General features: G+C 40.1%; 1 protein-coding gene and 2 non-coding genes across 3 annotated transcripts; 1 reads left to right on the top strand and 2 right to left on the bottom strand.

Moving 5' to 3' along the window:
* Window positions 1–10632: 10632 nt before the first annotated feature.
* On the bottom strand, window positions 10633–21328 carry LOC110891245 (probable LRR receptor-like serine/threonine-protein kinase At1g67720). Its single transcript, XM_022138935.2, has 14 exons — window positions 20889–21328; window positions 18504–19541; window positions 18287–18419; window positions 16972–17043; window positions 16821–16889; window positions 16658–16729; window positions 16278–16346; window positions 15375–15529; window positions 14783–15006; window positions 13869–13995; window positions 13710–13778; window positions 12172–12358; window positions 11492–11627; window positions 10633–11319 (listed from the first exon to the last, which is right to left on the bottom strand). The coding sequence occupies exons 1-14, from the start codon at window positions 20971–20973 to the stop codon at window positions 10987–10989; spliced, it is 2769 nt and encodes a 922-aa protein (XP_021994627.1). The 5' UTR covers window positions 20974–21328; the 3' UTR covers window positions 10633–10986.
* A 3754-nt stretch (window positions 21329–25082) lies between these two features.
* TRNAK-UUU lies at window positions 25083–25155 on the top strand. Its single transcript has one exon. It is a non-coding gene; the product is annotated as a tRNA-Lys (tRNA).
* A 30912-nt stretch (window positions 25156–56067) lies between these two features.
* TRNAK-UUU lies at window positions 56068–56140 on the bottom strand. The gene has a single exon. It is a non-coding gene; the product is annotated as a tRNA-Lys (tRNA).
* Window positions 56141–60948: the final 4808 nt, after the last annotated feature.

The following is a 60948-nucleotide window of genomic DNA, read 5'->3' as shown; positions in this document are numbered from 1 at the left end:
TATCAAACTTGTATGCTCACCTTTACATTTTATGTATTGACTTTATTTTAACGTATGTGACAGGTGCTTAAGTGGCTAGGATGCTTAGACGTGTGATGATGAAATCGAGGCTAGGAAGAGTCTAGAAACCAAGACAATTTATATTTATATGTTAAATCTGAGCTGTCGGAACATGTTTTGTTTGAAGAATATCTATGCCTGTAATAACTAGATTTATCTTATGGGTCACGGTATGGGACGTGATATTTAAAACTATTTGGTAATAATAGTTGTTATGGAATTTCTTTGAACAATCTGTTTCGCTCAGTGTCGCGCCCCGATGATTCCGCCATCGGTTGGGGTGTGACACGTGGGTTGGCTGAAAACGCCCAAGCCACCACCCCGGGGGCTTGGGATGGGGCGTGGGTTGGGGCGTGGCCCAAGGGGCGGGAGTTTGAAGCCAGGCGTGGGGCGGGCTAGCGATCCTATGTGGCGGGCTCCTATTCGCTTTGTTGGCCATGTCCTATTCGTTTTTTTTAATAAACTGCCAAGCCACACCCCAACTCAAGCCCTGCCATACCCCACGGACACGTCACTCGTGGGGGGCTCGAACTCCACGTATCAACTCATGCCCCCAACCCAAGCCCCACCATACCCCACAGTCGGTTTGATGCGGTAGTGAATGACATGAGGTGACAACTAGGATTTCGTAAAGTATGTTATTTCTATCCCTAAGCCGTGACATGAACATGTTTCTATTTAAGGATGGTAATGGGATTGGTTTGAGTAATCCCAACCTCATACCCGATTATAAAAGTTTGTCATATACTCGGACAAAAACATATTAGGCATCTATCTAGTAATTACTCATCAGATATATCATGTAGCTTATTAAAAATTACCCGTTAGGTAGCCTATAAGCACATAGCATAAATTCGGGCACTAGTGGATGATAAGCCATCCATTTTTTTTTTATCTCATTGTAATTTGTAAACATAAATATATGTAGTTTTATGGGGGCTAATAATGGATATGTGAAATTTTATAGTCCAACTTAGGTCTCCTACATTCACTCATGTACAATTACATCATTTTTTTTTGAAGATATATGCTACTACTACTTGACCCGTATACTTAGGTAGCGTTTGGTATGAAGAAATAGAAGGCGGAATGGAATGGATCATTCTGATGGAATGAAAAGAAACATGTTTGGTTATCATATGGTAATGGAATGGATCATTCCAATGGAATGTAACTTCTTCCAAAAATAACAATTTCCATTCCTTGGTAAGGGGTGTTTATATTTCATTCCTTCAAGGAATGGAAAGAAATATATTATTATTATTATTATTATTATTATTATTTATATTTAAATTATTAATATTAATACTAATATTAATATATATCAAAAGATTTATATTATTATTATTGAGGCAATTATATTTTTGTCATTTTAATACAATTGTGTTTCGTTACTTCGTCTTTTTTTATTTATCAAATTGTACAAAGTAATTTTTCATTTTATTCACATATGAGTAACCAAAATCACAATGGAATGGAATGATTCATTTCATTCTGTTTTCCATTCCATTACTTCGTCCATTTCATTCCCTTGTTCATATATTGACATTGGACTAATGTGCTTTTAAGGCTATAGGGTGTGGTCATGATCCTTATGACTCTCTATATTAGCCCCATGTCACTCACCTCTAATCCATTATCTAAAATCACTACCCTAAGACTGGTGGATGTGGTTTAACACCCCTATGGGCTTTATAGTGCCACATCATATCCATGTATACACCACATAAGCGAGGGATAAAGCACATTGGTTGAAAAGCCCCTCTCAAGCCTCCTTTTGAAACAAAATAAAAAAAAAGAGGAAAAACTCTGATTGGTTGAAAACCTTGGGGCCCACATGCACATGCCAATGGCGCTCGTAACTACGATGGGTCCCCCTCCATAGCGCCCCCTTTAGCGCATAGGAAATGGAGGAGGGGCACTATGGGGCGCCATTGAAGTTGATGTGGCGGGTGGTGGTATACCACACCCCCTGGTCTAAGGCTATGGTCATGACCCAAACCACTATCTCCTTATTTATTTTTGTCTAAAAAAAATGGAAATGAAATCTTGGAAAATGGAAAAGAGAACCAAGATTGTCATGGTTTAATCCATGCAAACCATGGTGGATTAGGCAAGGGGGTGGTGTAGCCTTCCATTCATGTTCCTACATGGCGAATCATGTCCCAACCATGACCCCTACACCCTTCAGTCTAAGAATAAATCAATTACCCAGTCCTATACCCAATTAGCCGACCTCATAATCGTCCCAAATGTTTCAGGTTCAGGTTCAATTGTCATCTTAATTCTATTAGGTATTCCAAAGACTATTGGGAGTGGTTGTTGTGAAACTTTGGTAGTCTGTTCACTCAAAATTGCCTGCCAAATTCATAACCTATTTTGCAATAAGCAATTGCCCAAGTCGGAAATAGGTTTTGGGTTATGAACCGACTTTGATTTGCAAGAATCGATTTAACAATGGATTTGATTTGGGGAATGTTCGATAAATACGAAATGATTTGATTTTTGGAAAAAGATGGAATTGATCTAGGGGGTGTTTGGGATTTGCTTATTTAACTCAAAAAACTTTTTACCAAAAGGATTTATTGACTTATGACTTATCCAAAATGAGTTTTTAAAAAAAGTGTTTGGATGAGTTTATGAGGTGGGAAAAGTTAACAAGTCAATAAGTTATGTTAAAAAGTGTTTGGATGAGCTTATGAGGTGGGACAATGTAATATTTCATGAAAAGTTAAAAGGAGTTTCAAAAAGACAAGTTTTCCTAGCTTTTCAAAATGACTTTTCCACCTTATACAAAAAGTTGTTTAAAAAAGTCTTTTTTCACTTATCCAAACATTATTTTTATTTATTGGTTTTTTCAAAAAGCCAATAAGTCAATAAGTTGTTTCAAAAAGCTAAGCCAAACACCCCTTTAGGATTTTTGGGAACAGGAGATTTCTAATCCAAATATTTTAATTAATTTTTTATTTAAAAATCCATGTTACCAATTGTATAATCCACATAACAAATAGTAACTGGGCTATTAGGTTATGTGTTGTGCTGTTATGGTGTTGGAGAGGGGTGTAGAGACAAGTCAAACTGGCACTTGTGAGTGCTATAAACCGCCCCGTATAGGCATGGATGCTCTTGATGCGAACTTGTTAGCAAGCATGAGAGCAGAACACGAGAGACACAACCAATCTCATTGACACACTTCATACTTCATTAAAATATTTCACTTACCCCCACCATATTTTAAATACTATAAGATCATTACCAGTGCAACTGGCTAAATGCATCCAGACAACTGCTACATTTGATTTCTATAAATGTATAAAAAAACTCTTTTCCTCTCTAACCCTACAAACATATTTACCAATACTTTGATATCTACATCATCACCACCTTGTATATTTTTTTTTATAAATACTCAAATATTTTTATAATTAATTAATACACTTATTTTATTTTCTCATCATTAAAATATTTTTATAATTAATTAATACACTTATTTTATTTTCTCATCATTAAAATATTTTTATAATTAGTACGTAAATAAGATAACTAAAAGTAACTCTAAGCATTATAATTTTAAAACTAAAGATCACTGAATTGTGATTACAATAACACTAAAGATCACTGAATTGTGATGGAGACGTTGTTAAGGAAAACAAAATAAAAAAACTAAAATAAATTTTTTTTGAACAACACCTTTCATTAGAAAAAGCCATAAGCAAATCGCTAAGGCCATCAACACACGACTATTACATGTTAAAATTACACCAATCTTTCCATATAATATTATTATACGTAGATCTATTTCTAATTCAAAAATAGCCCAACGCCTTGATATCTTCTTTTATTTTTGCCACGTTCACACTTTTGTTGGCAAAAATGACTTCGTTCCTAGATTTCCATAGGCACTGCATAGCAGTAAACACAATCGCTTGAATCACCTTATTTTTCTTTTTATCCCCGTAGACATTCTTATGTGTCATGATGACATCTTTAACCGAAAAAGCAAAGATACTCGGCATACTGCACATCGACTAATAAACTCCCAAATAGACAAAGCGATAAAGCAAGATGAAAAAAGATGATCACTATTCTCATCCCCTTCACCGCATAGCTTACATGCCACCGAGTCTATAGTTATGTTTTTTTTTTTTTTTTTTGTAAATCCAACAAGGGTCGGCAGTCTGTCTTGCGCCGCTTTCCATACGAACGTGTTAAGTTTCTTAGGAACCCATGAGTTCCACTTCCACACAAAAAAGAGTCGGCTCCGCTTCAGCTGCAAAAATGTGATTTTTCTCTGAAGCAACCGAGAAGGAACTCGACTGATCGATTGCCCATCTCCATTGATCTTCGTTGCCGGATAAAGCCACTTGTCGCAATAGGTTCAATAAATCAGCAAACTCCATGCTTTCCATCTGATTAAAAGTCGATCTTTTCCACCTCCAACTAAAATACTTTACATCCCAAAATTGTGAATGAATCAGATGCAAGTTTTTATTAAGTGATGGCCCACATACTTTGTAAATACACCGCACGTAATGACGAACATGTTGTGAAAATCCATCCCCTCCAATGCAACCCATAGAAATGCTTGTCCATGTCAGCCAAATGTGGAGTGGAGTTAAATGCACTGCATTGCATTGTTGATGGTCTAATACATGTATAGTAAGTGTGATTGGTGACCCAACCTATGTGACACCTACATGATGCGCTCTTTATAGAAATCAATAATATTAGAAATTGCGCTCTTTATAGGTAACCCCACCTATATGACACCTACATGTGGTGTGATAAGTGTCACTCACCACAAAACATATCGTCTTGATCGATATTAAAAATTAGCGACTTTATAGAGATTAAAAATTGATTAACCTACTCTAAAATTTTCCAATTTTCAAGTTAGCCTATGAGAAAAAGATATATGTGAAAAAAAAGTATGTTGCTATTTTATGGGAAAATTGTCATTCTTAATTACATTGGATATTCCAACGACTATGGTGAGAGGTTGTTGTGAAACTTTGGTAGTCTGTTCGCTCAAAATTGTGTGCCAATGTCAGAACCTATTTTGCAAGAAGCGATTGCCTAAGTCGGAAATAGGCTTTGGGTTATGAACCGACTTTGATTTGCAAGAATCGATTTAACAATGGATTTGATTTGGGGAGTGTTTGATAAATACGAAATGATTTGATTTTTGGAAACGGATGGAATTGATTCACGGGGTGTTTGGGATTGCTTATTTAACTAAAAAAAACTTTTTGCCAAAAGGACTTATTGACTTATCACTTATCCACAATGAGTTTTTAAAAAAGTGTTTGGATGAGCTTATGAGATGGAAAAGGTCAATAAGTCAATAAGTTGTTTTAAAAAGTGTTTGAATGAGCTTATGAGGTAAGACAATGTAATATTTCATGAAAAGATAAAAGGAGTTTCAAAAAGCCATGTTTTCATAGCTTTTCAAAATGACTTTTCCACCTTATAAAAAAAGTTCTTTTCACTTATCCAAACATTATTTTTACTTATTGCTTTTTTCAAAAAGCCAATAAGTCAATAAGTTGTTTCAAAAAGCTAAGTGAAACACCCCCTTAGGATTTTTGGGAACCGGAGATTTGTAATCCAAATATTTTAATTATTTTTTTTATTTAAAAATCCATTTCACCAATTGTAAAATCCACATAACAAATAGTAACTTGACTATTAGGTTATGTGTTGTGCCGTTGGAGTGGGGTGTAGAGAAAAGTTAAATTGGCACTTGCGGGAGCTATAAACTGACCCGTCTAGGCGTGAATGCTCTTGATGTGAACTTGTTAGCAGCCTAGCAGGTATGAGAGCATAACACGAGAGACACAACCAATCTCATTGACACACTTCATACTTCATTCAAAAATTTCACTTACCCCACTATATTTTAAATACTATAAGACCATTACAGTGTAATTGGAGGCAGCTCTCACATCAGATTTCTATAAATGCATAAAAAAATACTCATTTCATCTCTAAGGTTGGAGGGTGTGGGATGGAGCCCCTAGGGGCTTTATCAGGACACGTCAGCGCCACCTAGGATCCACATCAGCCAGAGGGCTTTATCACACCTTTTTTAACTTGCAGGGTGGGAGATAACGCCCCCTGTTAAAAAAATTAAAAAAATGTTATTGGATAAAATAAAGTGGACCCCACCTGCCCCCTCTCTTCTTCCTCGTTACCATGGTAAAGCCCCATCAATGGCGCCCTGGTTTGACTAGCAAGGTGTGTGTGGTGGCGCCAAGGGGGGCGCTATGGGTGGTGATGTGGCATGGTGGCACCCCCCATACCCTTCGGCGTAACCCTACAAACATATTTACCAATACTTTGATATCTACATCATCACCACCTTTTATATCTATTTTTTATAAATACTCAAATATTTTTATAATTAATTAATACACTTATTTTATTTTCTCATCATTGAAATATTTTTATAATTAGTACGGAAATAAGATAACTAAAAATAACTCTCAGCATTATAATTTTAAAAGTAAAATACTAAAGATCACTGAATTGTGATTACAATTTTAAAAGTAAAACACTAAAGATCACTGAATTGTGATGGAGACGTTGTGAAGGAAAACAAAATAAAAAAAAAAAACTAATTTTTTTTAACAACAACTTTCATTACAAAAGTCATAAGCAAATCGCTAAGGCTATTAACACGTAGATCTGTTTCTAATCCAAAAATAGCCCAATGCCTTGATATCTTTTTTTATTTTTGCCACGTTCACACTTTTGTTGGCAAAGATGACTTTGTTCCTAAATTTCCATAGGCACCACACAGCCGTAAACACAATCGCTTGAATCGCCATATTTTTCTTGTTATCCCCATAGATATTCTTATGTGCCATGATGATGTCTTTTACCGACAAAGCAAGATGAGAAAAGATGATCACTATTCTCATCCCCTTCACCGCATAGCTTACATGCCACCGAGTCTATAGTTATGTTTCTTTCTTTCTTTTTTTTTTTTTTTGCAAAGCCAACAAGGGTCGGCAGTCTGTCTTGCGCCGCTTTCCATACGAACGTGTTAAGTTTCTTAGGAACCCATGAGTTCCACTTCCACACAAAAAGAGTCGGCTCCGCTTCAGCTGCAAAAATGTGATTTTTCACTGAAGCAACCGAGAAGGAACTCGACTGATCGATTGCCCATCTCCATTGATCTTCGTTGCCGGATAAAGCCACCTGGTCGCAATAGATTCAGTAAATCAGCAAACTCCATGCTCTCTATCTGATTAAAAGTCGACCGTTGCCACCTCCGACTAAAATACTTTACATCCCAAAAATTGTGAATGAATCAGATACACAAGTACACAATGAACGAAAACAAAACAATAGAAATAGTTTTTATTAAGTGATGGTCCACATACTTTGTAAATACACCGCACGTAATGACGAACATATTGTCAAAAATCCATCCCCTCCAATGCACCCCATAGAAATGCTTGTCCATGTCAGCCAAATGCAGAGTTAAATGCACTGCTTCGCTGATAGTCTAATACATGTATAGTAAGTGTGATAGGTGACCCTACCTATGTGACACTTACATGATGCGCTCTTTATATAGAAATAAAAAATATTAGAAATTGTGCTCTTTGTAGGTGACCCCACCTATGTGACACCTACATGTGGTGTGATAAGTGTCACACTCACCACAAAACATATCGTCTTAAACGATATTAGAAATTGACGACTTTATAGAGATTAAAAAATTTGATTAACCTACTCTAAAATTTTCCAATTTTCAAGTTAGCCTATGAGTAAAAGATATGTGGAAAAAAAAAAGTCGGCATTTAATAAGCTATTGATAATAAACAACTATAAAAAAAAGCTTATAACAATAAAATATTATTAAAAATCAAGTGATTTTCATGGTTTCACGAAATCTTAGTAGTTAAGGTTAGAAAAAAGTTGTCACCAAGTTTGAAGTCAGTTGTTTTTTTCTTCATTGCTATGTTATTTTATCCGTTTTATTATTTTACTTCAATTGCTTGGCGGTGGTCCCCCAAAAGTGATGGCATTTTTTCTGTTAAATCAGTGAAACAGTTGTGTCATTCGGACAGAGTCGCGAATCAAAATTTCGTTATGGTTTGGAGTGACTGGGTGCCCGATAAATGTAATATTCATACGTTGAGAGCTGAGATGGAAAAGATCCCGACCAAGGTCGCGTTAAAGACGAGGAACATCATTCAAGGAGATCCTATTTGTCCTCTGTGTTCTGCCGCGGATGAAACTGCGGAACACCTCTTTACCGCCTGTTATATTGCAGCGATCGTTTGGAATGCGGTAAGTGAATGGTGCAGGATTCCATCCATTTTTGCTTTTTCAATTAAGGACATTCTCTGTTTTCATAATTCCATTCCGGTTTCGAATAAGAAAAGGGAGGCGGTGCACGGTCTCATTATCATCACCTGCTGGAGTCTTTGGCGAGCTAGGAACAAGTTAATTTTTGCTAATAGTCCGGTAAGGATCGATAGGATTATCAGTGAAATAAAGGCGCTAGGCTTTTTATGGTTCTCGAATAGATCTAAGCATAAAGGGATTTCCTGGGAGGAGTGGGCTTCCTTTATAAATATGTAATTGTTTTATGTTTTTTGGTTGGCCCGGTTTGGGTCGGCCGGTTGTGAATGAAGTTTACTTTTCAAAAAAAATCTAATTTATCTGTTTAGTCATTTAATATGTACCTCATGTAAAGGGTAGTTATGTCTTTTAACCTTTAATAAAAAATGGTTGTTAATTGAAGAATTGTTGGTCAAGCCTTTGATATAGAAAGAGTTGGCCCAGTTGGGGTATTTTCTTTATAATAAATCCAATAAATTTTGTAATCTCAAGTATAACAAACAAAACAGTGGCATGTAGTGTACAAGCAGGGTAGCATGAGCAACTTTGTAAGCAAAGTGTAGAATTAGTGCAAAAAATAATATTTTCTCTTCGCTTTATGTATCGGAGATACTCCTGAGTAAATATTAAGATACCCTTATGTCCATAAAACTTTTTGAGATACCCTGATCTTGTCTTTTAAATCCACCACTAAAACAAAACATAGAAAAAAAAAACAAAAATAAAATTTTAAATTTATATACGTACTTCATGCCTTATTTTCATGACTTTTTTGAAAAAAAAAAGATATCTCATTAACTCATATTTCTAGATCATATTTATGAACGTAAATTTGTGTAACTTTAATAAAAACCCAAAATCGTCTAACTTCAATAAATTTATATCATTAATTCACTATCTTTTTTTTTTTAAAGGTAAACTTCAATAAAAACCGGCCGGCCTGACAAAAAAGCGCAGGACCGCACCCAACCCAATTACAACATGTACAAAGGGGACTTACACCAATCACTCCAAACTAAGTTACAATGTTTGGACCTACTTTTAAGCCAAAAGAAACTAAGACCCTTCACCTCCCCAAAGATATCGGCAACATCACCTCTACCGTTAGAGAAGATCTTCGAATTCCTAGCTTTCCATAAACACCAACATGTCACCAAGGAGCTGTTTGTTTACCTCTTAATGAGACTCTTAATGGTCCAGACCTCTTACTGGTTCAACACTTTAATGGTTCAGACTGTTTGTTTCACGAGCAGATGTCTGAATGGTTCAGACATTTGCCTCTGAATGGTTAAGCATTATACAAAGTCTGGATGGTTAAGACCTCTAATCTGAATTGGTCAGACATTTGCCTCCGAACGGTTAAGCATTATACAGAGTCTGGATGGTTAAGACCTCTAATCTGAATTGGTCAGACATTTGCCTCCGAACGGTTAACCATTATACAGACTCTTAATGGTTCAGACCTCTTACTGGTTCAGCACTTAATGGTTCAGAACTTTTACTGGTTCAGTACTTAACCATTTAGATGTTCCCAAACAGCCCCCAACACTATCCACGGATAATTTCCTTAGCCATCGAGTTACCGCCACAGTTTTTATGGATTTACAGCAAATCCGTGAACGAGAAAGCATAAATCTGAGGGAGATTGGCCCAACCACTTATACTATTCCATAACCGATTAGAAGTAGCACATGCCGTGAATAGGTGATCCACGGATTCAAGCACCTCCCCACAGAAAACACACTCTTCAGGGCCAACCGAAATGTTTCTTCTAGCCAAAGCTTGCTTCGTCGGGATTCAATCGAGAACCGCCCTCCATTAATTCACTATCTAACTCGTATTTTTTTAAAGTAGTATGATAAATACCCTACATAAATTATTCATATTAGATTTCATACTACTAAAATTATGAAAATAACGCATGAAATACGTATATAAATTGCAAAGTTTAAAGTTATTGGATTTTTTATTAAAAAAAAAACACATCAACTCTTTCCATATTAAAGGATTGACTAACAAATCACTTCTTTATAGATTGAAGGTTGAAAGACGAAAATACCCTCACCTGCACATAAAGTATAAAACGGATAAATTGAATGGTGTTAGACAAGTGAAATGAAACCGCAACAAAATGAAACGCATGATGTCGAAATAACAAGATTTAAGAAATTTAAATTGAAATAACAAAACCTATCAAACCAGATGGACAAAAAAGAAAAAAAAAAAAAAACACTTACCTAATGATAATTGCTACACAATAAATAAATAAATTTGAATACAAGCATCACTACAAATAAATTTGCAACTATTGGCCCACAGAAACACCAAATCTACACCCAACCCCTTACAACTAAAAAAACTTACAAAATGATCCAAAAATCACCTCCAAATGCCCCCCAAAATAATAATAATAAAAAAAAAAAACTAAAAAAGAAAATAACACCAAACCATCATCCTAACTACTACTCTAAACCCAACCTTCCAAAAACCTCACAACTTCTTTTTTGTTTTTTGAAAAGTTATATTTTTAAACATCTGACAATTAAAGATGTGTAACGAAACCGATTCTTAACGTGCACCAGGTCGAGTAAACGACTCATCAATCGACAAATCTTGACCGTTAGCCATTAGATCAAGCGATCCCATGTTCAAAATGGAATGCCTTGATACTTCACCAGAACTGCGTTCTCGTGCAGCAGCCGTTTCCACTCCCTTTTCTATCAAGATCGCGTCTTGTATTTCCTTAATAACTTCAGACATCGAAGGTCTCATGTTCCCGTGCGGTTGCACACACATCAAAGCTTTTTCGGCTATCTTCCACATTGATTGGATGTCGTATTCATTACCGAGCGCTGGATCAATGATTCCTTGAATGTCCCCATTCTCTATATGCATCTTCGCCTGTCATCGTATCAATACAATCATTTGTGTTTGTTTAAAACGGGTCGGGTCGGGCCAACCAAACTATCATCGTATCCATACAATTATTTGTGTTTGTTTAAAACGGGTCGGGTCGACCAACCAAACTGTAATAAAAGGGTTCCTAGCGGCAAGGGATGTTAAATGGACTTACCCATTGAACGATGTTACGGCAATTTATACCAAAGTTTACGTTTGAAATCGCTTCTTGACCCGAGATTAGTTCGAGAAGGATGACCCCAAAACTATAGATATCGGTTTTGTCTGTTAATCGGTTTGAAATATAGTACCTACAATGCACAAAAAATAGGTGGTTTTAACAAAAAAAAAAAAAAAAAAAGAAATGAGTAAAATGCCATTTTCGTCCATGAGGTTTGGTTAGTTTTGCGACTTTCGTTCAAAGGTTTGTTTTTCCGCACCTGCACCCAAAAGGTTAGGAGGAATCTTGCCATTTTCATCCGGCTTGTTAACTCCATCCGTTTTTTCCGTCAGGTCAGGGGTATTTCCGTCTTTTTTGTTAACTTAAAGGGCAACTTGATCTTTTTCAAGTTATGTAAAAAGACTTAAAACCCTGAAAAAGACCGAATTGCCCTTTAAGTTAACAAAAAGACGGAAATACCCCTGACATAACGGAGAAAAATGGATGGAGTTAACGAGCCGGATGAAAATGGCAAGATTTCTAACCTTTTGGATCCATATGCAGAAAAACAAACTTTGGATGAAAGTCGCAAAACTGGCCAAACCTCAGGGACGAAAATGACATTTTACTAAAAAAACACACTCGAAAGTGGTTCAATTTTAATGGGACATCCGAAAATGGGAAGTGTTACTTACTCAGGATCAAGATAGCCAACGGTGCCACGAACGATGCTTGATACATGTGAAGTCCCATCAATTGCAAGCTTCGAGAGGCCAAAATCGGATACTTTAGCCCTCATGTTCTTATCAAGAAGAATGTTGCTTGTTTTCAAGTCTCTATGAATGATGGAAGGGACACAACCAGTATGAAGGTACTCAATCCCTAAACAAATTCATCAAACAACCAAATTAGTATATGTATCCACAAAGAAATGTTGATTCCTCTCCAACTAGACTTCTTCAAATGATTGGAACTTGTTTAGAACTAGGTGATGCCCCGCCCGCGTTGCGGGGCGATGGCCGAATAATTCTCAACCAATTAAAAAAACAGTACTATAGTTGTAGAAAAAAAAGTAAAAAGAGTGTTAGGCAGCTCTTTGACCATAGGCAAAATGGTAATTTTAAACAGGGGCAAATTCGTATTTTTTAACTGGGGGTAAAATCGTAACATACCGGGCCAATGTGGGAGTGCCATGCAGCAGCCTGACACTATTCCCCCACACACCTTTTAAAGAAACCAAAACGATGGCAATACTGTATTTTTTAACTAAGGGAAAAATTGTAATTTTTGATGGGGTAAAATTGTAATTTACCAAAAATTGTATTTTTAAAATTGTATCCACAAAGAAATCTTGATTCCTCTCCAACTAGACTTCTTCAAATGATTGGAACTTGTTTAGAATAGGACAAGTTTAGGGTTGTTCAAATTGCTCAACGCTCGCTGGGAATTTTCTCGTTCGATTCAACTCGATTCAGATTGGTTAGGTTTGTAAACGAAAGGAGCACGAGCAAAGGTCCGCTCGGTTCGGTTTGGCTCATTTGGTTAACGATTCAGCTCAATTTCTCTCGATAGAACCAGTTTGACTGTTTTTTTCCTAGTTATTTGTTACATTTATACTTGTTATGTGTTAAATTTATACATGTGTTCTAATTGGACGAAACCTCAGGGATGATAATTGCACTTCACTCTAATTAATAACACCCCATCGTCACTTTCCTATTTTGTTCTGCGAGACTGTGATGCTCGCTACACGGCACACGCTCGACGTTCGCTCGAAAAAATGCTTGGATCGAAAGACGCTCGTTCGAATTTGGCTCAGTTGAAAAAACGCCGGGTCGGTTCGGTTTGGTTTGTAAACGAACCGAGTACGAGCAAAGGTCAGATCGGTTCGGTCTGGCTCGTGAACAGCACTAGACAAGTTACACAATATAGCAACATACTTTGGTCTTTGTACTTGCTTTTGTTCTATTTAGATCCTTGTACTTGATTTTGTTCCGATTTGGTCTATGTTTTCAGTTCTATAGTGGTAGAAGTATCTTTTGGCTATTTTTGTTCAATATTCGTAAATCGTAATATAAAGCAAATGTCTTTTTCTTCGTGCAAAGACGGAGGCACCTTTTAATGACAAGTATGTTGCGATTTTATGCAATTTTCCCTTTATAATAGCTTAGAACTCATGAATTCTAATATGAAATGAACAAGAAACAAAATATTGATTTCCAAGAAAGCAAACCTTTGGCAGACTCTTCGGCAATCTCGAGTCGCTTGAGCCATTTAATCCCTCGTTCCCTAGCCAAAGGTCCTAAATTTTAACGAAAAAGATTCATTATCACAGCAGAAAACCTAAAGTTCGAATCGGATCAAGAACATAATAAGATTAAAAGAACCAAACCGTATAGATGTTCTTTGAGTGTTCCATTATGCATGAACTCGTAAACAAGAATATCCTTCCCTTCTTCTTGGCAAAAGCCTAGAAACTGTACTAGGTTTCTATGATGGATTCGCGAAAGAAGGCTCACCTTAATCAAACAAAAAAAAAAAACCATACAAATAAAACAATCAGGAACAGCTTGTTGTAGCAAGTAGAGTGCTAAACGGGTCGTGTTCGCAGGTTGGCGTGTTATGGACTAATACCATTGCAAGGTATGGGACTTGTCCCACATCGGTTGTATGGGCAACCAATGTAGGGTTTATATACCAAATGGGCTCTTTCACCCACCAGACTAGTCTTTTGGGTTGTGTTCTCCTGTTTGGTATGTAACATGGCGGGTTCAACCCGACCAGAACCCAAAAATTTAGATGAACCCGAACACTACCCGAACCCAAAAATTGTGTCATACATATGAACCCGAACACGACCTGAGTATTCGTGGCTTGACCCGAAAACGACCCGTTCAACCCGATTTTTTTTTTTTTTTTTTTTTTTTTTGCGATTTAGTATATTAATATTAAAATTTTACTTAAAAGAACACAAATGTATATAATACAATTACATTTTAATTACAAAATCTTGTATCAGTTTCTCTTTTTAGGTTATAGTTATGGCATAAAATACATACCCAATTTAACAAATGACATAAAACATATTGTAAAAAAAATAACATTTAATATAAATGGGTTAAACGGGTCAACCCGCCAACCTGGTGGGGTTGACAAGAACCCGACCCGTTTAGCTAAATGGATTTGCGGGTTCAACCTAGAACTGACCCGAACCTATTTAGACTAAACCCAAACCCGCGAATTTCGTGTTAGGTTCGTGTCGTGTTTTCAGGTCGTGTTAGAAATTCACACCCCTACAAAAGTTACCTCATTTGCAAACTCTTTCTTGCCCTGATAAACATTATTATTTTCAAGTATTTTGACGGCAATTTCCCTTCCGTCATTTAATTTTCCGTAATAAACGGTGCCGTATCCTCCCGAGCCAACTTTGTTTTCGAAATTCTTTGTGGCGTTTCGTAGTTCAGATAATGTGAAGCTTTGAGCAGCTTCCGTTGCTGCATTGGTCGTAACAGGCATGCCGCGTTTGGGCTCTGATAAGAAAAAGTAAAAACCAACCTACAATATGTTAGAAAAAATAAAGTACACAGATGGTCCCTGTGGTTTACCGAAATTTTGGATATGGTCCCTAGCTTTCCAAAAGTACACGGATAGTCCCTGTGGTTTGCCCTTTGTAACGCATTTTCGTCCTTAACTTGGACCTGCTAAAACCTTTAGATTTGTTGGTTGGGGACTAAGTGCGTTACAAAGCGCAAACCAAAGGGACCATCCGTGTACTTTTGGAAAGCTAGGGACTAAATCCAAAATTTTCAAAACGCAAATCCAAACACCCCTAGCGTTGTGCTTTAGTTGTTGTACCATTAGCATGAAAAGCATCTAAATACATGTTCCATGAGCTTACCTGTTTTGGAATATTTCTTTCGTTTGCGAAGGAGTAGACACGAAGTTAAGAACCCTAAGAAAAGGGCAGAAGCCCCGATCACGACGCCAATAATTATGTTTCTATTCCGTCTCCCTCCGTTACTTCCTTTGTTAAGACCGGCATTTCCCGTGTAGCTGAAAAGATTAAAAAACATAAAAACCTGGGCTGCAAACGAACCGAACGAACACGTGTTCGTTTGATAAGGAAATAATGGTGTTCACGAACTGTTCATGAACACTTCCCGAAATAGAGATTTGATGTTCCTGTTCGTTCATTAAGTAAACGAACGTGTTTGTGTTCGTTCGTTAATTTTAGGTAACGAATGCAAACGACCGCAAATAAATGTTAATGAACACAAATGAACACCAAACGAACACAACCAAACGTTCATGAACAGAAACAAACATATATTAAAAGGTAAGTAATATGGAATACACTAATATTTATTAAATATTTGATTAGTGGGAATTTTGAAGTATTTAAATAAAATATAAAAATTAAAAACCCCTAATGAACTATCGAACACAAAAGAACGAACATAAACGAATACGTTACCGAACGTTCATGAACATAAATTAATGAACGCAGCCTCTGTTCATGTTCGTTCATTTAACAAAACAAATGAAATTTCTAGTTCGTGTTCATTCACTTATTAAACGAACACAAACGAACTTCCTGCCGAACGGTTCACGAACTGTTCACTGAAAGTTCAGTTCGTTTGCAGCCCTAATAAAACCCACATATAAGATGATATAAGTTTGACCTTAAAAGTCAAAAGTGCATGTGATAAGAATCTTTTGACTTTTAAACAACAGGAAGTCGATCATATTTTTTCAAAAAAAAAAAAAAAGCAGAGTAATGAAGCAAGAAAGAAATACTCACTTTAACACTATATTCTTGTTCAGAAGACCGGACGAGACTTCTCCGGTTAACAAGTTATTTTGTACATACCTGTATTCATTATATCCATCAGGAAAAACAAATGCAATATGAACTAGTCACATGTTTGACTTCAGTGGCGAAGCTTGAGATTTCCGACCGGAGGGTCGAAAACGTATATACCAAAATATTTCTATAAACCAGGGGGTCAAAAACGTATATACCCAAAAATTTCTATACGCAAACTACATACTCTCCACTACTGAACGAAAAGTTCAGGGGGTCGGCCGCCCCCTCCTGCCCCTATTTTCTTTTGATTTGCAACTAAACTATTAAACGATAAAAGCGTAGTCTAGACACAAATGAAATAACAATTTACTCACAGTTGACTTAAGTTAGGCAGGTCAGCTAATGAGGACGGCAAGTCGCCACTCAGCTGATTGTTCTCCAGATGTCTGCAAAGACAAAATTTACGAGTTAAAATTAGCAAAAAAATGAATAAATAAACCGAAAGGTGTAAGGTTAAAAATATAAAGTGTGGGTTACATGATCTTTAAATTTGGGCATCCGGTAAAATCAGGAATCGGACCCGTGAGTGCATTCCCATCAAGCCACCTAACGTAAAATTTAATATGGTCAAACACTTTTATCCATTCGTAAATGCCAAACAAACCTCATTGAAAAGACCGATACTTACAACTGTTCTAAGCTGGTCAACTTGGTCAATTCCGAAGGAATGCTTCCGGTCAAGTTCTTGCCAGACAATTTTCTGCGTAAAATGTGAGAAAACTCGTCACATAACGTAACACTTGTCTTGAAATGTTTTGATTCCAAAAAGAGTTCTTATTCAAACAAAGTTATAATTCAAATAGCAAATAAAAGCCAAAAGGAATATCATATACTCCACTTGTTCATGAAAAGAGTAAAATGCCATTTTCGTCCCTGCGGTATGGCCAGTTTTGCGACTTTCTTCCAAAGGTTTGTTTTTCGCGTTTGGATCCAAAAGGTATGAATTCTTGCCATTTTTATCCGGCCCGTTAACTCCATCCATTTTTCTCCGTTAAGTCGGAGGTATTTCCGTCTTTTTTGCTAACTTAAAGGGCAATTCGGTCTTTTTAATTTTAGAGTGAATTTCAAGGATTGTCCTTTATCTTTATACCCATTTTCAGGCGTTCTCCTTTATGTTCAAAATTGACGAGTTTTGTCCTTTATGTTTTCATATCATACACGTTTTGTCCTTTAGGCCTAACCCAGTTAGTTTTTTCAGTTAAATTTGGTCATATGCTTTGCACATGAGGGCATTTTTGTCAATTCAAAGGTAAGTTCAACGGCAGATTTACAGCTCAAAGCTTCTGCAACCTTTGAATTGACAAAAATGCCCTCATGTGCAAAGCACATGACCAAATTTAACTGAAAAAACTAACTGAGTTAGGTCTAAAGGACAAAACGTGTATGATATGAAAACATAAAGGATAAAATTCGTCGAGTTTGAACATAAAGGGCAGCGCCTGAAAATGAGTATAAAGATAAAGGACAATCCTTGAAATTCACTCTTAATTTTATGTAAAAAGACCGAATACCCCTGAAAAAGACCGAATTGCCCTTTAAGTTAACAAAAAAGACAGAAATACCCTCAACTTAACAGAGTTAACGAGCCGGATGAAAATGGCAAGATTTCAAAACTTTTGGATCCAGATGCGGAAAAACAAACCTTCGGACGAAAGTCGCAAAACTGGCCAAACCTCAGGGACGAAAATGGCATTTTGCTCTCATGAAAACTACAACACTTTCTATTTTAGGATGGATCTAAATTTAATGACATAAAAAGTAATCAACTTTTCTCAAATTTCTATTTTTGGCGATAAGTATTTTCTCACTTGTAAAAAGATTCAACTTTCATTTGTTATGTATTTTAAAACTTCCTATCAAGATTAAAGAAAGTTTTTTTTTTTTTTTTTTTTTTTTTTTTTTTTTTTTTTTTTGAGCAATGAAAGAAAGTTAAAAAAATATACACTGAGATAATCTTCGGTTCACTGTCGGAACTACACTCCACCCACGACCACGCAACCGGCAAACACGGATCACCACCTTCTTGAGCCCAATCCAACGACATGTAACCCGATACTAAACTCGCAGCCACCGCTCCTACAAATCAAAGAAGCTCCCAAAAATATTAGATATCATGAACAATTTTCGTCAATTAAATCCGAAAAACTTTGGTTCACTCACCATCGAAAGACCCGTCACTTATTTTCAAATATCTACTAATCTCAATTGCATTAACAAGAGGCCCTTGAGTAGAATCATACGTTTTCCCAAACTTAAAAGACAAAACAAATGGAAGCGATATGTTTTCAAATCCTGGCTCGTACAAACGGTGCGTCCCCTGAGCGTTTTCTTGGATATTAACAACCGCTTTAGTGAGTTCCGGTGCTCCGGGAAGAACCAACCGGAACTTTCTAGTCTCGGTGGGATCCAAATCTTCGATTTCAGCGAAGTAAGTATACGCCCAACCGTATCCCGGAAACCCGTCCAAATTCATGCGATAAGTCAACGTTCCGTTTCTTCCCACGACAGCTGTCTGCATAACTTTCTCCGGTGGCTGCTCGTCTTTTCGGGTATCGATTGGTAAATTTGTCGATATTCTATCGGTTCCCGCAGCCACGTCGACAAGATAATTCGCTTTTTTTACCAAATCCGATTCCCATATTCTATCAAACGGGTCATCCGGGTACCTGATCGGATCTTCGTTTTCCGCACCGAAGTTGATTCTTGCAGACACACCAAGAAAGAACTGGTTTTCAAACGGTGTAAGGTAAATCGACCCGTTAAACGGCCGGAGCTCGAGCGTAGAAATAAACGGCTGCCCGGTTGTAGCATTCGATAAACAGACACTCACAGTCGGTTCAGAAGCCAAAAAGATTAGTTCTTGAGACTCGATAACGTTAGCGTCGGAAATGACGATCGTAGCCCAACGAGTGGGTCCCATGGAAATGTCGAACTTCGGGTACACGTTATTGTTATCGAAATTGCCGTACAAGAATGTTGCTCTAATGAGGTACCTAGTCCTGCTTTTAACGTCAAGTGTGTAACAATATTTTCTGTTATCTGCTGGAAAATATCTGACGGTTTGATATTGTTGTCTTGTTTCGTTTGTGACTGAGATGTTAGTTGTGATCCCGTAAATGATTTGACTATCGGGAGTCCAGTCAAGGCCGAGATTGTCTGTAAAATTGCTTTGACCACCACAGTCAAAACTTATAAAACCTGTTTGGAAGCAAAAATGAACATATAATTAGATAGAGAAAACATTTGCCATTTTTTTTTTGGGGGGGGGGGGGGGGGGGGGAACTTTCAACCTGTTAGACCCATTCGGCATATTTTCTTTTGACCCGTTGGAGTTGAAACATAACTGGCAAGCGAGCTCTTTGGCTTTGCGACTTTGACTACTATGATTTAGGGGTGAGCAAAAGGAAAAACCCGACCCGAGATCCGATCAAACATAAAATACAGAACCGATTCACTACCCTAAATATAGGGTCGGTTCCGGTCCATAGGTCCAAATCGGGTTTCACTGTGAAAAGAACCGAGAACCGACCCGACCCGATTCTATATGAAAAATTGGAACCGATCTAAATACCTAGGTACTTGGGTTCGGGTCGGGTTGGGTATTTTTTCGGTTCGGTTCTTGGTTATTTTCGGTCCGGACCTAAACTTGCTCACCCCTATGATTACTTGCTCACCCCTATGATTACATCTTTTTTTATCACACCATATAAATTGGCCCCTCAATGAGAAAATAACAAATGATGAACAAAAAACAAACTAAACTTTTATAAGCAGTTGACATAACAAACTAATTAGTGAGATAAGTGTGAAATTACTTAATTGTCCCTAACTTCAAAAATCTAATTACTTAATATGATTAATCAAACCAAAATGATTTGTATATGTGAAATCACATCCAAACATCCCTTTACACATCAAGATTCAATCATTAAACACATAGAACAAGAATAAGAACACTAAAAACAATAGCAAAATCAAGGTTGAACAAGATTCATGTCTAATCCCCCCCCCCCCCAAGTTTTTTTTGAACGGCAAATTTGGATCACTGACGGATCACTGGAATATCATCGTGCCACCAGCGAAACCACCCGATCATATCCATCTCCACTAGGCATAATGCTTATACACCAATTCAGGAGAAAACCCAATAAATATGGGAAACCCACCCCCCCCCCCCCCAAATTAGGGCACAGTTTCAAACCCAAAACTTTCTTGATATGATATCCCAATACTTAGCCTTAAATGTTACAACTTTCATACCTAAATGGCTAAATCCATGCACTTTACATAATTACATACAAAACCCACAAATAAATCACCCAAACAAGAAACAAAAAATGAAAAAGATTGAAACTTTAACTCTTCAAGAGACACAACCCCCACAAGAATCTTGAAACCCATCAAGAAAATATCAAATTCTACCACAAATTCATTTAAAGAAGCCACTAAACTCAAAGAAAACAAGAACCCACATGCATACCATCAACAAAGTGAGATATATGCATATATATGTATAGAGAGAGAAAGAGAAGAGATAGAGAGAACCTGGAATCTGAGCAGTGGTAAGGTCAAAACTGAGAACAAGAACAAAGAACAAGAGTAACAAGAAGAAGAAAAGATCAGTCTCCATATGGCTTCTTCACTATCTTTGCCCCCCCAAAAAAAGCAAACAATAAGTCTAAGAGAAGATTAAAAGAAGTTAAAAGAAGAAGAGGGTGACTGCATTATTATAATTTATAACCCAATGGATGAAAATTGAAAAATATAGTGGTGTTTGAGAAACTAAATGAAGAACTTAAAGGGTTGTTTTTGTCTAATTAGCATGAAAAAGATTGATGATCTTGTGTTTATTCCTTGAAGATGTGAGATGAGAGGGGTTAGTTTTGGGTGATGGTGATGAAAAAAAGTGGAATGCAGGGAAAGAAGGTCACTTTAATGGCCACTGAGTGAGGGGCTCCCAACATGAAACCATGTGGCGCCTACTCAAACGGTGCATTTTTTTATGTTTGACAAATTCCGATTATATGGGTGATTTTACACAGCGCGGTAACCCGACCCGTCACTGATGAGGAAACCCATTACCCGAAGGTCTGGTAAAAGTGCAAGACCCTGACGCACGCATAGCATTTTGTCACAAATGACTGAACGAGACTCCAACTGGTGACATTCTCTAAAGAAAGTCATCGGGTTCCAGAGCAGTTTGCCGTTTTTTTTAACTGAATACACATCGTATCATATAAGGCATTCCATCTTTAACGTAAGGCCACACGGGGCCATGCGTTATACATTAACGCGTGATACATTAACGCGTGATTTTCCACTGCCGCCTCAAAGTTCAACGCGTTATAGCACCACGGACTCGATTTTTCGTTATTTTCTTCACGCGTTATTCTTTTGTTTTGTGATGGTAGTTGTTGGTTGGGTGAAAATTGTTGGGTGTGGTGGTGAGTGATGACCACCCCCACTAAAAAAGGTTGTGAGTGATGGAAAAATGGTTGATGACATGGCGGAACTTGATTGGTGCTTGCGAGTGATAGAATTCTATCACTAGTGACCACCCCCCTCCCCTAACAACACTCATTAATAAAATCCAAGTTTATTACAACTGGTTTATAAATTAAATAAAAGAACCAGATAAAACTATAACTATTCTAAAACTAAAAGTATAGAATAAATAAAATACAAATTATTTAATATATCTAATAAAAACATGGGAAAAAAGTATTTGAGTATAAAATTCATAGTTACTTATATTACCTATTTGGTTTAACAAAATAAAATAGAAAATGTTTAGATTTCATGTGGTTAAATTGAGAAAAATAAAACTTAACCAAAACAAAAACAAAAGGCAAACAAATTGATTGTAGTTATCATGATGTAATTTCATATGGGCCATTCAAAGTACATGATAGATCACTAATATGGAATTAGCTAATATATAACACATACAAATGGGCCAAAACACCACCAATCACCACTGCCTGTAACCATCACCATCTACCTCTCATGCCTACAGGACAATCATCATCGTTGTCATTGACACCACCACCCATGTCATCATCACCACCACAATAGTCGTAGACCCAATGGTGCCACCTCCACTGCCATGTCATCGTGTAGTGCACCACTCGATAACTGACCTGACCGACCCAACCCAACCGTTTTAGCATAACTATTTACATCCATGATAGCCACATATGTGGCGAATGATCAAATGTTTTATTCAATGTAAAGTATTTCTATATTCAAAAGAGATAAGAAAAGAAGAGTATATCTTTATGTAAAGGTACACACCAAAGTTGGTATCACTCTTTAATAAAAGGGAACATGGACTTAGAGTAGTGAAAACACACTTTTAGTAAAGTTTCCACTTTGCCAGTTGTACGGTACACATTTAACAGCTAGAGGTACCACATGTTGATGCATTCGTTGTATTCCACATCTGGAAAATGATATCAACTGATTGTGATTTATATGAGTATAATATAATATAATAGTTTTTTAAAAGGTAAAACCAATATATTATTGTGATGTATCACAACCAAATAATTATTTATAATAATAATAATTATACGTGTTATATTATGGTTTTACGAAATTAGATGATTATACATGTTCAAAAGGATAATAATTATACATGTTATATTTATGGTTTTGTGAAATTAGATGATTGTACATGTTCAAAGGAGAAAAAGAAGCCCGAGTGTCCTTGCAAGATCCACTTTGAAAAATTCTTTGCATAAATATGATAGGTAAAGGGGTAACAAGTTATGCTGCAACTCTCTTTTGAATATCAGATACAATTCTACCGAACTATGGTTCTTTGGTGTCGAGAAATTGTTGTGTACTACCCTTTGCATTTTGTCCAAAAACCTATCAGCTTGAGGAGCAATGGAACCAAAGGTGTCAAATGCAAAGGGAATGAAAACATGTTGATTCTCAGCACAAGCTTTGTCATGCTTAGCAACTTTTCCTGATTCTGCCTTCAACATAGCCCGACTAGCCACGAATTGGTTTTCCCTGAACCCAACAAGGGGGGATACTCTGGTAACGTCCACACAAGCGTTTTTCTCTCCTACCCAACCCAAAACAAGAACTTCCGCCGGCCGTAAAGTGAGCCTCTTTTCAAGTGAGTCTGTCAGGGCCTTTTTTTAGAGAAAAAAATAAACGAGCTTTAAACTAGATACCATGATCCATCCCGAGATTCTTACACTATTTCTTCATACTTTTTGATGTTTTATTTGAAAGGATGGGCGAAGCTTTTAATGGTCGGGACTCAGGAGGGGGCGGCCGACCCTCCGAATTTTTCGCTAAGTAGTGGAGAGTATGTAGTTTTCGTATAGAAAATTTTTTGGTATATACGTTTTTGACACCCCGATTTTATAGAAATTTTTAGGTTCGGTGACTTTCGTCACCGCAGTCGGAAATCTCAAGTTTCGCCACAGCTTGAAAGTATATATCACACGTATTAAGGAAACGGAATGATTACATATGAAGAATTTAAACAAGTAACTATACCAAAACGCATTTTAGAAACATTTTATAAATCCTCAAATATCAAGGGACACATTACAGATTTTTTTTAATTATAATTATAAATCCATTTGTGATTTCTCCAATCTTCCGACGTAGGTTATACATCCATCTAATAATCTTGTTAAGTTTCTTTACTAAAATGTTTCACTCATATTATTAAGCTCCTTTAAAAAAAAGATATTCAATTATTCAAAAGACCGTGTCATAAAGTTATTCAAAATTCTAAAAACAGCATTAAGATAGAAATCTGTCATGTTTCAAACATATTGTTACAAAGTACAAGTAGATTTTTGATGTTATAGTTTAAAAGGGTGCTCTTATAGATACACTATTGCTGTTATAGAGTCGTGACGCCATCAGACTAGTCATATGTCTTGGTAAAAATGATCATACAATGTCACATTATTACCCTTTTATTGTTCCTCACTCATCTTCGTACGAGTCAGGGTCAAAGTTGCTGATCACTTTTCTTTAGGGTTACAAACGAACCAAACGTTCGGCGAATAGTTTATGAATCGTTTGGTGGGAAGTTTGTTTGTGTTCGTTTGTTTACTAAACAAATGAATTAACAAGAACAAGAAATTACGTTCGTTTAGTTAAATGAACGAACATGAACAGATGGCGTATTTGTTCATTTATGTTTGCGAACGTTTGGTAACGTGTTCGTCTGTGTCGATTGTGTTTGATAGTTCATTAGTGTTTTTAATTATTATTATATTTTATTCAAGTACTTCAAAATTCCAACAAATAAATATCTTAATAAGTGTCAGTGTATTATATTTTTTGTTTATGAACGTTTGTTTGTGTTCATTTGTTTCCATTTGTGTCATTAACATTCGTTTTTGTTCGTTGCCTAAAATTAACAAATAAACACGAACAAGTTCATTTCCTTAACAAACGAACACGAACATAAAATCTCGTCCAGTAAGTGTTCAAGAACAGTTCATGAACAAGGTTTTTTTCGTGTTCGTTCGATTCAATTACAGCTGTACTCCTCTTCCATTAAATTTTGTATTTAACTTATCATAAGCCCTATTCAATAATCACATTTTTGTTGGGATGAAAACATACGGATATGATAGGAAAAAAATATTACTTTGCTACCGTTTTATATAATAGCAAATATACAAAAAAAAAAAAAAAATCAGATAACTACGTCTTAATTAACAATAATAGTTAACTTAATAAGTAATTATCATCTAAGCCGTTCTAGCTCAGTTGGTAGAGCGCGTGGCTTTTAACCACGTGGTCGTGGGTTCGAGTCCCACGGATGGCGGTCTTGTTTTTTTAACACTTATTTTTCTAATTAATTAACTTTTTATTTATGGTTTTTATATTGTATAATCAAATATTAAAAATCGGATAAAGCTATCAAACCCCTATTCAAATCATGATGATATTTGATCTTTTTTTTAGAGTAAAGTGTCAAAATGCCAAAATTTAATCACAAACTCAAACATTTTGAATCAGAGTCCCTGTTGTTTCAATTTTATTGCCATTTTTATCCCACGGATGGCGGTCTTGTTTTTTTAACACTTATTTTTCTAATTAATTAACTTTTTATTTATGGTTTTTATATTGTATAATCAAATATTAAAAATCGGATAAAGCTATCAAACCCCTATTCAAATCATGATGATATTTGATCTTTTTTTTTAGAGTAAAGTGTCAAAATGCCAAAATTTAATCACAAACTCAAACATTTTGAATCAGAGTCCCTGTTGTTTCAATTTTATTGCCATTTTTATCCAAAAGCAAAACATGTTCAGATTTTTCAGTTAAGATTCATCTTTTTTTTTTTTAACAGGTTTTGATCATTTTCAATATGGTGTTGGTCACTTGCAAAGGTTTTGATCATTTTCAACATGTTTTGCTTACTGAAAATTCTGACCAGGTTTTGCTTTTGGATGAAAATGACAACAAAATTGAAACCACATGGACCCAAATTCAAAAGGTTTGAGTTTTGTACTAAAGTGACAAAAGTGACCAAACCTTAGGGACCATTTTCACAGTTTACTCTTTTTTTTTAAACATGAGTTAGATTTTTGAATTAGCAATAACTTAAATGTTACGTTTTTATTATATTAATTTAAATTAAAAAATCATATTAAATCAGTTTGTGTGATCAAACCCTGATTTAGATGATGATGTTTTGATTTTAGACGAGTTAAATAGCAACTTTTATCATGATACTATTTTAAACAACAATACATTGTAATCTCAACTTCATTGTTGTTATTTATATTCAACAACACTTTTGCATCTTTTAAATTGTTGTTTGATTATTTCTTTTGGCCCAAAGAAAGCTCAAAAATGTTTTGTAACTAGTGGTATCAATCTGGCGCGATGCGCCTTTGTAGGAGTTTGATTTGGTTTGGCTCATTCGTGGCGGTGTAGGCACTTGCAAACTCTAAAAAATTGTGTTGTACAACTCTGTTTAAATTAAACTAAACTAGTACAAATACATAACTTCTAAATTGTTACAAATACAAGGAACCCGCTGGAACTAATGCCACAAAAGGAGGGTACCAACCGAATACACGGGGGTTTGGTCGAGATGTGCGTAAGAACTGAGGTAAATCTTAAAATGCGTTGAACTTTGTGTTTGTTTTCCATCACCACAAAGTAGCATTGGTTGTTTGCAAATACCCTGAAACAACGGGGCTGTTCAAGTAAACATTTTTTACTAAAAATTAAGTTGTAAAGAATCCTGTTCATCGTCTTGCAAATAAAGTACCTTTACACTTGATTCGCACACTTATCATTCAAAGAGCTATAATGTCAAGGAATAAACCTAAAAAAGTGAATTGTACAGATTAAAAATAAAAAAGTTTCTTGCAAGATATTTAGTTCATTACATCTAACAAAACGTACAAGTTGGTGACATTTTGATGTAATAAACCTTTAATAGAAATACATGATCTTAACTATGGCACGAATAAGAAGAGTTATTAACCAAATCGAACTGAATAATTAATACGAATGAATAGGACACAGTTAAAAAAAAAGGGTAGTTGCACGGTACCTCTGACCGCGGAAGGGATCTCCCTTCCCAGTTCACCACCCGACAGTTAAGGTAAGAGAAGAGGAAACTAACATTGACTATACGGATGAAAACGACGAATCTATCATCTTCAATTTCAGGCATAGAAAGCAGCCATCGGGCGTTGGAACTGACCAGCTTGCGTTCCTCTTAGAAAGCCGCACCCCTTGAAAAAAAATTAGTGGTATTTTTCGTGAAAAATTCCGACCGCACCCCTTGGAAATTTTCGTCCGCACCCCTTAGAAAAAAATGTTAGGAATTTATATAAAAAACATTGTGAATACAGATTGAAACCCGATCAAATTATGTAAACAACTTAGCCCACTAACCTCTTTAATAAAACTTAAATTCAATCCATCAAGCCCAATAACTTAATACCCATTCAAGCCCCATTCCAACTACTAGTTTTGTTAAACAAAATCAGTCCACGTAATAAAAAAAAACCCAAATCGTTGGTGGTTTTGTTGATTATGTGATTGTTGGTTGGTAAATAACAATATTAGAGCTTGAAATTCAAAATTTTAAATTGAAAATTAAGGAACATGTGCTATGGTTGAACACTTGAAGATCCTTGTTTATTTTGTATGTGATAGGATTAGGAAAGATCAATGAGTAGGGAAGTTATGTCGCGATTTCTCAAGAGGAAAGGGTTGAGCCACTTTTTTTCGTTGGATTCTTCTAATTAAAGACCAATGTATGTTTTAGATAAGTTTTTTTTGTTCTTTTATTTAATGATTAAGAGAAATAGTAGGGATGATTTGAATGTTGATGCTTTTTTGTTTGTTAATGTGATAGGAAGTTAGGAACTAGGGTTTGATTGTTTGAAAATTGAAACGGACCCGACCCGACCCGATCCGATTCGACCCGCTATGAAACTTTGTTTGTTTGTGTTTACTTGTTTTACATGACCCGATCCGACCCACTATGAACCAATTTTTTTTATATAGCTAGGGGTTTAAAATCTTTAAAAAATTTCCGCACCCCCAGGAAAAAAATCCTGGATCCGCCACTGATGTCTGGTGGTGGAGGAATTGCACATGTCTCTAATGAATAACCATGATAAGATAATTATTTGATGATGATGCTATAAAAGCGATTTACCAAAACAAATTACATTTTTTTAGCGTGCATATGATAACTTCATACAAGAATAACATATAGAAACAAAACTACAGCCCAATCTTTAAGAAATTAAAAAAAAAAACATGAGTACAGCAAATGACCCACACATAACAATTGGTGTCCTACATTGTCCATTATCTTGTATTAGTCATCTTAACATATCACACAGACATTTTGTCGAGTAGGTGGTATGCATGTATTAAATACAAATTTGAATTTTTAAAAGGTCAAAATTAAGAGTAGGTAGTAATCTGGCATCAAAACACACATCAATGCACAAAAGGATTAAAAAAAAAGTTGATAACATAAACAAAATAAAAATACCAGAATGTAATCAAACCATGATGACGAAAGGGTCAAAAGTGAAAGTACAGGGAAGCCCATTTTCACACAAATCAAACATTTAATCAAACTAATAGGTTAACATTTACAAATTTACTTTAGTTTGTTTGTAAGCTAGAGGATTCAGATCTATTGCTGGGTGAAATAAACGTACATCTAAGAAAATTACTAACAACAAAACATGATTTTGGCATATGAAACATTCATCATCATACATAAACAAATTACACACCCTCTTTCCATTTTCCTTCGTAGGTCTTGTATGACTAACCCCTTCTTCACCATGAGCATGTCAGACATAGAACAAAACTTTAAAATCACACAAAACAATGAAAGAAAGATGCGGCATGGCACTCTCACGTAGGGCTGTAAACGAGCCGAGTCGAGCCGAGCTAGACCCAGCTCGAGCTCGGCTCGAACTCGATTCGAGCTGGCTCGAACTCGATTCGAGTTGGCTCGGCTCGAGCTCGAATTTCAAATCGAGCTGAGATTTGAGGCTCGAGCTCGGCTCGATTAGAATTCGAGCTAGCTCGGCTCGGCTCGATCTAGCTCGAACTAACAAAAAACCGCAAAATTTACTACTTTAAAAGCCCTTAAAATGAATTTCTTCATAGATTAAGGGCCTTAATTTCCATTTAATTTAACCATATGGCTAAATATGCAAGTATAAATAGTTAATTCACTTTGTACATTGTCTTTACCTTCTTTTATAGGGGAAATACTCCTTTACTTTTTGTTTTTTAAGCGACGTGGGACAAAAAAAAAATGAAGGATGTAAACCTTATCGAGCCAGCTCACGAGCCGAGCCAGACCAAGCTCGAGCTCGGCTCGTTTACAAAACGAGCCGAGCCGAGCTGGCTTGTCAACAACCGAGCCAATTTCGAGCCGAGCTTTCTTCGAGCTTTTTTCGAGCGAGCTGCGAGCCACGAGTTTTTTGAACACTCCTACTCTCACGGGCGAATCACCCCTGAACCCTCGAATCTTAATGCAAATTAAGAACAACCATCACTGACCAATCCAACACCGAGAGTTTCCCCATCTTCCGCCATGTGGATGCCACCAAGCTTTCTTAAGGGTGTTAACAATTCACACAAGTGGCTCGACCGCCCCAAAATCCCAATTAAAATACAACACAGCCACAATCACTATTCATTTAACTTTCTCTATGAATAGATAGAGATGAATAGTTGAAAACTTTTTAGATAAAAACAATAAAATCTTTTCAAACATAAATACACATACATTGCATGTATGTGTATTTGCATAAAATGATTGTGCTTCTTTTGGAAGATATGGATACAAAATGTAAATCCACTTTTTCCCAACATTAGCAAATTATTTGTGCCCAATGAGAGTATCATTTGATATATTAGGTTTTTTTTTTTTTTTTTTTTTTTTTTTTTCAAAATGCTTGTCTGGTCTAAAGAGAAATTGTCAATTTTCCTAACTTCATAATGATCGTATTAATGATAGAAGCAAAATCGGCCACCCTAATTTTTAACTGAAAAAATCGAATTGAAATTGCTGAAGAAAATGAAAATCCAGTGATACAGTTTTAATATTTTTAACCTACTATATCAGTTCGGTTTTAATTTTACATCTTTTAAGTTGTTGCTTGATTGTCAGTTCGGTTTTAATTTTACCTCTTTTAAGTTGTTGCTTGATTACTTCTTTTGGCACAAATAAAACTAGAAGATTGAAGGGGTATGGTCCCAAATCGACCATCACCCGTATCAAACAAACCCTCGCCAGTAACGAACCGCACCCATGCGGTCACATCCTTCGAATCCAATCGGTCAGAGGATGAGAAGCCTTACCTTAGGCATAGAAGAAGATGAACATAACGATGCGGCTGGCACCGCATCATATGGGCATTTTCGTCACGACAAGGGATGCAGGCAAACAGTCTCTGCGGACGACGATGCGGCTAGCACTGCATCTCGCGTATTTCTTGATCACAAGCAGGAGACGCGGTAACCTCAGACGTTACCGCATGCAGCGATGCGGCTTGCACCGCATCCTATGCACTCAACAAGTGGGACTGACACCACAGTGCAAGTGGCACCAATGGCAGTTAACTGTCAGGGCTACGTAAACAATGGACTGACGTGGCGTAACCTCCACAACCGACAAGCCTGACACACCTGCAAAGGTGCAGCACGTCGTCAGTCCATCCATCATCCTCCTCCTTCACTCCTCGGCTATAAATACCAACCCCAAACCAGGTTTGAGGTATCTCTTCACAACTCTCTCACTACTACTACTATTTTACTTTGCTTCCCAAGCAAACTACTGATTCTCACGCCGGAGAGTGGTAACAAGGAGCACCCCCCACCCCATCCTCCTTGTTACGAGTCACGGCTTGTTTCCTTGTGCAGGAGATCAACCACCGGTGATCCAGCCAGCGATCCTCGAGAGGAAGGGATTAACCTTTCTTGACGAGACCAGTGTGTTAACCCTGCCCGGTTAACCATTGTTTCATCATTGGCGCCCACCGCTACTCTTAGCATTTTTTCATCTATCCTTTTCCCTCTCTCAAGATCATGACTGATCACCAAAACAACACTGCGGATAACCAAAATCCCCCAATCCCACCTCCGGTAGGGGTCAATCCCTCGACCTCCCAACCCGGACACATCGGCACGTCCACACAAAGGGGTCCCTCCTTTACGTTTGGACATGACTTATCACAGTTCACATCTGTGATCCCACCAGGCATGGACGTTCATACCTGGTATGATCAGCAGGCAGCCCTGCTGACAGCAACATACAACCGCGCTTGTGCGGAAGCGCATATACAAGCTGTGCCTACCCCAGCACCGCACACCCCTGCTGACCGTATTTTACAATACGACGGCAGGGTACATTCACGTCCGGCTTCAAGAAGCCGACGTGAAGACCGCGAATCGTCTTACTGTTCGGTCCGCACACTCAACGAGAACGATTCCTCGTACGGGTCCCACACCAGAGGACCAGTGCATACCCGCCTTGGCCCTCATGGCGAGGACAGGAGGCGATCAACCTCCCGACATGGCCCAGGCATTCAGAGCCGATTGGGCCCACTACCATACACCGAAGGGTACGGTCATACCGACCCTGACGACTATACCTACCGCGGGGATTCGCATGACACCAGCAGCAGACCGGGAGGACGCAACTATGTTCCCCCCAGTCATCCCCGCAACACATACCTCAGGGCGGCCAAGCGCCCTGCTAGTGAACCATACAGGCCAAAGGCAGCGGCCGAAAATTCCAAGTTCGCCCCGCGGATTGCCAACGCCCATGTCACAACAACAAAATTCCCATTTGGCGTCGGGAAATACAGTGGTTCAACCGACCCGGACGACCACATGAACATCTTCATGGGCGCGGGAATCAACGGCCAGTGGGATGAACCCACTTGGTGTAATTTTTTCCCCCAGACCCTTACGGGCCTGGCCAGGGCATGGTTCGATTATTTGCCAGTGGGATCACTGGAATCATTCGAGGACTTGCATACCAAGTTCCTCGCCCATTTCAGCCAACAACGACGCCACGAACGCGATTCGATTTACACCGATCACAGGAGTCTCGAGCATATTCTTAAGCAAAAGGATTTGAACATGCGTCAACGGAGATGGGTTGAACTTCTGAACGACTACGAATGCGCCATCAAGTATCATTCAGGCAAGGCCAATGTTGTGGCTGACGCCCTCAGTCGGAAAGACACTCTACCTAAGCGCGTGCGAGCGCTACAGCTTACAATTCAGTCCAGTCTTCCTGCACAGATACGAACTGCTCAGATAGAAGCATTGAAACCCGAAAACGTCAAAGCTGAAACTTTACGCGGCTCAAGGCAACGAATGGAACAAAAGGAAGACGGTGCATACTATGTAACGGGGCGTATTTGGGTCCCACTTTATGGCGGTTTACGAGAGCTTGTGATGGACGAAGCACATAAGTCTCGCTACTCGGTACATCCAGGGTCGGACAAAATGTACCACGACATCAGAACTACTTATTGGTGGCCTAGCATGAAGGCCCACATCGCCACCTATGTTGGCAAGTGTTTGACCTGTGCGAGGGTCAAGGTTGAATATCAGAAACCAGCGGGCCTACTTCAGCAGCCTAAGATACCTCAATGGAAATGGGAAGAAATTTGCATGGATTTCGTTACAGGCCTACCTAGATCTCAGCGTGGGAACGATACTATATGGGTGATCGTAGATCGACTCACTAAGTCTGCACACTTCCTGGATATAAAGGAAACGGATAAGTTTTCCACTCTCGCAGACATCTATCTTAAAGAAGTTGTTACGAGGCACAGGGTGCCCACCTCCATCATTTCGGATCGGGATGCACGATTCACGTCAGAGCTATGGCAAGCGATGCACAAATCTTTCGGCTCACGGTTAGACATGAGCACAGCGTATCATCCTCAGACGGATGGGCAGTCTGAGCGAACAATCCAAACTCTTGAAGACATGCTTCGAGCATGTGTAATCGATTTCGGCAACGGCTGGGAAAAACACCTCCCTTTAGTGGAGTTCTCGTACAATAACAGTTACCACACCAGCATTCAAGCCGCTCCATTCGAGGCATTGTACGGACGTAAATGTCGGTCACCTCTCTGTTGGGCAGAGGTGGGGGATAGTCAGATTACAGGTCCAGAGATTGTAGTGGACGCCACAGAAAAGATTGCACAGATACGACAACGCATGGCGGCAGCACGCGACCGTCAGAAAGCCTACGCGGATAAGCGTAAGAAGCCATTGGAATTTCAGGTCGGGGACCGGGTTTTATTAAAAGTCTCACCCTGGAAGGGTGTGGTTAGTTTTGGTAAAAGAGGCAAACTCAATCCACGGTATGTTGGACCGTTCGAAATCACTGAAAGAATAGGCCAAGTAGCCTACAGACTTAACCTACCAGCTGAACTCGGTGCAGTTCACAATGTATTTCACGTGTCGAATCTGAAGAAGTGCCTGTCAGATGAGACCCTCATAATTCCTTTTTAAGGAACTCACTATCGACGAGCGGTTGCAGTTCGTCGAGGAGCCAGTTGAAATCACGGACCGGGATGTTAAGGTCCTCAAACACAAGAGAATCCCTCTTGTTCGAGTTCGTTGGAACTCCCGACGTGGCCCAGAGTACACCTGGGAACGCGAAGACCAAATGAAAGAAAAGTACCCCCAGTTATTCGAAACCAATGCAACCACTACTGAGGCTGAAGCTACTACTACTGAATTTCGGGACGAAATTCCAAATCAACGGGGGGATGATGTGACACCCCAGGAAAACCAGTGAACGATATAACTTACCTAGCTTCCTCAGTGAGTGCGTACCAAATTTCGGGACGAAATTTCTTTTAAGTTGGGGATATTGTGACAACTCGAATTTCCAAGATTTCTATTTCGCATTTATTGCACGTTCATGTATTGACTAGTCGTTTATTTGCACAATTGATTGCCATGGAATTATATATGTTTTGATTGTTTGATTGTGCATGGTTGTTTGTTAATTGTGAATTTGATAAATATATGAACTTGGTGGTGCAATTATGAAATTGTTATGAGATGGTGTACTATTGTAAAATATAATACTTGAGGATGTAGAGGACAATTAGTGAAATTCTAGTAATACTTAACCCTAATCTCTTTCACTAATCATTCCCTAATCATCACAAGAATCAAAGCACGTACACCCACATTCCCTAATCCTCTCTACAACCACCTTCTCATCATTCTTGGATTCACAAGTTCTTTGCATCAAGTTTGATTGCCAATCCATCTAGAATCGAATCAAGGTAATTGTTTAATCATTGTTTGTGATTGTTTGATTGTTATTGATTCTTGATTATGTGATTCATGTTAAAAACCCTAGTTCTTCTCTCGTATGTTAGTTCTGTGCTTAATTATTGATTCTGAATATTGTGATATGGTTATGGTTGTGGTGTAAACATTTGCTTGATGATTAAGAGCATGATATCATCAGAACTGTTGATGATTAATTCGATTTCTACACTTTGAATACATGAATTAGGGTTTCCTGATCGTGAAAAACAAAGACGTAACTGTTACAATCGTGATTGCTTGTGGTCTGAGTTTTATGAATTTCATTAAGGATCCGAGTTTCGTATGATGTGTTTGTCTGAGTATTGCACACATGAATATATTGTCTGAGTTTGTTCATGATCCGAGTTTAATGATGCATTATCCTGTCCGAGTTTGACACCCCCATATCTGGTCCGAGCTTTATTAACAAATACACAATATGTCCGAGTTATGGGTAACCTGTCCGAGTTTGACACCCCACTTATGGTCCGAGTTTTTATAAATGTCTAAGGGCCCGACTTTGGTTGTTTTATGCTTGTCTGACTTTTGTTGAATGTTAAGAGGTCCGAGCATGTAAATTATAAATGGTCCGAGTTTATAAGAGACATTATGTCCGAGTTTGATTCAAGGTCTTAAGGGTCCGAGTATGACCACCTATGTCCGACTTTTGTTTGGTGTGTGTGTCCAAGGTTTAACCCTCACCCCCTTGGGTCCGACTTTGTGAAAGGGATCCCTCCCATGTCCGAGTTTAGCATGGCAGCCCCTAGTCCGAGTTTTAATGAATAATGAAGTCCGAGGTTTATAACCATGCTCTTGTCTGAGTTTTGTTAAAGAAATGTTAAGTCCGACTTCTTGTGTAACGCAAAGGGATCAGAACCTTAGTTCAATTAAAGTGGTTCGTAATTTTAATAAGATACATGTAGTCCAACTTTCATGCTTATACTTGTTGTCTGAGTGTTGGCCTGATATGATATGATGTTAACCCTGTGATCTGCTCGTAAACCTGTTAAGTATGTAAGGCAGTAGAGCATGTAAACCATTGATAAGTTACTAAGCTGTTAACTCTAATTGTTCGTTAACTCTGTTAGTTAACTTGTACCGTTAAGCTATTATTCCTGTTCCATGTGTTAACTGTGTTAAGTGTTAACCATGTTAAGTGTATCAGTTCTGAGAAAAACGTATTATTTTGCTAAGTATGTTGATCTTGTTAAACATGACGACCCTGTTAATTGTGTTACTGAATAACCCTGTTCGTATTAACCAAGAACTCTATCGTATGTGATACATGGTGTTGACTGTGAAATGCTTTATGATATGGATTACCTGCGTATTAATACGAACATGAACTGATTTATTACACGTGCACACAATAGGACTTGACTGATTACTTGTGAGTGCATAACATAGCATACCGAGCAAACCAAGGTGAGTTCACACAGCCAAGGCATGGGGTTCCCAGGGTGGGAATGGGATTGGATTACTTTATTGTACATACTCAGTTGATAGAACCTAACGATAAGGATACGACTAGACTAGTAACACTTATTGAACTGATCTTCGCACACCTGCCAAGGGTTGGCCGCGATATTATGACTGACTTCGCACACCTGCCTTTGGAAGGCCGCGAACTGTAATTTCTTAGTCTTCGCACACCTGCCTGGTAGGCCGCGATACAGGTAAACCTAGTCTAGAATACTCGGGAGGAACATCCCCTAATATCTTCGCACACCTGCCTGGGAGGCCGCGATGGAAACTAATACGATACATGACATAACGAACGAACATACTACTACGCACACTATACTATTACTGAACTGTAAACTGTGAACTCGCTCAACTAGTTTGTTGATCCTCTGTTACATGCCTTGCAGGTCGTTAGATACATGGAGCTTGCACATGGAGGAGCAGGTCGTTGTGGAGCATGGATTATGTTTTAAAACTTATTGAACTTATGTTACACATTTGGGCTTTCGTACTTATGCTTCCGCTATACTCTGAAACTATGATTATGTTTTGAACACCTATCGTATTGAATGATTGGTTTACATTTATTACATTTGATATTAATTACATGTTCGATATGATTGGTGGCTTGATCCTGGTCAGTCATGCTCCCAAGCGGTGATACTCCGCAGGTGGAATTTGGGGGTGTGACAGATTGGTATCAGAGCCATTGGTTATAGAGAACTTGGTTTTAATATGGGAAAACGTTTTTATTAAAACCAGACTATAACCAGAACAGTGCTCTCAACGATCCACAACGACGCTTCGCTCCACGTGCAAGACTCGACATCCTAGGTAATAAGGTTTATGTTTATTACCTGCTTGCTAGAACTGCATAGAACTTTGCTCGTGGTATGCTTACTTTACTCTTGCTCACTACTTGTTATTGCTTAAGAACACTTACGTGCTTACACTCTTCTGTCATCGCACTATTCGCGAACCTTTCTCACTTATGTTGCCTTTGATGTGAAGATCAATGGCCGGACGAATTAACATAACCCAAGCCCAGCTAGAGACTCTCGTTCAAGCTCAAGTTGCTGCGGCACTTGCAGCTGCTCAAGCAGGTCAACACGCGCAGCAGCCTGTCTGCACATCCAAGAACTTCATGGACTGTCGTCCAAGCTCATTCAGTGGCACCGAGGGGGCAGTGGGACTCCTCCATTGGTTCGAGAAGCTAGAATCTGTGTTCGAAATGTGTGAATGCCCTGAGGCTCGCAGGGTTAAGTACGCCACTGGCACTTTGGAAGGAATCGCGTTGACTTGGTGGAACGCGCAAGTACAAATCCTAGGGTTGGCAGCTGCTAACGCCACCCCTTGGAATGATTTCAAGGAATTGATCAAAAGGGAATACTGCACGCGTGAAGATATTCACAAGTTGGAAGACGAGCTGTATAACTTGAAAATGGTTGGGTCAGAGATCGAAGCCTATACCAAACGGTCGAATGAACTGGCCGTGCTATGCCCAACTATGGTGGACCCTCCAGTGAAACGTATTGAGTTGTATCTCAAGGGTTTGGCGCCAGAGATCCAGAGCCATGTGACATCGGCTAATCTTGATAATATCCAGGCTATTCAGCGCCTTGCTCATCGTATTACAGATCAGGCAGTGGATCAGAACAGACTGCCAAAACGTATCAAGGCTACCACTACTGCTGTCACTACTTCTGCTACTCCCAGTGACAACAAGAGAAAATGGGAGGGGGATTCCAGCAAGGGATCAGTTTCTGTTCAGTCTCAGCAGCGCAAGACAAATGACTACCAGAATTCGAGTCAGCAATCATCTGGCGGTCAGGGGCAGGGTGGATATCGGGGAATTCACCCACTGTGTAATAAGTGCAACAGACACCACAGCGGAAGATGTCGCAGGGAACGTTGTCAAAGATGCCTCAAGATGGGTCATGAGGCTAAGGATTGTAGAAGCTCTCGACCTGCAAACCAGGATCAGCAACTTCCGCCACCAGTTCCTCAAAACCCACAGCAGCAGCAACCACAGCGTGGAAACCGGGGATGTTTCCAGTGTGGGGCAGAAGGTCATTACAAACGCGATTGCCCTCAGTTGAACCAGAATCAGAACCACAACAATAACCAGGGCAACGGGAACAACAACAACAACAACAACGGGGGAAACAACAACAACAATGGCAACGAGGCAAGAGGTCGAGTTTTCGTGTTAGGACGAGGAGACGCAATGAACGATATTTGAACTTATAACTTATCTTGGGTTTTCATTATTATGTTTACGCTACTCAAACAAAGTTTGGCTCGAACATTAATCGTATTGGGTTGTATGAATTATTTTACCTACTATATTTTATGTTTGTTATGATGGATGGTTTGATATTATTGAATGCACCTGCCATAATTATGGACCTTACGAACAGGGTGTGCAAACCCTACCTTGACAAGTTCGTTATTGTCTTCATCGACGACATTCTGATCTACTCCAAGAGTCCGGAGGAGCACGAGCAGCACTTACGTCTTATCTTGGAACTGCTACGAAAGGAACAACTGTACGCAAAGTTTTCTAAATGCGACTTCTGGCTTCGTGAAGTCCACTTTCTAGGCCATGTGGTGAACAGTGATGGGATTCATGTCGATCTATCCAAGGTAGATTCGATCAGGAACTGGCCTGCACCGCGTACACCGACAGAAATACGCCAATTCTTGGGATTGGCAGGATACTACAGGCGGTTTATCAAAGACTTCTCCAAGATCGCGCAGCCGCTTACTATGCTGACACAGAAGGGTGTCACCTACCGTTGGGGAGATTCCCAGGAAACCGCTTTTCAGTACTTGAAGGATGGGCTTTGCAGCGCACCTATTCTCTCATTGCCAGAGGGCACAGATGACTTCGTGGTTTATTGTGACGCATCGATACAGGGTCTTGGTTGCGTATTGATGCAACGGGATAAGGTTATTGCTTACGCATCGCGACAACTCAAGATTCATGAACGGAACTACACGACGCACGATTTAGAGCTGGGAGCTGTTGTTTTCGCGCTTAAGATATGGCGACACTACCTGTACGGTACCAGGTGCACGATTTACACCGATCACAGGAGTCTCGAGCATATTCTTAAGCAAAAGGATTTGAATATGCGTCAACGGAGATGGGTTGAACTTCTGAACGACTACGAATGCGCCATCAAGTATCATTCAGGCAAGGCCAATGTTGTGGCTGACGCCCTCAGTCGGAAAGACACTCTACCTAAGCGCGTGCGAGCGCTACAGCTTACAATTCAGTCCAGTCTTCCTGCACAGATACGAACTGCTCAGATAGAAGCATTGAAACCCGAAAACGTCAAAGCTGAAACTTTACGCGGCTCAAGGCAACGAATGGAACAAAAGGAAGACGGTGCATACTATGTAACGGGGCGTATTTGGGTCCCACTTTATGGCGGTTTACGAGAGCTTGTGATGGACGAAGCACACAAGTCTCGCTACTCGGTACATCCAGGGTCGGACAAAATGTACCACGACATCAGAACTACTTATTGGTGGCCTAGCATGAAGGCCCACATCGCCACCTATGTTGGCAAGTGTTTGACCTGTGCGAGGGTCAAGGTTGAATATCAGAAACCAGCGGGCCTACTTCAGCAGCCTAAGATACCTCAATGGAAATGGGAAGAAATTTCCATGGATTTCGTTACAGGCCTACCTAGATCTCAGCGTGGGAACGATACTATATGGGTGATCGTAGATCGACTCACTAAGTCTGCACACTTCCTGGATATAAAGGAAACGGATAAGTTTTCCACTCTCGCAGACATCTATCTTAAAGAAGTTGTTACGAGGCACAGGGTGCCCACCTCCATCATTTCGGACCGGGATGCACGATTCACGTCAGAGCTATGGCAAGCGATGCACAAATCTTTCGGCTCACGGTTAGACATGAGCACAGCGTATCATCCTCAGACGGATGGGCAGTCTGAGCGAACAATCCAAACTCTTGAAGACATGCTTCGAGCATGTGTAATCGATTTCGGCAACGGCTGGGAAAAACACCTCCCTTTAGTGGAGTTCTCGTACAATAACAGTTACCACACCAGCATTCAAGCCGCTCCATTCGAGGCATTGTACGGACGTAAATGTCGGTCACCTCTCTGTTGGGCAGAGGTGGGGGATAGTCAGATTACGGGTCCAGAGATTGTAGTGGACGCCACAGAAAAGATTGCACAGATACGACAACGCATGGCGGCAGCACGCGACCGTCAGAAAGCCTACGCGGATAAGCGTAAGAAGCCATTGGAATTTCAGGTCGGGGACCGGGTTTTATTAAAAGTCTCACCCTGGAAGGGTGTGGTTAGTTTTGGTAAAAGAGGCAAACTCAATCCACGGTATGTTGGACCGTTCGAAATCACTGAAAGAATAGGCCAAGTAGCCTACAGACTTAACCTACCAGCTGAACTCGGTGCAGTTCACAATGTATTTCACGTGTCGAATCTGAAGAAGTGCCTGTCAGATGAGACCCTCATAATTCCTTTTTAAGGAACTCACTATCGACGAGCGGTTGCAGTTCGTCGAGGAGCCAGTTGAAATCACGGACCGGGATGTTAAGGTCCTCAAACACAAGAGAATCCCTCTTGTTCGAGTTCGTTGGAACTCCCGACGTGGCCCAGAGTACACCTGGGAACGCGAAGACCAAATGAAAGAAAAGTACCCCCAGTTATTCGAAACCAATGCAACCACTACTGAGGCTGAAGCTACTACTACTGAATTTCGGGACGAAATTCCAAATCAACGGGGGGATGATGTGACACCCCAGGAAAACCAGTGAACGATATAACTTACCTAGCTTCCTCAGTGAGTGCGTACCAAATTTCGGGACGAAATTTCTTTTAAGTTGGGGATATTGTGACAACTCGAATTTCCAAGATTTCTATTTCGCATTTATTGCACGTTCATGTATTGACTAGTCGTTTATTTGCACAATTGATTGCCATGGAATTATATATGTTTTGATTGTTTGATTGTGCATGGTTGTTTGTTAATTGTGAATTTGATAAATATATGAACTTGGTGGTGCAATTATGAAATTGTTATGAGATGGTGTACTATTGTAAAATATAATACTTGAGGATGTAGAGGACAATTAGTGAAATTCTAGTAATACTTAACCCTAATCTCTTTCACTAATCATTCCCTAATCATCACAAGAATCAAAGCACGTACACCCACATTCCCTAATCCTCTCTACAACCACCTTCTCATCATTCTTGGATTCACAAGTTCTTTGCATCAAGTTTGATTGCCAATCCATCTAGAATCGAATCAAGGTAATTGTTTAATCATTGTTTGTGATTGTTTGATTGTTATTGATCCTTGATTATGTGATTCATGTTAAAAACCCTAGTTCTTCTCTCGTATGTTAGTTCTGTGCTTAATTATTGATTCTGAATATTGTGATATGGTTATGGTTGTGGTGTAAACATTTGCTTGATGATTAAGAGCATGATATCATCAGAACTGTTGATGATTAATTCGATTTCTACACTTTGAATACATGAATTAGGGTTTCCTGATCGTGAAAAACAAAGACGTAACTGTTACAATCGTGATTGCTTGTGGTCTGAGTTTTATGAATTTCATTAAGGATCCGAGTTTCGTATGATGTGTTTGTCTGAGTATTGCACACATGAATATATTGTCTGAGTTTGTTCATGATCCGAGTTTAATGATGCATTATCCTGTCCGAGTTTGACACCCCCATATCTGGTCCGAGCTTTATTAACAAATACACAATATGTCCGAGTTATGGGTAACCTGTCCGAGTTTGACACCCCACTTATGGTCCGAGTTTTTATAAATGTCTAAGGGCCCGACTTTGGTTGTTTTATGCTTGTCTGACTTTTGTTGAATGTTAAGAGGTCCGAGCATGTAAATTATAAATGGTCCGAGTTTATAAGAGACATTATATCCGAGTTTGATTCAAGGTCTTAAGGGTCCGAGTATGACCACCTATGTCCGACTTTTTTTTGGTGTGTGTGTCCGAGGTTTAACCCTCACCCCTTTGGGTCCGACTTTGTGAAAGGGATCCCTCCCATGTCCGAGTTTAGCATGGCAGCCCCTAGTCCGAGTTTTAATGAATAATGAAGTCCGAGGTTTATAACCATGCTCTTGTCTGAGTTTTGTTAAAGAAATGTTAAGTCCGACTTCTTGTGTAACGCAAAGGGATCAGAACCTTAGTTCAATTAAAGTGGTTCGTAATTTTAATAAGATACATGTAGTCCAACTTTCATGCTTATACTTGTTGTCTGAGTGTTGGCCTGATATGATATGATGTTAACCCTGTGATCTGCTCGTAAACCTGTTAAGTATTTAAGGCAGTAGAGCATGTAAACCATTGATAAGTTACTAAGCTGTTAACTCTAATTGTTCGTTAACTCTGTTAGTTAACTTGTACCGTTAAGCTATTATTCCTGTTCCATGTGTTAACTGTGTTAAGTGTTAACCATGTTAAGTGTATCAGTTCTGAGAAAAACGTATTATTTTGCTAAGTATGTTGATCTTGTTAAACATGACGACCCTGTTAATTGTGTTACTGAATAACCCTGTTCGTATTAACCAAGAACTCTATCGTATGTGATACATGGTGTTGACTGTGAAATGCTTTATGATATGGATTACCTGCGTATTAATACGAACATGAACTGATTTATTACACGTGCACACAATAGGACTTGACTGATTACTTGTGAGTGCATAACATAGCATACCGAGCAAACCAAGGTGAGTTCACACAGCCAAGGCATGGGGTTCCCAGGGTGGGAATGGGATTGGATTACTTTATTGTACATACTCAGTTGATAGAACCTAACGATAAGGATACGACTAGACTAGTAACACTTATTGAACTGATCTTCGCACACCTGCCAAGGGTTGGCCGCGATATTATGACTGACTTCGCACACCTGCCTTTGGAAGGCCGCGAACTGTAATTTCTTAGTCTTCGCACACCTGCCTGGTAGGCCGCGATACAGGTAAACCTAGTCTAGAATACTCGGGAGGAACATCCCCTAATATCTTCGCACACCTGCCTGGGAGGCCGCGATGGAAACTAATACGATACATGACATAACGAACGAACATACTACTACGCACACTATACTATTACTGAATTGTAAACTGTGAACTCGCTCAACTAGTTTGTTGATCCTCTGTTACATGCCTTGCAGGTCGTTAGATACATGGAGCTTGCACAGGGAGGAGCAGGTCGTTGTGGAGCATGGATTATGTTTTAAAACTTATTGAACTTATGTTACACATTTGGGCTTTCGTACTTATGCTTCCGCTATACTCTGAAACTATGATTATGTTTTGAACACCTATCGTATTGAATGATTGGTTTACATTTATTACATTTGATATTAATTACATGTTCGATATGATTGGTGGCTTGATCCTGGTCAGTCATGCTCCCAAGCGGTGATACTCCGCAGGTGGAATTTGGGGGTGTGACATATGTCTTATCCTTTCATCAAGACCCTGCGGAGCTGTTCAAAGAAAGAACAATTCCAGTGGACCGCAGAGGCTGAAAAGGCCTTCCGGGAAATGAAGGAGTGTTTGATACAACTCCCGACTCTAACCGCACCACGCAAGGATGAGCCACTCATATTATACCTATCCGCCGCGGACAGCGCGGTGGGTGCGGTATTGATAGTGGAGCAAGAGGGGGTTCAAACACCCATCTATTACATCAGCAAGATGCTCAACGACCCAGAGACGAGATACTCAATAATGGAGAAGTTGGTGCTAGCATTAGTGCACGCTTCAAGACGGTTGCGACGCTACTTCGTAAACCACGTCATCACAGTGCTAACCAATTAAAAGATCGGCCCGATCCTATCCAAACCTGACATCTCTGGGAGATTAGCAAAATGGGCAATCGAGCTGGGCGCGCACACGATACACTACAAACCGCGCCCCACGATTAAAGGCCAGATCTTAGCTGATTTCGCCGCCGAAGTACCGGTGAATCGCATCCAAGAATGCGAAGAAGCACAAACTCCTGCACCAACGCCATCCTCCTCAGAAACCATTTCTCTCTACTCTATCTATGAAGGCTATGACATGGGCACTATTTACCGATGGTGCCTCCAACGAGGAAGGTGCGGGCGCAGGTCTGTAACTCGTCAGCCCCGACGGCCAAGAGCTTACATATGCAATCCGCCTCGATTTCAAAAGCACAAACAACGAGGCAAAATATGAGGCCCTGTTAGCGGGGCTACGTTTAGCAGTCAAACTCGGCGTGCAACATCTGGAAGCACACATCGACTCTTTGTTAGTTACAGGCCAAATACGCGGCGACTATGCCGCAAAAGGGGATATCATGATCCTCTATCTCGAGCAAGCCCTGCAACTACCATCCAAATTCGCTTCGTTTAATATCCGACATATTAATCGTAGTGAAAACAAGTCTGCAGATGCACTATCAAAACTTGCATCTACCAGCTTCCAACACTTGGCAAAGGAGATACGTATCGAAATTCTGCAAAATCCTTCGGTACCCCTGCGCCAAGTCAACGTCATTCAATACGGTACAACATCATGGATAACACCTATTATCGCATATCTGCAATCAGGTGTGACTCCCGAAAGCAAATCCGAGGCACGCAAGTTACAACACAAAGCGTGCCACTATCAAATGGGAGACGGTATCTTATACCGAAAATCATACCTCGGGCCACTCCTGCGGTGCGTCAACCCGCAAGATGCCACATACATCATCCGAGAGATACACGAGGGCATATGTGGCATACATGCTAGACCACGCATGGTAGTGGCCAAAATCATGAATGCCGGGTATTACTGGCCTGGCATGCACCTGGACGCCGTCAAAGAGTTGCGCAAATGCATCGACTGTCAACGTCATGCTCCAAAAACTTTGCGTCCAAAGAACAACTTAGTCCCCGTCACAACCGCATGGCCCTTTCAGAAATGGGCAATTGACGTTGTGGGACCTTTCCCTGACGCACCAGGCGCGGTCAAATTTATCATAGTAGCGGTTGATTACTTCACAAAATGGGTGGAAGCAAAACCGCTCGCCTCAACCACTGCTATGATAACAAGAAAGTTCATTTGCGAACACATCATCTGCCGTTTCGGTTTACCAATGTGCATTGTCACCGATAACGGCACCAACTTCGCTGCCGACGAATTCCAAAAATGGCTAGAAGAACTACATATTGAGCACATATTCTCATCAGTGGCACACCCGCAAGGGAACGGCCAAGTCGAGAGTATCAATAAAAGCCTAGTCGAAGGCATAAAGGCACGTTGGGAACAGCCAGGCGTGGCTGGGTCGATGAACTCCCAAGTATCTTATGGGCTCACCGTACAAGCCCAAAAACAAGCAATGGGGAAACACTCTTCAGCCTGGTCTACGGTTCAGAAGCGGTGATCCCCGCGGAAGTAGGTCTCCCCTCTCCTAGAATGTTGGCTATTGAAAAACTAGACAACAACACGGAACGCAGGATCGATTTGGACCTCTTGGAAGAAAGGCGCGAAAACGCTGCCATCAACGAGGCCAAATATAAATCCAAACTTGAAAAGTACTACAACACGCGTGTCCGCGTTTGTACTTTCAATCCAGGAGACTACGTCCTACGCGACAATGAGGCATCTAATGCCGAGCGCCCAGGCAAACTTGCCCCCAAGTGGGAAGGACCTTACCTCATCAAAGAGGTCTTAGGGAAAGGCGCATACAAATTACAAACGCTAGAAGGCGAACCTATCGCACGAACATGGAATGCACAACAGCTTCGACGCTGTTATATGTAAGCCATGTTCTTACATTTTTCTATGTAACCTATCGGGCCGCAGGCCATTTGCAAATAAATAAATAAGCAATTTTATACATTATTGTTTGTTAATACTATTACAAATGCGTGTTCCACTTTGCGGTATCCCAAAAACAGATTGGCAAAATCTTCATTCGCGATACCCATACAAAGTGATAACCACACACAAATATTGTAATAGGCCAGCAAAAGACAAAAAGACTTTTATCCGGCCGGATAAATAAATTTTTGTTAACTTAACACAATTCCTGAGCCCAAAAAGGCAAACAATGGAATTGACGCATACTCATACCGCAGCAGTATGGAGTACACTCGACCCCATTCACAATGGGTAGAGATCCACATACATACATTCAGACATGCAAGAACTAAAAACACTTGTACAAACTGAACAAAAAAACTTTATATTCAAAAAATTCAAGCACCCACGCGATGTTTAATGGATTTACATAAAGTTCCTATTCTATACAAGAGGAAAACAAAAAGGGGGCACACTAGCCAACCTAAACCCTATTTTGTACCGCTGGTTCCCGCACCATCTCCAGCACCACCAGCGGGATCTTCCTCTTCCGCATCGGCATAGAGCATCCGCAGCCGATCCACATAATCCGCAGCCTCTAAACAGTTGTCCAACTCCTCCACGCAAGCGAGGGACGTATCATAAAAAGAGGCTACGGCCGCATTCAGGCGACCTTCAGTGTCCACGTCACGAAACCCGGATCGCTCTTCGATGTCACCGCCTAGAGACATGATGTTCATGTGAGCAATACAGCGGTTATATCCAGCTTTAAAACCGGCATCGCGGGCACGGTCCTTGACCAAGTCCAAACCAGTTGCGGTCTCAGGTGCATCCATGATGGCCTGAACAATCTGAAATAAAAGGATGATAAGATTCGGATACTAATCCACGCAAATAAAAAGGCAAGGGATACTTACACGCGCAATGTCGTGAACCCGCATCCACTCATGGTCAGCCTCCAGCTGGTTAAAAGAAGATGTTAAGGCATCTTTGGCCTCAACAGCGGCATTAGCCCGCTCTTCCGCAACCGATACGCGGGCAGTAAGGTCCTTCACCGCGACCTCCCGGGCCTTAACGTCAGCCTTTCAAAGAGCAAAAAACAGTTTACTCCAAATCAGTGAACATCCTCAAAAAACAGAAAAATATACAACAATGGTAACAAATCATACCTGAAGACTGGCCACAACTTTATTCAAACGAATGCGCTCAGCATTCACATCTTCAAGAGCCTTAGAAGAACGGCTCTCTCTATCCCCGGCCTCCTCAAGGGCCTTTGCAGCACGCGCCCCGGCTTCCTTGGCCTCTTCAAGCGCCTTTATGGCCCCGGCCTCCGCCTGCTGCGCTTTAACCGCAATCGCCTCAGCTGCAGCTTTTTCTTTGCCCAAGGCAACGTTCGCTGCCTTGGCGTTCGTCAACTCCTGCCGAGCACGAAACAGAGTGTCATTCTGCTTAGCCCAAGATTCATTCCACTTCTTGCGCTCATTGGACAACTTTTCATTCCAACTCTTGTGTTCATCAGAAAGGAGTTTGGCAAGAGTACGAACCTGTTTAAGCTGAGCAGTGGCAGCCCACTCCGAGGTCTGCTTCTACTTCTCAAAAGCAGCCCTATCTTTCTCAAGCTGCTCCGCACTTGCACGAGCAGCCTTGACCAACTCTTCCGCTTCAGCCCGCATGCGAGCAGCTTCTTCCTCGCGGCGGCCCAACACCTTGTAATCTTCCAAAATGGCATTCGCCACAATGGAAGTTCCTACTAACATTGTCGAGAGCTGGTTTATGCGCAGCTCACGAGGTGCGGCACGGGCACGTTCAACTTCAAAGGGGGTGCCCAGACCACCCAGAATCTCCTTACATGCAGAAGGGTCATTGGAAATATCATCCCCCTGCATAACAGTCCAGGTGGGTCGGTGATACACAGTACTTCGACCCTGGGTATACGTGCGGTAATAATACTCCAATTCAGACTCCCCAGGCTGAATTGGAGGCCCGTCATAACCCGCACTATCGGTACCCGAACCAGTAACCTTCACACCAGCAGAAGACTTCTGCGGCTCATCATCAGTCCTCTGCGCCTCAGCATTAGACTTCTGCTTCCCAGCATCTGAAAACCTCATGTCCACTCCGTCACCCTCATTAGGAGAGATCAGGTTATCAGAGGAGTCCACGGTATCGAAAATCTGGGCAGCAGTCTTGTCCACCGTCTTCTCCACCCGCACGGTGGGATCACGCACCAGCCCAATAAAAGGTGCCGCAGGCTCCTTGGGCACCACAGACTCCTTCAGCACCCCCGCACCTGCAGCAGCGGTATGCAAGGGGGACGAAGGGAAGTCAAAGAAAGAATAACCTGCAACTTGGGATTCTGCAACACAAAGAGCAACAATTGTTAATCCAATACATTGTACATACAAAACAATGAAAAAAGAGATACTTACCAACAACAACCGCAGGTTTCTTTTGCGCCGGAGCAGCCCTTTTGGTTTGCAGTCTCCGACGTTTTGGTTCACCACCACCAGTAGCCTTCTGCTCTGGCCCTCTTTTCCCACCAGCAACGGGGGGACCCGCAGCAGTTCCACCTGCAGCCGCACCACTACCTATAACACCCAAACCCTCAAGGGTGTCAGATACTACCACGTAATCGGTATATCCACGATGAAAAGATCGATAGGTACCTGCGGCTTCAGACACAGAGGAAGGGGCAGCTGAGCCTTCAGCACTCCCCTTGCCACGACCCCGCGCGGTTTTCTTCACCGGCTTCTTCTCCGCATGCTTCTTGGGGACGCGTTTCTCAAACTTACCCAAATCCGCAAGGGTAGCTGCAATAAAGGATTCAAGGAGACCAGTTAGAACGATAACCTGAGGAAACAAAGGCAACGTAAAAATACCTCTTGCGTTTTCTGGCACAGGTGCGTCTAGCACCGCGCGCGTCGGTACGCGGAAATTCTTAACAATTTCTAAGTTGAAGCCTTCCTTCAACTCAACTGCAATCAGCTCAACCTGGCCCTCGAAATCGGGCTCGAACATCCTCCACAAGCCAACCGCATTAACTAATACAACACATGCATGCATGTTACTACAAGGACTAAGAAGCAAGGAAAACAACAAAGAGTAACAAACTTACCACCACTCTTTTCCCGCAAAACGGGCCTGGCCTTCCTATCCGGCCTAGTAAGCATCATCCGCAACACCCACAGCTGATTATTATCCAACTTCTTGAGTTCAATAGGCCGCAGCCTAAAGAACCAATCCACAGTTTTTGCGGTGGCAACATGAATGTCTTCATCAGAAACTCCAACGTTGACATTCCTGAAAGACATGCTGGCATAAACCGCACAGGCTTTAACATAGAAGAACTTCTTCTTCCAGCCTGTCACACCCTTAGGAGGCGTCATCAACTTCAAGCTCCCATGCCGTTGAGTAAACGAGAAAAATCCGGTGTTCACTGTCAACTGGTAAAACCGCCGGAAATTTTCAACAGTGATGGGCAAGTTATGGGCCCGGAAGGTATACTCAAAGTTCCTAATTCGGAACATCCCAAACGGGCTAAGTTGGGAGATGTGGAGATGATAATACTCCAAGACCTCAGCAACAAACACCGTCACCGGCAACCGAAGGTTGCCCTCGGTGAAAAAATCAGCCCACAGGGTAATATAACCGGCCGGAGCATCGGCACCGGTGTCCCCCTCCTGGGGATAAGTAGGCTTCCAGTCCTCGGACATCTGAATGCTGGTCATCAGGGTTTTAAAACCAGTCTTCGACCACTTCAGCACCGGTAAACCACCGCCGGCAACCTCCACATCGTCATCATCATCTTCATCAGCATCCACTATCGGTTGTTCAGGGTTCTCACCCTCCACATTGTGTGGATTTGATGGTTCAGCCATCAAGAATACAGGAGATGTACACTAAAAACCTCACCGGAACTTCAACAAATATCATCGGAGAAGACAAAGAAAAGCTTTCTCTCACCGGCAAATTTTTGAAATTTCGAACAAGTGAGGGGAAACCACGAACGGTTTCCCCTTATATACCCATCGCAATTAATGCGGAGGGAGAAAGCGATCATCACGTTCAAAAAAGAACGAATTACGCGACACCACGTGTCGAGCGCCGTTTCCGCTGACGGTTATCACGCGCGCGTGGCCGCCCACGCGCCTGACAAGAGAGACTTTTACACTCTTTTGCTACAGTGCAATTAATGCCTCGGGCAGTGCAAATGTCCTTTCATTTCAGCACATGACCGAATGACCTCACCAACTTCCACCAACTCACACGTGAGATCAGCCACGTAGGCAACAAAAAGCGACTACATTATCCAACAATAAGCGGCATGCGGTTTCTCTGGTATACCGCACCATAACCCATACCGCATGTCGTTTTTTTACATACCCCTAAAAATAGGTAAAAATATATATCTCTATACTATAAGGGGGTATAATACCTATCCGCATTATCCACGAGCACACGTGGAGTATGCGGAAATGACACAAACGAGCCCGTTCAAGTGTGTCAGATGCTCAGAACCAGCGTTGTTCTTTGGACTAAACCGCATCTCAGGAACAGGCAAACCTCATTGCCTTCATTCTCTTCAATCTTCAAATCCCTCCTGTCCGGTTCACAACCACATAGGGTGCATAAAAAACTTCTTCAGCACGAAGAAGGAAGGGAATGTACGCGACCGCACATCAGCAACCTTGACTCCTGAACCTTCAAGAGCTACATCCGAGCAACACACCCGCTTCGAGCGAATATGGGAATGCCAAACCGCAGACACTCATGAGTAGCTGCGGACATAACCATAGCTTCCGCAGAGTGGTTGCTACGGTAGAGCAAAGCTAACTCCACATCACCGAGCGAAACTACTTCAAGGCAAACTCGGTATTGGAGCGTGAAGGAAAGTAGCTCCAGAAAGAATGCAGATAAGCGCTCTAAACAAGCCCTTGTCGAACAGCAAGCGTCCGAACAGCGGTAACAAGTCTGCTTATGACTTTGTTTGCCCGCCTATGGGCCGCATAGAATAAACAATGGTGGGCGTACCCTTGCCTATGACCATGTTTATTTACCCATAGTACAGATCTACATTGTTCGACCAAACATGGCCAACAATGACGCAACGAGGTAACCGCAAAGGACGTGCGGTTACTAGAGAGCTATGACGATGAACACGAACACCCAACAAAAAAGGGATCGTCATCTCATGACTAGATGCTGAACATAGAGCTTGAGCAAAGCACTTGCAGCATTAACTACTTTTGATCCCGATCTCAGATATTGGTCCAAAGTTTATTTTCTTCTTCATGCACCACTTCAACAATTGGTTTGAAGACAGGACCACCTCTCAGAGGTTGAAAGTTTGTGCATACCTTCAAACCACCATCTCAGAGGTTGGTTCGAAGTTTGTGCAGCATTACTAACAAGGTCTCCAAGAGACCTTCGACACAACAACAGGGGGCAACCCACCTGGTGACATAAAACGGCTGAGAATTTCGCATCAGACGAAATTCCTTCACCGGTACGAAAGAGGCGTCACATGACTCTACCAGATCACCAGCCTGATCTGGCCTAGAATTTTCTCCAGACTGCCAACTACCTTCCCATACTATAGTCCAGTGCTCCTCCCACATGCAACTTGCACGAGGCAGCAACACTAGACTGGGGGGACTTGAAGGGGTATGGTCCCAAATCGACCATCACCCGTATCAAACAAACCCCCGCCAGTAACGAACCGCACCCATGCGGTCACATCCTTCGAATCCAATCGGTCAGAGGATGAGAAGCCTTACCTTAGGCGTAGAAGAAGATGAACATAACGATGCGGCTGGCACCGCATCATATGGGCATTTTCGTCACGACAAGGGATGCAGGCAAACAGTCTCCGTGGACGACGATGCGGCTAGCACCGCATCTCGCGTATTTCTTGATCACAAGCAGGAGACGCGGTAACCTCAGACGTTACCGCATGCAGCGATGCGGCTTGCACCATCCTATGCACTCAACAAGTGGGACTGACACCACAGTGCAAGTGGCACCAATGGCAGTTACCTGTCAGGGCTACGTAAACAATGGACTGACGTGGCGTAACCTCCACAACCGACAAGCCTGACACACCTGCAAAGGTGCAGCACGTCGTCAGTCATCCATCATCCTCCTCCTTCACTCCTCGGCTATAAATAGCAACCCCAAACCAGGTTTGAGGTATCTCTTCACAACTCTCTCACTACTACTACTATCTTACTTTGCTTCCCAAGCAAACTACTGATTCTCACGCCGGAGAGTGGTAACAAGGAGCACCCCCCACCCCATCCTCCTTGTTACGAGTCACGGCTTGTTTCCTTGTGCAGGAGATCAACCACCGGTGATCCAGCCAGCGATCCTCGAGAGGAAGGGATTAACCTTTCTTGACGAGACCAATGTGTTAATCCTGCCCGGTTAACCATTGTTTCATCAAAGATGTTTTCTAATGATTACTTTAGATAAAAGCAATTAAATCCTTTTAAAAAATAAATACACATACATTGCATGTATTTCAAGTTATTGTGAAGATAATGATTGTTTTTTTTTTAGGATACAAAATATGGATTAACTTTTTCCTAACATTAGCAAATCATTTGTGCACAATGAGATGATGAATTTGACACAGCCTTTTACTACAAATGCTTGTGTGGTCTAAAGAGGAAGTGTTCAATTTTCTAACTTCAAGGTACAATAATGCTTATCCACTGATTGAAGAAATTGTCTAATCTAACTTTTAAGCGGAAAAAAAATCTAACATAAAGCTACATGGTGTGGAGGTGGCCTTTGACACCCACACCCCCAATTTGTGTAACTTTCATTGGTCCAACTCACACACATATCAGAAGATGTTGTTAACACTTGCTATTGCACTCATATATGGTGCCCTTAGTGCCCTGGGATGATGTTTGGGGTGTTAATGGGTTGATGTGGCTGGGGCGCCAGACCACATCATTTAACCTATTATATCAGCTTGGCTACATATATCTAAACTCGAAACCGAACCGATATATCACTACTAGAAAATCTGAAACTTCTTACACCAGTTTTCCTAGGAAATGCATCACAAACCATTAGAAGCGGAACCAATCGATTATATAGATAATTGAACCATTTTATCATATTTCCTAAAAGATTAGTATTATCCATGGAGGAGATCCAAAATTGCAATTTGTTTTAAGCCCAAATATATGTATTAATTTCGTTGAAACATTTTACTTTTTCTAATCCTAAATATGTATTAAACATGTTCCAATAAAACGAAACCCAATTTCTATTTCAAAAACAGTTGCTGGGTTAATTATACTATTTTTTAAATTACATTCTTTGTTTTTTTTTCTTAACGTTGATTCACTTTTTGTTAAGTTCTTTGTAACCGAGGATGATAGATATAACTAAAACACTCTATTTTACAAATATCGAGTCAACTATAAGATTTTAGATTATCGCTTCAACAACATACTCTAAATCTGGAATAGAAACAACACCATGTATGCTCAAAGTCTAGGACATCCTTAATGTGTCCAAATACATTTAGAGCATTAGAACCCTTTTATTGAGATGCATTTATGAAAGGTTTACAAGTTAGTACCTTCGTCAATGAATAACACAATTATTAGTGCAAAAACATGTTAGATAGCTCGTCTAAATCCAAACTTTGGTGTACTAGAGGTTTATGATCATATATGTGGCAAACGGTTGTGCCTAAGACGACCCATATGCCAACTAGTGCCAATAACCACTCAAATATTGTGACAAAGTATTCCGTAGGTGCAAGTGCAACATCATGGTCATAAGGTAAGATAACCTCGTTTCATAGCTTCATATTGCTTCCAATTCTTGGCATCGAAGCAAAATTTAAACAATACAACCACTCTCGCCGAAGAAGATACAATGAAAAACAACATACAAATCGAATGGCAAAATCAATGTAACTAGTAAATATTTGTGCATATTCATCAACCATAAAGAGTACATATTTGCATGCCATTTTTTTAACATATTTGAATGCCATAATGTTAAGATATTTATACATTGCCGCGATAAGGTACCTTCTTCACCTTTCTCGCGTTTAGTGCTTATAAGACAAAATGAGGTCACAAAGATCTTGGAAAGATCATACATTTTCAATAAAATTTATCCCCGCTAGGAAAAACTCGAAAACTTTCACCTCGCCCAACTTCCTTAGACATCACATTCCTATCATCTTCACGTAAACCATTCACCATCCCCTTAACGGTCTTGATAATAAGATGAAATATACGCGTTTTGACTAGACCTCTTCTAGGTGGAAACCTTCCATATGTCTTCATCATGTGTGCTTTCAAACCAAAACAAAGATAAAAAGGTTTGATATTTGATAAAATTCAAGCGTGCTTACCAAACATATTTGTGGGATTATCACATATATATAGGGTACAATTTGAGTACTTTCTTGGAAGACACCAAATGACGTCATAAATGATAACATGCAGTAGCTACTTTACTACGTATCAACCATGCACACATGACACATCACACATTATAACTGAAACATGAAGAGAATAACCTATAATTCTTTAAAGTAGTCAAGTCACTTGAAATTGTCCACAAAAAGGTGAAAGAATAGTCAGTGGATATCCAAATAGGACTTTTGATGATCTAGACGGGTCAAAAGATGACCCGAGATGTTACCTTAGAAAAGGACTTTCAATGGTCTACCACCCAACATAATGTTCCCTTTGAAAGCTTAGTATCTTGGGACCATCCGACAAAGATCCTATTATTCCCCTTCAAACACGGTACAATACAAGATAAACTGAGAGTTTAGCATCCAACAATGTAGTAAAGTCTAAGATGTTTCTTTATGGTAGAAAAGACCTAAGTCTTGTGTCCTGCAAATATATCGGAATATGTGTTTTATTCCATTCCAGTGTCTTTGTGTTGGATTCGAACTGCATCTCGCTAGTACCTGTACCGAGAATGCATTGTCGGGTAATATAGTAGATATTATCTTCCAATTTCCCGTTTATAGTTGGTACTACTAAGCATAAATAAAAGCATACACTGCAAAATAAAGGAGTATCACCGATAGCCATATTAGTTGGTAAAGGATGTTATTGACGGAAATCCGTTGGTAGCCGAACCAATATAGCACGTGTGTTTAACTGAAACCGAACCAGTATATATAGTACGTAGGTTATCAGCATGATGATGATTAATCGTTAGGTTGGGTTAATTTGTTAGGTTTGTTAATACATTGTATATATATGTGTAACTAAAACCGAACTAGTATAGTACGTAGGTTATCAAAGATATTAACCGAGCCATCTGGTTTCATTTGTTTTCGGTAATTTCGGCTTATTGTACATTGAGTCTTACGCAAACATATTGTGATAAACTCTAATGTGTCACATTCATGAGTTAATATCCTCTCATCGTGCACAAATGCACAATAATTTGCTAATGTTAGGAAAAAGTGGGTTCACATTTTGTATCCATATGTACCAAAATAAACACAATCATTTTCTTTCACAATTGTTTTAAATAAGTGCAATGTATATAGGTACATTTATATTTGAAAATTCTAAAACTAAAACTAATCATTACAAAATATTTTTGAGTGTTCTTTGGGCTAAAGAATAATCAAACAAGTATTGAAAACATGCAAAAGTGTTGTTGACCATAATTTGATATTGAAAATGAGATTAAGGTGAACTTTAGTTTGAAATAACATCTTCAAGATCGTGATAGAAGTTGCAATAAATCTAATTTATTGTCATTATTCAATCGCCATTCTACAAAACCCACTCACATTAAATCTAATTTATGTAAATAAATTTAAAAAGAGACAAACTTGGTTTCTCTAAATGTTTTAAAAACTAGTTTTTAAATCATACCGGATTGGGCTCTGAGAAGGTTCAACCATTTGAATCGGGCGGTTCAACCATTTGAATCGGGCGGTTCAACCGAGTAACTGGTTAACCCTATAATTCCATAAAATACAAATTCATCTTAAAAAAATATTACAATCTCAATTAAGATTTATGTAATTGATCAAAGTTTTATCTAAGAAACAACTATTTTATAGTAAAACATTAAGTTTTTTAAGAGCATTTTTATTACATATAAACAATATTATATGGGACGAGGTGGGTAACACTTCCAACAACGATGAAATATTGGAATAGAAGACACTAGGTTAATTATCGGAAATAAGGAAGGTCAGTATTACCTTAATATCATATTTTATTAAAATTTAAAAAATCAAATTTAAAGCTAATGCAAACGGATTTAACGGTTTGAACCAATAGAACCGGATTTACCACCGATACATAAGACATACCGCATTCGGGTTTTACCAGTCTTAATCATATCATATCGGGCTTGTGTCCGGTATCCGGGAATAGCAGTATAACATTCAGGTTTTACTAGTCTTGATCATACCGTGCTTGTGTCGTTGGGCAGGCAGATATATAATGTGTCAGGCCCAATCCGTAAGCCCAAGTTTTTAATATGTCACAAAAATATAAATAAATGAACAATATTGAGAAAAAGATAATATCGCCATCCGTGGGACTCGAACCCACGACCACGTGGTTAAAAGCCACGCGCTCTACCAACTGAGCTAGAACGGCTTACATGATAACCGGTTATTAAGCTCATATTAATAATATCTATTATCTTATATCTAATAAGCAGCTAAAATCTTCACCACCAATTAGTGATATCTTTTTACCATGTTCTTGAATCTTGACTTCTAGTTAGACCTGGCAAACGGGTTGGGTCGGGTCGGGTCGGGTCATGGGTCAAAACGGGTTTGGGTCGAAATGGGTTCGGGTCAAAACGGGTCAATTAAAAAAAGGGTTGTTTTGGTTCGGGTCGAAATGGGTTCGGGTCAAAACGGGTTCGGGTCAAAACGGGTTCGGGTTGGAACGGGTTCGGGTCGGAACGGGTTTCGGGTCGGTTCGGGTCGGGTCGGGTTGGTTAAAAAAATGTTTTTTTTTTAATTAAAAAAAAGTGATTGTATATCAAGGGGCAATTTGTGCCTCGAATTAATGTTGTATGTTTTCAAATTTTTGTTATATGATTCTCAATATAAGTTAAGGTTGATGGTACTCTCTGAATTAAAGTTTTTTTGCATGTGCATTTGATATTTGGTTGCTAGGAGTTGATTCTCATTTACTGGTTGATTAGGATTAGGAAGATTCATATGCATTGAAAAGGATAATGCTTGAATTTGACTTGATATGTATAGAATTTGTTGTGCAGGTCCGTAAATTCATTATCTTGAATGCATGTATTTTTGTTCCTGTGAGACGGTGACAGTATTGAACGTCCAAACGGTTCGATTCGAAACGGTACTGGTTGAAACGGTACGGGTCGAAACGGTTCGGGTCGAAATGGTTCGGGTCGAAACGGTTCGGGTCGAAACGGTTCGGGTCGAAACGGTTCGGGTCGAAACGGTTCGCGTCGAAACGGTTCGTGTCGAAACGGTACGGGTCGAAACGGTTCGCGTCGAAACGGTACTGGTCGAAACGGTTCGATTCGAAACGGTACGGGTCGAAACGGTACGGGTCGAAAGGGTAAGCGTCGAAACGGTTCGCGTCGAAACGGTACTGGTTGAAACGGTTCGATTCGAAACGGTATGGGTCGAAAGGGTAAGCGTCGAAACGGTTCGCGTCGAAATGTTTTGATTCGAAATGCTACGGGTCGAAGCGGTAAGAAACTCGTCCCGACCCTAAACCCGTCTCGTGCCGTAACCCGTCTCGTGCGAATACTTGTGCCGGCTCGAAACCCATTCCGATCCGAAACATGCCCCATTTCTTTAAGACACTAACCCACATCGACCCATTTATTTAATGTTGTCGACCCGCTTTGACCCGAAAATAACAAGATGGAATTTCAAGTGACCCATTGTGACCCATTTAGTTAAAATATCTTACCCAAACAAACCCATATAATTTTAAAAGCAACCCAAATTGACCCATTTTTGAGGCTTTGGGTCAACATTGCCCCCTCTACTTCTAGTCTTCACATGTAACCTATGTATTTTACATTATCGTTTTATCTTTTATGCTAGTTCTTTTCTATCCTATCATGTGTAATATACAAGATGTTTATGAATTATTGGAAATGGGATAACTGATTTGTTATACAGTATTGTTACATTAATCATTGTTTGTTTGAATATTTTCTCTTGTTTTTGTGAAATGAGTTGATTCGTCGGAGGAAGCAATTATGTGCTGGTTGTTTTGTTGCGTCGAGATTTATGACAAGTGTTATTAACGATATATTAACTTCTACAATAATTATCTCGCTGTAAAGAGATTCACGAGAGTTATGCATTGTTGATGCAACAAACACTAGACCGAGGATGGTAGCTGAGTTGGTTAGGCAAAAAGGCTGAAGGGTTCAGTTTTGCCTAACGCAGGTCGCGGGGTCCCCCCACGTTTTGCAAAACGTGGAAGGAGGTTCATTAGTATGTAGTTGTTGTTTGCTTTGAGGTTCTTTCTCCGAGACAAGCTCGAATCCAGAAATGAAAGCAAACAGAATGTATGTGGTGAATATGACGAGGAGTAACTTGGAAGCAAGTACTCTTATGAATGACCAGAGATGAAGGAATCTTTCTCTGGTTTGGAATGTCTTTTTGAAGTGAAAGAGCTGTCTTCTTATAGGGGAAGACATCTCCTTAAATGGCATGTACAAGACTAGTGGAACCTGTTTGCAGTGGAGGGTTTCCCCTTTTGGGGTTGAAGGCTTTGGACCCCTGGGTAATAGCATGTATTGCAGACCTGCTCTGTTTTTTGCGAGCGTGGGTTGGTGGACTGAGCTCGGATGTGATTGATTACTGTTCCCTTCTCGCTTTTCCCACTTCACACCTTTTTAACCATTGAACCGTTTAACCTTTTAAGCACTTATATGCTTGGTTACTTTATTTGGTCTTGGGCTACCCCCGTCATCAGCCCCCCCAAGTCAGAGGCTTTTGGGTAGTATACTCAAAGACTTCTGACTTTTATGCCTGTGTGTTATTGCTTGAAGGTTTCAATGGTTCGTTGCTTGAGTGGTTGAAAGGTTGGAGGCAGTTAGTATTTTGGATTTGAATTTTAAATTATTGACAGTTGATTTGATTGATGTATGGCAGTAGATAGGGTGGCGGTTTTGCAGGGGACTTTAATTACTTTTATTGCCCCTATAGTAATTCGTTTTATATTTTTCTTTTGCTGCCTTTTCATTTTTCATCAAGAGTTTCCTGCAAATCTTTCCCCTTTTCTCTCAAGGTTAGTGCTTGTTCACCCTTTGCTTTACTTTTGTTTCATAATTTTCACCCTTTGCTTGTTCACCCTTTGCTTTACTTTTGTTTCATAATGTTCCCTCTGTTCCAAATGAAAATGTTGTTGTTAGGACCGCTGAGCAAAGGTTTGAGGGTAGTGGGTATGCTAGTGTGTCAATTGTGAAGGGTTTCTCGAAGCCTCTTGCTCCCAAGGCTTCAACTCGACGATCTAATTGTCGTTTGAAAGCTGCTCCTCAATCCACCTCTACTGAACCGGTGGATTTGAGTGACGATATTGAAGTTTCGGAAGATCAGGTTGAAGCCGGTGTTGAGAAGGACAAGGAGTTGGTTGTTCGTGGTAAAAAGGTTCAAAGCAAAAAGGTTGTCTCTACCCCTGTTCAGGAGTCTTCAAGCAGGGACGTTGAAGGGTTGAATCCTGAAGGTATTTATGTGCCTGCTTGGTTAGTAAAAAATGATGACACCTTCAAGGATGCTGCTGTTTGTGAGGATGCTCTTAAGCATCTTGCTCCTCCTTCTGTGCACAAGACCATTGCTGAGATGGATGATGACTTAATGTTGTCTCGCATGGTTTTAAGCACCTGCAACCTTGCGGCTATGCTTCCTCAAGGGATTACTCGTTTTCATCAAAGGATGCAAGAATATGAGGACTTTTCCAAGAAAAAAGATAAGATGAAATCCTCCCTAGCATCAATGAAGAAGGAAATAGCTGGTTTTGCGGAGAAGGAAGCAGCGTGGCGGAAGGAGGTTAGTGATTTGAAGAGAATGCATGATATTGAGATGGGTGATTTGAGGAAAAGTTTTGAGGCTAACTTGCTGAAGTTAAAAGCTGACCGGGAGGCCTTGGCTGTTCAGCAACAGGCCTTTCGTGAGGAAAAAGAAGGGTTGAAAGCTTCGGTTGGCCATGTTACTGCTGACAATCAGTGGTTGATTGAGCATGGTTTCCAGCAGGTTGTCACTTACCTTTTACATTCCAAGGAGTTTAACTCTGCCCTTGGTGATGTTTATACTAAGCTTCTGAACCTGGGGAAACATCAAGGCCTTACTGCTGGTTACAAGCTTCATGAGTCTGGACAACCCTTGGAGAAATCACCTATGTTTCGCCCCGAGGCTTCTGATATTTTCAAAGGCTCTGTTGAGCAGATGGAGAGGCTAACCTACCCTAGGGGTGCTAAACGGGTCGTGTTCGCGGGTTAGCGGGTTCAACCCGACCCGAACCCGAAAATTTTATACAAACCCGAACCCGACCCGAACCCGAAAATCGTATCATACATAAGAACCCGAACACGACCCGAACTTTCGTGGGTTGACCCGAACACGACCCGTTCAACCCGAAATTTTTTTATTTTTTTTCTAAAATAAATATATTAAAATTAAAATTTACTTAAAAACACAAATGTATATAATAATATCATATTTAAATTATAAAATCTATGTTAATTTCTCTTTTTAAGTTATAACATTGTATAAAATACACACCGGCCATTTAATTTATAACATAAATTTTGTAAAAAAATATAATATTGTATAAATGTGTTAAACGGGTCAACCCGCCAACCCGACCAGGTTGACCCGAACCCGACCCGTTAACCTAAACGGGTTCGTGGGTTCAACCTGAAACTGACCCGAACCCGTTTAGACTAAACCTAAACCCGCGAATTTTGTGTTAGGTTCGTGTCGGGTTTTCAGGTCGTGTCAGAAATTCACGCCCCTAACCTACCCTTACATTCATGAGGTTTCTTCTTGCTTTGGTAAGCCTTTATCTGTTTTACAGGATTTGAAACCTGAGGGGCTGAATGAGAAGGTGTGTGCTGAGGTTTTGGGTTCCCTTTCAAGGAAGAGGTCTTATTCTGGGGATAGCGATGATACCCTCTCAAGTCTGCCTGATGATTCAAAAGATGCTGGTTTAGAGATCTCCGCGGTTGGTGGCGATGAGGGTGCTAAGGCCAAGAAGACTAAGAAAGCCAAGAAGTCCAAAGCTGAAGGTTCCAAACCTTCTGCTACCTGATGTTTATTCGTAGCTTTCTTAGCAAACACTTTATGTCTGTAATATCTTAAACAATATTAGGTTTCTAGGAACCCTTAAGGTTCCTGTTGGTGGTTTGTTAGGCCTGTATGGCCGTTTGAACACTAGTTTCTCTTGCAAGTTACTAG

The sequence above is a fragment of the Helianthus annuus genome, chromosome 11 (assembly GCF_002127325.2).
Source record: "Helianthus annuus cultivar XRQ/B chromosome 11, HanXRQr2.0-SUNRISE, whole genome shotgun sequence".
NCBI lineage: Eukaryota > Viridiplantae > Streptophyta > Magnoliopsida > Asterales > Asteraceae > Helianthus > Helianthus annuus.
This window is presented reverse-complemented; position numbering and strand designations above follow the sequence as displayed.

Excerpts from the sequence above, each read along its gene's own strand:
- LOC110891245 (XM_022138935.2), bottom strand. The coding sequence starts at position 20,973 with ATGGAGACTGATCTTTTCTTCTTCTTGTTACTCTTGTTCTTTGTTCTT. Across the intron at positions 15,530-16,277 it reads AACAAGAATATAGTGTTAAA|CTACACGGGAAATGCCGGTC; the intron begins GTGAGTATTTCT and ends TAATCTTTTCAG. Across the intron at positions 11,628-12,171 it reads GTTGGCTATCTTGATCCTGA|GTACTATATTTCAAACCGAT; the intron begins GTAAGTAACACT and ends TGTGCATTGTAG.